This window comes from Ceratosolen solmsi, unplaced genomic scaffold, assembly GCF_000503995.2.
Source record: "Ceratosolen solmsi marchali unplaced genomic scaffold, CerSol_1.0 scaffold15, whole genome shotgun sequence".
NCBI classification, from domain to species: Eukaryota; Metazoa; Arthropoda; class Insecta; order Hymenoptera; family Agaonidae; genus Ceratosolen; species Ceratosolen solmsi.
The window spans coordinates 2,827,534-2,899,622 of record NW_011948434.1 but is presented as its reverse complement, the minus strand read 5'-3'; the positions used below and the strand labels follow the sequence as shown (position 1 = coordinate 2,899,622).

General features: G+C 21.5%; 4 protein-coding genes across 5 annotated transcripts; 1 reads left to right on the top strand and 3 right to left on the bottom strand.

Annotated features, from left to right (window-relative positions):
* Window positions 1–23,261: 23,261 nt before the first annotated feature.
* Window positions 23,262–24,166, bottom strand: LOC105364801 (succinate dehydrogenase assembly factor 4, mitochondrial-like). The gene is made up of 3 exons (XM_011502830.1): window positions 24,082–24,166; window positions 23,870–23,968; window positions 23,262–23,489 (listed from the first exon to the last, which is right to left on the bottom strand). Exons 1-3 carry the CDS (start codon window positions 24,125–24,127, stop codon window positions 23,320–23,322), a joined length of 315 nt encoding a protein of 104 aa, XP_011501132.1. The 5' UTR covers window positions 24,128–24,166; the 3' UTR covers window positions 23,262–23,319.
* A 1,508-nt stretch (window positions 24,167–25,674) lies between these two features.
* On the bottom strand, window positions 25,675–40,351 carry polybromo (protein). The gene is made up of 27 exons (XM_011502829.1): window positions 39,973–40,351; window positions 39,768–39,882; window positions 39,213–39,458; window positions 38,893–39,021; window positions 38,662–38,838; window positions 37,958–38,399; window positions 37,348–37,460; window positions 37,150–37,248; window positions 36,996–37,058; window positions 36,763–36,912; window positions 36,235–36,402; window positions 35,985–36,151; window positions 35,589–35,883; window positions 33,064–33,269; window positions 32,339–32,675; window positions 31,680–32,258; window positions 31,339–31,496; window positions 31,079–31,251; window positions 30,834–31,006; window positions 30,650–30,721; window positions 28,411–28,581; window positions 27,937–28,059; window positions 26,936–27,170; window positions 26,569–26,719; window positions 26,448–26,497; window positions 26,254–26,371; window positions 25,675–25,928 (listed from the first exon to the last, which is right to left on the bottom strand). The coding sequence occupies exons 2-27, from the start codon at window positions 39,870–39,872 to the stop codon at window positions 25,712–25,714; spliced, it is 4,917 nt and encodes a 1,638-aa protein (XP_011501131.1). The 5' UTR covers window positions 39,873–39,882; window positions 39,973–40,351; the 3' UTR covers window positions 25,675–25,711.
* A 2,829-nt stretch (window positions 40,352–43,180) lies between these two features.
* Ccdc58 (Coiled-coil domain-containing 58) lies at window positions 43,181–51,517 on the bottom strand. The gene is made up of 3 exons (XM_011502828.1): window positions 51,393–51,517; window positions 43,855–43,913; window positions 43,181–43,606 (listed from the first exon to the last, which is right to left on the bottom strand). The coding sequence occupies exons 2-3, from the start codon at window positions 43,900–43,902 to the stop codon at window positions 43,220–43,222; spliced, it is 435 nt and encodes a 144-aa protein (XP_011501130.1). The 5' UTR covers window positions 43,903–43,913; window positions 51,393–51,517; the 3' UTR covers window positions 43,181–43,219.
* A 252-nt stretch (window positions 51,518–51,769) lies between these two features.
* Window positions 51,770–71,452, top strand: LOC105364798 (ATP-binding cassette sub-family G member 4). 2 transcript variants are annotated; one of them, XM_011502826.1, is made up of 12 exons: window positions 51,770–52,017; window positions 53,482–53,812; window positions 60,897–61,014; window positions 65,188–65,377; window positions 66,323–66,468; window positions 68,281–68,519; window positions 68,842–69,123; window positions 69,380–69,540; window positions 69,620–69,788; window positions 69,880–69,980; window positions 70,087–70,428; window positions 70,737–71,452. In XM_011502826.1, the coding sequence occupies exons 2-12, from the start codon at window positions 53,620–53,622 to the stop codon at window positions 70,893–70,895; spliced, it is 2,100 nt and encodes a 699-aa protein (XP_011501128.1). In that variant the 5' UTR covers window positions 51,770–52,017; window positions 53,482–53,619; the 3' UTR covers window positions 70,896–71,452. The 2 variants fall into 2 exon arrangements, with proteins under 2 accessions (XP_011501128.1, XP_011501127.1); XM_011502825.1 differs by having other exon boundaries at window positions 51,770–52,035.
* Window positions 71,453–72,089: the final 637 nt, after the last annotated feature.

Sequence of the window (72,089 nt, the reverse complement as noted above, 5' to 3'; positions counted from 1 at the left end):
TAATGTATAACGGTTGATATTTTTTATGACAGTTTAAATTAAGGTACTATTGAAATATTTTATATTTAGTAATAAAATTTTCTGCAAAATATATGTATTATTAATTTATAGTATTCCACAACAAATAACTAGTAATGGTGTTTACGTGAAACGATTAAAATATTAACTGATGCTAACAACTATCAAGAAACGAACAGATACTTGAGTTGAGGTGATGAGTAGACTTGCTAGTGCAGTTCCTCTCTTCCATTGAGCAGATACTTAAAGATTCATATAATATTCCGTTTCCTTTATATATTGATGAATATAGTCAAGAAAAAAATAATCTTCTATGTTGAAAAAAATGTGGTATGAAATCTGCTTTAATTTTAAATCGGTCCAAACTTTATTAAAATATATGAATCCACAACTTCAATATGTATATTTTTACATTTGCTCAAGATCATCAATTTAATATCTATTGACTTGGATATGCTCTTTAATAATGAATTAATGTGTATTATAAATATTTTATTATAGATATAAAAATAATGCTTATTAATTCAGAATAAGTATAAATGAAAATCTTTATATATTTATAAGTAATTAATAATAACGTTAATCGATAAATATTTCAATAAAAGTTGCCCTTTATACTTCGTTAAAATAAATATTAGTTTTATAGTATTTTATTCTATATATTAAATTAATTCTATTTTAATGAATTAAAATAAGAACTACAAGATATTTTCAAATAAAAATTTATCAAAAATGTATTATTAATTAAGCATTATTTATAATTAAGAGAAGTTGTTTCCTTTTTGTATTTTTATGTTTACACTATCATACTAATAGCAACATATTTAACTTACTAAATTTATAATATGTTCTGTACATTTAAAACTATTTATTATAAACTATTTCTTTAAATTGCAATATACTTTCTTTAAATATTGAGTTATTTTTTAGATAATAATTTTAAAATATTGACTTTTCTTTACAATAAATAATTAGTTTTAAAATAAATATTAATAGAACAACTTTTACTAATAAAATGATTTCAACCTATTCGAAAATTTAAAATAAATTTTATTTTTATCATTATTCCACTACTTTTTATACTGAGTAGACAATTCTAATGAGAGAAAAATACACACTAGTGAACAATAAATGTGACGCTTTTCTCTCCCTTGAGCTCATTCTTCTTTTTTAGCTTATAGTTTTTCAGAAAGTAAAGTGAGTTGAAGTAGAGAAAGAGAGCAATGTATTTTTCTCCTTCAAGGAAGTGTTTCTCACTCATACTCCCATTTATTCTCATTATTTAGAATACAACATTCGCATAAGAATAAAACAAAATCTATATTATATGAATTCATTCTCTACTTAGTCTTTTCTACTGTAAATTATATCTATTCATTTAGTATTATAAAAAAAAATAAAAAAAATTAAGTATAAGTACCTTAATGTTTCAAATTTAATTTTATAACTCTTACATTCATTAAATATTTGAATTTTCTTTCCTGTATGTTTTCTTTATATCTTCATAAGAATTACATTATATTTTTCAGCGAATGATTATACTGTTTTAATTTATGTTTTCCTTATTTTTCGTATAATTCTTTAATCGATTTGTCGTAAAACTTTAATAGTGTTGCATATATGTTTAAAATAAAAAATTGATATTTCCAACTTTATTTTTAAAAGTTTTAATAATAATTTGAAACTTTAATTATATTAAAAAATAATAATATAAAAATAATAATAAGAATAAATTTTTAAACTAAAATAAAAATTTTAATTAATTTCAATATTACGAATTTTAAAATGAAAATGAAAACCATAAATAAAAAATTTATCTGTCTTTAAATAGTTTTCATGTAATAAATTTTATTTTCAATTTTTAAGGGATTATTTAGTATCAATTTCTTATAATATAGAATTATTTCAAAAGCTCAAGATACAAGATTAGAGAGATACAGATATAAGAAAAAATAAAACTCAACTTTTATTACAAGATGATTTCACTGAAAATATTCAGTCACATGGAAAAGATAAGATAAAGAAGGTACAGTAAAGAATTTCTTGAAAGGATGAAAATTAACAAAAACTTATTCAACAAACTAAATACAGATTAAATCCGAGTAATGCAGATTTTACAATATGGTGGATTTTCGAAACAAAGTATTACACGTATTAAACGGATTATCGGAGTAATAATTATTAAATAATAAGGAATGCTCCTATTTCTAGATTTATATTTAATATGCACTTCATAAGATAATATAAATATTACTAATAATAATATATCCTAACACGATTTCTTGTACTTTTACTTAATTTTGAATTAGAAGTTTAAAATTTAAAACAATTGCAAAGATTAAAATTTATATTCTATTAAAATAAAATTTACTTTCTCAGAAACTTTACTTTTATATTAAATATTATATTGAAAAGATTGCAAAAAATATTATTATATTATTTTAAAACATATTTTACAAATTTTAATGACTTATTCATATTATATATATACATATATATATATATATATATTTATATTTATATATATTATAGATATTATAATATCACTTTTATGGACTAGTTCATATTTTCAGGACTAAATAAATTTAAAAATTTAAATTAAAATAGCTATTAAACAAAATTAATGCTCCAATTGATATTTTTAGAATTATATATTTATATCATATATTTTGAAAACCAGAAGAACATTATATATTTTGATATATTAAATCAATAATACCCAATCAATTCATATGATGAATGGCGATTTAATTTTAAATTAGTAAATATAATATAATATAAATTTTATACTTGAGGAACAATATATATTAATGTAAACATATTTTCTTCTTTATTATTTTATTTTATAACATAAACTCGTAAGGTAAATATTTATGTCATGTTTTAAGTAACATTGAATTAATCAATCATAAATTTACTTTCTTTTATAATATTTAACCGATTAAGTTCGATAAACGTTATACTCTATAATATGTAAAATATTGAATTGGCTAAAAGTTATAGTTAATAATAATTTAATTAAAATTTATTAACGAATCGCAAATAATAATATTACAAAATATTTAACTTAAGATATATTTAACTTAAGATAAAACAGATATTGTGTCCATGAATTAATTAAAAAATGATGATATAAACACAATATTTTACAAGGCAGTTACATAAAATATATAAAATATATAAAATAAGAGACGGAATAATACCATTCACACGCTAGTGGTATATGTCGGAACAATATGGGGATAAGAAAATCATATTGCAATTCAAATTCATAAGGTAGATGGCCATGCATTAGTACAATTTAGAATTTAGTTCCTTTATATACATTTCATACATTTATATATCATTCATCCTTTATATACATTTATATACATTCCTTTACAACTTCTCAATTAGCCGTTATGTGAGAGACAATGAAGAACAAAATTTATCGAAAGGGCTTAATCTCAATTGCAGACGTCTCCACCCAAGACTTATCACATCATCTGACTGAGAAAGCAACATCACAGAATTTATACTAATGGTGAGCATCCTTATAAAAAAGTCTGTAGATCCAAGTCGCTAGATCTTCTGAAGAATAGAGATTCTCGATGAATAGAACCTGTAAATATATCACAGAAAGGTGAAACTTTGCTCTGAAAGTTATATAAAAGTTTATGCTATCGAATCACGAACATTGATTAATGAGAACAGAGAATATCATAGCCCGCCAAACGATAGAAAGAAACCAGAAATCTCACATACATATTTTTCGATACTCAACTGAACAAAATAACGACAAACAAAAAATGGCTATCAAATGGATTTCCGAAACTTCAAAATGTTATGATTAGTTATTTCAGCGATTAAAGCCAGAAAAACAATATTCCGTATAAAGTGCTATTCGTTTTAATACAAAATGTATCATTATTTGACAAGTAATGAATCGCGTGGTAGCTCCTGACATCAACATAAACTCCATTTCACCTTATTATATTTTAGCTATTTAGTTTGCATTTATCATTTATTACTCTCCCTCTCTTCCCCCCTCCACATCACATTTCTCTCTCTCTCTCTCTCTCTCTCTCTCTCTTTCACATAACATTTAAGATTTCGAATTTTAAAATGTTTACATTGTTATATGATTCAATCTAATATTTACAATTTTCAAATTAATATCATACATTGCATTCAGAGTATTCCTGTATAATAATAATTTTTTAACATTTGCATAATGCTTGTGATGAAACTGGAATATATTTAATAACATACGATTTTTCAATAAAAAAATTAGATATAAATTACATCTCAATAATCCAAGTAATATATGCATTATCCGCAAACATTTAATAAATCACGAAAAATATGATTGATTGTATATTAAAAATAAAATATGTACAAATTATAAACTAGTAAATATTTTACCGAATCATATAAAACATGTAATTATTTTGAAATTTTTAAAAATGTTAAAAATATTCAAAGTTAAGAGAATGAAAATAACTTATTTTATTTTAATAATACTGTAAAAAAATTTGCATCATTTTAATTTCGTAAATAAACAATAGAATAAAATATTAAAAATAATAAATATGAATAAAATATTATCTTTTATTACAGCTTTTTTAATGCAGTCGTAAAAGTTGGATTGTTGCCCGAATCTGTTAATAGTTGACTCTATCACGAATGATGTGGAGTACTTTGTTTTTGTGATTTATCATAAAACATGCTTTCAAATAAATGGTTTATTCCTATAGTTTTCAAAGAAAGGCTTCAGTTTCCTCCATTCTATATTTTATCTATGTGAAATAAAAAGTATCTACTAAATTTTAATTTAATTATCACGATTTACATCGAAATTAAACATAATAATAAAGATTCATAAAATTTATTCTTTTTATAAAAGTAAAAAAAGTAGCTTTTTGTGGTAATTATATTTACAACGGACATTTTTGAAACATATTAACGTATATTGAAATAAAAAATTCAAAACATATTTTTAATTCGTACATAAATTATAATGCGACTCTACGTTTCTAATATAGTTGTCATAAAATTTGAAATATTGATATTTCTATAATTTATTTATATAAGAAAAAATCTAAATGTTACGTTTTCTTAATATACAAAATACACGTTTATTGTATCCATTACAAAAAAGTTGCTATTTGCACATTGAACAATAATGCTAATCACGAAATTTACATTATTACCTTATACTCACGCCTCCATTTGTAAAAATATGAAATAATTTTTTCTCTTACGAAAATTTTGTATTCAATATTATTTATATTACATCTTTTCAAACGTTTTCATTGAGAAAAAGCTTTATTTATTATTCCATTATTAATTTTCGCTCTCTCTCTCTCTCTCTCTCTCTCTCTCTCTCTCTCTCTTTAAGAATACCTTAAAGATTTAAATTTATTAAATTTAAAATAATTAAATGAAAGTTAAATTATTTATTGCACTAAAGTTATGATATGTATGCGCATTTCATTGAAAATAAAAATGAACTTAAGTTAAGACTGTGAATTTTATAATTTAAACGAATACAGATTTAAAATTTATCAATATTAATTATTTTCTTATATATATATATATATATATATATATATATATATGAAGTAATATGATTGAAAATATTTAAGTTTCAAATTCTAATTAATTTACTAATGAATTTAAAGTAATCATATTCTCCATTTAAATTTTATTTCATAGCTAAATTTAAAAATAATTATTTTATTTATGTGCATGTGTTATATATAATTTACATTAAAATACCAAATATTCTAATTTCATAAAGGAGACTTTTTAGTTTACTTCTCCAATTAATTTATAAAATATTTTATTTTTATTTAACATAAGTAAACATATAATATGAACATTTTGAAACTGTTTGAAAATATTAATAATCATCTACAATATTTAATACAATATTTTAATATTAGTGTGAATATAAATTCATTGTAAGTATATAAATTCATATTATTTTAGATTGATTTTTATGAAATAATTCTATTTTCAATACAATTATTCAATACAATTCAAAACTATCTAGTCTTAGGTATATTTAAAATCCAATTACTTTTTTTGTAACTTAAGTAAATTATAAATATTTCAAAACTAAATTATTGAAACTAATTACAACAAGTAATTTTGAAATTTGATCGTATACAATACAATAATTATAAATAATTGACAATAAAACCTTTCATAGCAAGCAATAAAATTACAACTACAGTGGAATATGAAAATCTTTGAGCTCAGTTAAAATAACACCAACAAAATAAATTTTAATATATACAATAAATAATACTTTTACTTAAAACATGAGATCAAAAAGTAGATAATAAATTAATATATTTTTTGATATTTTTTCAATAATGTTTATACAATATAAGTATTTATACAGTCATTATTATATGTATGATAAGTAACATTTTATCACAATAGATAGCTCATCATTGTTTTAATGGAGATGAAAGTTTTTTTTTGATATTTTGTTATTTTTATTGTAGAGAAATGTATAAATTCTATTTCGAAAATTTAATTTGATTTATTTATATTATTAATAATTAATAGTTACAGTTATCTAAAATTATTGTTCAAACTATTAATATTTTTTGTTACGTTGTAGCAATCGAAGTTATAATACATCAAATAAACTTACAGGAAATTCATATTTTCCATTTTTTTAAATTAATAAGAATTCCAATATGTGTAAATTTTATTTGCTATTGTAATGATCAACAAAAATTATTTTTGTTTGTTTTTTTCAAGTGAATCTAATGTAATAATTTGATTTGTGAATTATAAGTATTCTCTCATAAAAACTTAACGTTATACATATTGAGAAAAAAATGCAGTTTGCCTCTAATATAGTGGTAATAAGTAAGAAAGAATTCATCGCAAATCTGAAGTAAGATAAATGAATTTATTTAACAGTTTTCACCTGCTTCGGAAATGCTAGAAACGAAATCGAATACCGTGCCCATGTAGAAACTAATTCCAATCTCTAATAGCTCTGCCAATAAGAACGAAATAGTAGCGATTTCAAAGATCTTAAATCCAGAAAAGTTTCCACGGCGTGAATTACATCTTGTACAGAAAAACAGAAACAAAGACAGGTCTTTCAGCATACAATTTTCCAGAGCAAATACTTGTATCTGTATATATATATATATATATATATATATATATATATATGTGTGTGGGTGCGTGTGTGTGTGTGTGTGTGTGTGTGTGTGTGTGTATCTATATATATGCATAAAAAAATTCAAGTATTATACCAAGTCAGTGTAAAAATAACGAGCTCTAAATGAATTGGCATTATCCCGTATATGTACACAAATATACTCATAAAATTCGCGAAAAAGGTATGCAGTTCCAAAGTTTTTAATAGGACTTCACTCATTCCAAAAGCAACTAAAAAAATAATGTTGGGCAGCAAATATCATACGAAAACGTAAAATTCTTTTCATATAAATCAACTCTGCAATTTCATTATAATTCTATTAATTAAATGTGCTTTCCTTGAATATATAATTTAAAATCGCAAATTAAAATATTAAGTTTACTTTTTATCTAAAATTTTCCTTTTCCAATCAGATCATTCTATAAATTTTACAATATAAAAATAACTATCAAATCTTTGTATTTATTCATTTTTTTTATTATTTCCCTTTTAATTCAATAAGCCAATATTATTACCTAAATACAGGATATTAATACATTTATATTACTGAAATATTTTTACTACGCGAGGATCATATAATACATAATATGCTAAAATAATTATGTAAACAATATTTTTAAACAAAAACACATATATCAATATACAAATTATTAATTTTTATACAGTTTTTTCAATAAAATATATTTGGAAAAATAAATATATGGTATTTATAAACATATATTTAAGTATCAATAAATATTAAAATTATTATTGAAATTTAACAATTTTTAAGATATATTAGTTCTATGTACTGAAAAGACGAATTTTTTATTTTCTATTACAATATTGAGCATTGTTATAGCTTTCATTCCTTTTCAAAACAAAAATTTTATAACAAAGCTATTAATAATCGATTTTTGGAACATTAACATTTTGAGCTTTAAGTAAAATATTATTTCCATAAAACAAGTAATTTTAATAAACAAAGTCAACTGTTATACATTAAATTAAAATTTTATAATATATATTTTTATAATTAAATATGGTATATAATGAACCATAGCTTTCTATTTTTCACAAAAACATAATATATAAAAACATTAATTTAAACAATGACATGTCTTAAATATGTGATTCTAAATGTATTATTTTCAAGAGAAAGAGTCAACAATTAATTAAATGCAACTAACATAATAAAATATAATATCGTTATACAATACTTAGCAGGGATCTATTAATAAAAGTATAAGTATAAGAATTATAGTAATTAGAGAATAGTTTGAATTTAATAATTAAACATAATTCTGGAACTTGAAAAATATTAGCACCAAATTAATGAATATCTGGATTGATTCATAATAAAAATTTAGTTTTAATCTGAGTGAAGACACATAATTGTACATAATACAAAATAATATTTTTTTGAAACATATTTCTGTCATTATATTTTTATTATAACTAGATATTTTGTACTTCTAATAATTTATTAAAAATACAATATTATCGCTCCTTCAGGTATATTTACATTATCTATGTTACAAAACCAACATTAAATACATTAATAATTATTTTATTACTTTTATACTGCTATTATTTTTAGTAATACTTTTTATAATATTATAATTGCATAACAAATGTACATTTATGTAACTTCAACTTTTACAAATTAAATATTATAATTATATTTTAATTTGTGCAAAGTAAAATAACTTTTTTTTAATTAATATTATTTTTTAATGGTTCAACGTTATTTATGTTTAAGGTTTAGGTTACACTTCTTTTATGTAAATAAATAAAGTTAGTTAAATTTAATTGTATTACTTATTTTATTTAGATTATTAATTTATATTTATCGCAATTAAAATATTTTTCTTTATATGTAATATTCATTTTGTAATTCACAAATAAGTTAAAAAGCGGTGTTTTGTAAAGGCCTTGATAAAATATACATGAAAAATTGTATACTTATCTATTATTTTGATGTATTATTAAATTTAAAAAAAATAAACTAATCCGATTTTAATTATTCGATTATAATATTTATTATTGATTATTAAATACTTGAAATATTTACAAGAAAGATATTTAACACAAATTTGAGAAAATGATACATTAAAATACAAGAAAATACAAGAAAACATTATAATTTATAAGACTTAATTTCATATTATATTTAAATCAATATTAGATTAGTGTAAAATGATTTATTGAATATCGTAGCAATATAATTTCTAGATTACGCATTTTACAAAATTGTAATTAGTATTAAAATGTCATATGCATATACAATATAAAAATGAAAATGTAAATTAAATACAACTAATAATAAATCCATGTACTTTCTGTGGAAGATTTTAAATCAAATTATTATAATAATTGTGTACAAAATAACTACCATAATTAATTTAACTTTAAATGTTTTTCTCTTGTGTAATATATGAATAAAAGTAATGCAAAATACAAATTAACTTATTGATCTTCAACAGTTATTATTAGAAATATTATTAAGGCTCATATAAAATTAATATTAATCGATAATTTTTAATAAATACTTTTTAAATTCAAATATAATAAATAGCAGATTGAATAAAGTGATAAATAATTAACTCATGATGAATGACACTATCAGATTCATGAACTCTTATTATTATTAAAGTGTTGCAAGAACCCTGAACACGTATGGATATTATTTTATACTTACAATATTATTTTATACTTACACATTGCGCATCGAAAAACTTACAAGCAAATACATCATTCGTTAGAATAAACTTTTGAAAATACTTTACATTTAAACAATATCTTTTTTATATTTATAAGTACTTTAAAATACTAAATAATGAACTCCAGATTTTATAAATTCGCCAATAATTAAATAATATAATTATTTAATATAATAATAAATTATGAATAATATTTTGCTTACGAAAATTCTACACGAAAATTATTAATTTTAAGTGGTCAAATTAATTGATCATATTTTTATTTAAATAAATATCAAATTTAAAAAATTATATTATGATATTATTTACAATAAAAGCAATATATTCTTATATTAATTAATTCATTATTGTGTAACTCCAATAATATTTCAAAAATTATTTGTATCATAAAATAATATAATATGAAATATACAATAATAATATATTGAAAAAAATAGAAGTGTTAATATATATATTTATTTATTTTTTATATATACTCTACGAAATTAAATAATATAAGCTTTCGAATAGAATAAGAATTTAGAGTTAAAATTATTCAATAATAATACTTAAAAAGTACTATAAATATTATTATAAATTTACATTGTGATTTTATGTATTTTGGCAAAATACCTGTATATATATATATATATATATATATATATATATATTTCCATAATTAAATATAATCGTGATACTAGTAAAATTATTTTTTAGATCTAATAAGCAAAATTATTTAATACATATAAAATACATCATTAATTCTAAGTATTACTTTATTTAATTGAACACAAAATTCAAATAAAACTAAATTTTTCAAATTATTTAAACACTTAATATTTACCTAGATATGATGAATATTTAAAATATTATATATTGATGAAAATAAATATTATATTATATCTGTAGAGGTGGAATTTTGTAATATAAATAATTTAATATTTGATATTTAATATTTAATATGAAATTATTTCAATTGTACAATAATGAAACTGAATCTTTATAATTTTTTCTACCAGTATTATTATTTAGTTGTATCTTGTTATTCAAATATTTATTAAACAAATGAATGATGAATACTATATAGATATTATGTATTTAACATATGAATGCTCCTTAATATATGACACTATAATGTGATTCTAAAATCTACTCTTCTAATAAAGCTGAAATAATTTTATTAATTTATAAATTATTATTTGCTATTTTCTTATAAATTCTATCAATTATCAGTTATTCTGATAATTGATAATGTTTTAGATTATTGTCTAAATGAGACCGAAAAAAATGATAGAAAAATATATTAAATAATATGTATTATCCATGCATTAACAGAAATATAAAATAATTCTATATGTACGTGTATTAAACTTTATTTTAAATTGATTCCTACGCCTACGTTAATTTTCCATTAATCTATAAAGATATATATACCCAGATACCGTAGTTTTCTTTTTCCTCTATTTAAATATAAGCCTAAATTGACAATATAAAGAAGGAAAATATTCGATTAGTAATCGGAATTATGTTTTCTGCGATTTCGTTATATTTCCGATTATATAAATCCGATTATATAATAATATAAATCAAATTAATATCACGACAAAGATCAGAGACAAGTCTACGAATAGCCCCTTGAATGAAAGAGGTGTGTCCAAAAGTAATTATAAGTATCTATCGTACACAAAAAGTGATAATAATATATAGAATCGTAACTATTCAAATAATATATTCAATATATTCGTAATATATTCAAAAGTATATAATAATTACCATCATTTAAAGTAACGTAATCGAATTACATTCTGTATCCAAATCCTCATATATATTCTAAAGTAAATCTCATATTTATTGTATTCTTTTATAAACCGGTTTCTATTAATACATAATAACATTGTAAGTTAATGAAATACATTTATCAACTATCATGTTGATACGTTTCATCGACAGATTCTAAATGTATTTAAAATACTAAATTTTATACAAAATTTTATAAAATTATAAATTTTAAGAATTCAAAATTACTCATTAATTAATCCTAAATGAATAATAGCCATTTTTTTAAAAACTTCGATAGAATCAATAATATCAGTGATTAAAATTATATTACTTAAATCTATTGTAGTTTTATACATTCTCATCTTTGAATGAAAAATCATGAAAAATGTTAAATATAAAATAAAATAATATGACATATATAAAGTAATAAATAAAATAATTCAAAATAAATAATATATTATAAAATAATATAAAAATAAATTATATAAAAAATTATATAAAATTGAATTATGTAATAAATAATAAGCAATTTATTATTTTACTCACTTGTCACTATAACTTTGAATAGATTATTGATGCCTGAATTCCTGTCTTTTACTAATATTACTTACTTAGATACTAAGGTTTATCCTATTTTTTCTAAAGAAATCAACTTTTATTTGAATAAATTTGCTATAATCTGTGCAACATTTTTTATAACTCGATTATCTTGATAAAATATAAATGTGATTTGATTGATTATTAACAATAATTCAAATTATGGATTTGAACCCTGTTATAGTAAAGTTGTAAAAAATTAATTGGTACTGTTGTGTTGGCCATGCTAATTATAACTAATGTTCATGAATATATCTACCGAAGAAAACGGGGAGTTTCGGAAAATACAAAACAGTAGGAAAATAAAAGATAGAAAGATAAACGAATCAATTTTTGATAGATTGCGAATGAAGACAGGAATTCTGTCACAAAACACTTGGAACACAGTGAATGAGAGTGAGAGAGAGAGAGAGAGAGAGAGGAGAGAAGGATAAACAAAAGCAAGCAACGAGAATAAGAAAAATTTATATAAAAATAGCAATCGAGCATATATATTTAAGTAAGTTTCTATTCTGTATTTCACTACGTATCTTTGATGATTTTATCTGTTTTTCGTACATTATTTTCGATTACGTATTAAAATATTAAATTCGCACAATTTTGATAAGAACACTGATATTTTGTTAAATTCTTTTAATTTACTTCGTTTTTTCGTTATTAAAAGGACAAATTATATTATTGTATTTCTTTTAATCTAGATTTATTATTTCTTTTTCAGTGATTTTCTCCATATATTGGATCATGAATGCATCAAGTCATTACTTTTTAATGTATTATTATGTGTAAATCGACTTATTCTTTTATTGTAAAATAAAATACGATTGAAATACTGTAAACTGAATCAGCTTATCTGTATAATCACCGTAATACGGTAGACTTAGAATTTCTGGTGAACAAGTTCTTCTACTACATGAAGTGATAACACTTTGGACCAGAAAAGAAACCTGAAAAGAAGGTGGATTTACCAAACAAACATTGATTATTCATTAATAGAAAAACTTTTAGATTCTATTGTGTTGTGAAAACTTGACACACCAGAATCAAAGCAAGTGATCACAAATTTAAGTTTTAATCAAAGTGAGAAATACTTAATAATATTTATTAAGTTGATTAAATTGAAGTAATTGCTGTTATGTTAATGAAAGGGATACTTTATAATAATTATGTGTATAACAATTATGACCTACCATGGAAACGTAAAATAATTCCCAAAATATTCTCTTTAATATAAGAATAAATACAAACTGCAGTACTGTATTATAAAAAACTGATATCCTTTTATTTAATGCTATTAATTTCTTCTTCATATACTTCTTTTTTTATATTTTTCTTTCCGTTAATACTATTTATTTTTAAAATATCTTATTATTTTTTATTTTTTACATTATTTATGTTTTATTTATATGTTTTATTATGATTTGGACATGATTTTGAAGATATTTTTTGAAGTTAAAAAATAATTTTACCTAAAAAGTATATAACTTCATTATTTTTAGCGAAAATAAATATTCAAACATTTATTTCATGTTTAAAATAAATCATGGTGATGTTGATAAAATTCTATGTATAGCTGTTCGAAGGAAATCCTATTGATTTAAGTAATTAATTAAATTAAAATTGATATCTTATAAATTAATATTTATCCTAATTAAACTAACCATATCGATAAATATAAACAAAAGATTTTGGTTACGATAAAAAAAAAACTTAAAAAATGATAATAATATTGATACACTTATATGTTAAAAGATTTTAAGGTCATACGTTACCATAAACCATAATTACTGACAATTACACCCAAATTTAATATAATTATCAAGCTATTAAAAGTAATTACCATTGTAATATAAATAATGAACAATTACGTAAAAAATATTACAAAGAACCAATAATACAGCAATAAACTAGCAATTTAATTTTAATCTGCTGTTTTACCGCAGAATAACATTTAACTCAATATTTTCGGCGAGTAAAAAATCTTTTTATATCTTTAACGTATCTCTAACATAATTGAGAACGTAATTGGAAAAGTAATGGATGTGTCGTTCAAAAGCAGCTTCTGCCAAGCTTGTAAGGAATAGAAAGGCATAGAAGATATTAATGAATATCAAGAATTGTATAAAATGCATTCCCTGGTTACTAGTCGAACATTAAAGACAACGTAAAAAAATTGAAATAAATAATCCTTTCAAAATAATTATATTTAAATATCATAAAACATTTGTTTTTTATAATATTCTAAAGAAATATTACATAAAAAGTTTAAAAATTAGTGTTTAAAAATTAGGTCTAAAAGATGAAATTTTTTAAGCATTGCATTATATTAAATTTATCGTGATACTATAATTTTATTTCTATAAAAAAGTATTTATAAACATATTTATTTATAAATTAATGTTTAAAAAAATTTCATTTATTTTCAAAATACATAAGCGTATATGTCGAGATAAAATTAATCAGTGTAAATTTTACAAAACACATTATAAGAAATAATAACCAATAAATACCAATTTTCTCTTACCTTTATCTTAAGAATTTTATTATACTTTTATTAACTCTTATTTTAATTTTTTAAGTAGAATTCTATGAACAAATTTTGTGAATAAAATAAAAGACAAAGGAGTTCACCCATAAATGGTTAATTAATTCTTTCGTTATAATTTCAGAAGGTACTTAAAAAATTAATAGTGCAAATTTAATAATATTAAAAAAATATTATATATTGGTTTATTAATATATAATATCGTATATATATATATATATATATATATATATATATATAAATTATTTGTATTTTAAACATGATATCCATTGAAGTAATAAATTAATTGAACTCAATTAACTTAATTTATTTAATTAGATTTATTATTTAGATTATGATATATATATATATATATATATATATATATATATATATATATATATATATATATATATATATATATATATAATTAAACAATGATTGACATTTGAAATTAAGAAACTTGCTGTTATATCATGTATTTTAAAATTCTATTTTGTACTTTAAAAATGCTATGATCATGTTAATTTATTCTAAATCAAAATATAAAAAATTACACCAATGTGCAGAAGCCACTGTCTAAAAATTTGAATATGAATTTAAACTGTTCTTATAACATATTTCATATGAATTGAAAAGCAATTTTAGTAAGTATAGTATAGCAAATATAAAATAGTTGAAAAAAGTTATAAAAAAAATAAAAACTAAAATTGAATTCATAAATATTCTGTATTATAAATTTGTTAAAAATTATAATCGAAATTAAAAATATTACTGAAATGTTTTAAATATACTGTAAATAGTTATTATAAAAATTTATTTTTATACTATACAAAATGATTGAAAATATATATCTAGTAAAAATTAAATTTAATAATCAACATTTTTAGCTATGAATAATTATAATCCAATATTTAAATAATTTGTAGAAAATTAACTGAATATAAGGATTTGATACCCCTTTATCATTGTTTTATTCAGAGTTAATGCTATCAAACTGCACAAAGCTAACGTACAGTAAATTATATTGTATATATTATTGTAAATTATAGTTATTTTTGGTGAATATTGCTAATTTCTTACGAATATGAATAAAAATGTATGCAAATACGCAAATACAATTATTAAACTATTCTTTGAACAAAATCTAATTAAAATTGTTATTCCTAATAATAATAATATTAATAATAATATTAATAATAATATTATTATTATATAAATCAACAAATAATCCGAAAATGTTAAAAGAGCTATACTTTTTATTTTGAAACGTTTATAATAAACAGAAAAATCTTACTCATAAACTTTCACTTTTATTTAAAATAATTAATATTTTGTATTGATACACATTAGTAGAATATGTTTTCCGTTATTTACGACTAAATACAATAAAATATGTCAAATATATTACAGTATATATATATATATATTATTCAAAAGATCAATACACAAACACTAAATTTGAAAAGTGTAACTGAATTTATATTCAATCTATAGTTTTTACATTTTTAAGTTTAAAGTATTTTGTTCCAAACCTTTCCTGAAATTTTTAAATAATAATGAATTTAGAGTACAATAAGTTTTAATCACATAGCCAATATATATTTTATTTCAAATTTAATACACCACAATAATAAATTAAATAATTCTATATTTTTAATTTTTAATGATTTATTTAATATTTTATTAAATAATATACAAAATTTTATAATATGCTTTAACTTTATACAAAACCTATATACAAAATTAAAAGTTAGAATGAAATTAAATATTATTTAATATAGAATGTATAAATATATATTTTTAATACTATAAATAAAAACAGAAAATTATTGATTTGTTAAACTCATTTTAATAAGCATAGTGTTAACAACCATAATGATAATATAAAGTATTAATTAAAAATTGAACAAATTTAAATAGACAAAATTTATATAAAATTTTAATGAAAAATTATCCATTTAAATTTAACATTAAAATTTGTATCATGAAATTGTTATAAAAAAAATGAGATGAATATATTTATAAACTCTATGTTTGAATAAAAATAAAACAATAATTTATTATTTATACACTAATTTAAATTGAATGAAATTGAAAATTTTAAATTGAATAAAGAATTGGACCTTCTTTACCTAATACATTAACTAAGAAATTATTGATTATTAATGTAACGAATAAATTCTTTATGGAAAATATATATATATATATCTTTATGCGTATTAGAAACATTAATCATAACTTTATGCAATATATTGATCGTCAGACAAATTAGATTATATAATTGAATATAATCGATTAAATAAATTTAAAAGTTCATTGCTAAAAACACTATCATTTAATATTCTATGTGAGAAATTATTTGTAAAATAATATATTTTAATTTTTAATAAAGGCAGGAATACGTATTTATATTTAAATAGAATATTCTTGTTTTTATGATTAATGATACTGTATTCACTATATACAAATGAATAAATATGTAAATTGAAACGTTAAAAAAAATTTATAAAATATCCGATTTGATTATCGAATTATCAAATAAAAATTATTGAATAAATTGTCAAACTGATGTTTTAGAATGAGAAATAAAGAAAAAAATAAAAAGTTTATTTTATAAAAATCTTATTTTCGAGAAAACTTGTTTATATTAAAAGTCTTTAATATTAAATTTTACTCATTAGGTGTACTTACTGATTAGGTAATAAATGTTTCTATTAATTGTAAATATTTTTAATTAAATGGTTGTAGAGATTATATGTAGAGAGAATATATGTTGGATATTCAGTGCATGAAAATACTCTAGTACTAATATAATATGTTCTAAAATTCTACTAAAGTCTTAATAAATTATTCAATAAAAATAATAAAAAACAAAAATATTATAAGCATAAAAAAATTTTATAAAAGGATTAGTTTAAGAAATTTGTCTGCTTTTAAATGAAAGACTTTAATTTTTACCGATACTATGAATTTTTACACAAAGTAAATTTTATTTTTAATATATGATTTAGATTTTGTAGAAGTGTATAAGTGTATCAATATTAAATAAATGTATTTATAAATACACATTGGGATGAAGAAAGAGTTTAATATAAATGCAAACAAATTCTTTTTAAAACTATATTTCATTGTACTCATACTCATACTCATACTCATTTAACATTAAGAGGATTAAAGACGAAAAATATGTAGAAATAACTTCGAAGATATCCATCAATGACTAAAGACATTACTGCATTAAATCTGAATTTTCCTCTATTTCATTAACTTATACAATAATTTTATCTCATTTAATATAAAAAATTCTATAATAAACTGTACCTACATATTATACAATTGTATCTTGTGTTTTTAACATAACTACAAGTTTTTACTTATATTAATTACAGTACAATAATATATATATATATATATATATATATATATATATAACAATATATTGTTTTTCATTACAAATACTCTTATTTACAATTATATTCATCCACAATAAATCATAGATATTTAATTAGTTGAATGAATAAAAGAAGCATATCATGCATGTATGATGTATATTATGATGCGTTAAAAATACTTAACTACTCTAAATATTATTTAGATTCAAATTTTATTTTATCTTTTAGTTTAATTCAATATTTTAATATCAAAATTATATCAAGGACACTAATATCTCAACTATCATATAATCTCATAAAATTAAAATAAAATCATTTTCTTTACATTTCAATATGTAATATATATATATATATATATATATATACAATTTGATAAATTAAAATAAAAATTAAATATTAAAATGAAATTACTTGACTAACATGAACTGAATTAGTATTGGTAATTTTTTGAAAATATTTAGATTCTTAACTTGAAGAACAGTAACGATTCACATAATATATATTAAAAGCATAATAAATTGGAATAAATAAACTAATATTTAAAAAATTTATTTAAATTATTATAAAAGTATATAAAGTTAAACAAATATTTTAAACAAACGCGCAATTAACCCAAAATTATCTTTATTTTAATTAAAATTTGTTTGGACTGTAATAAAATGTATATAATTTATTTACAATTACATGTAGTATTCAATTAAATTTTAATGTATAAAAAAGTCTTTTAATATTCTTTAGAAAATCTTAAGTTATTTAAGTTATTTAGTTTATTTCAGATCTCAATAGAATATAAAGATATTTACTTAATGTGTTATCATTATAGTTGTACTAAATTGTTATATTAGATATTTCACTTCTGCTTGGACCAAATTCCCTCGACCATTTTCCATATACAACTCAAATTTAAATTAATTTGGAACAAGTGAACGCACACATTCATACGAACTTTTTAACCTTATCTCAATGTTAAAACCTGTAACAGACTTTTTCCATTACTTGTAAGTATCTTTATCAGTATGTCATATGCATATAAAAATAACTAATTTTTCCCACGCATCAGAAAATTTATCAAACTTTTTTGGCTATCTCATTGTTTTAAAAATTGTTTTCAACGATGTTTAACGTTTTTAATTTATTAGTAGATTTATTTCAAACTTTTAAACAGAAAATTATTAAATTATTATTCTATTGGCTTATAAAGTGACTATTAATATCTTATTTTATACATAATTTAAAACTGTACAATTTTTAATGAAAAGTGAGAATGCGATTTGTATCGACATCCCATCAGATTTCAATAATCCCTCCTCTCTCAACCTTCGGACAAACAACTCTTTCAATTTAATATGATTAAATACAAATTTATCTAATAAAATAAAGAATATATTAAAGAATAATGAAGTTTATTCAATTATAAATTTTTATAAATATACTCTGGCAATATCATGTTATATAAAATTTTAAAATAAGTAATTTAATAATTCGATATAAGGTAGCTTCTTTAATCTTAATTTAATAATTATAACCAGTACATATATTTTATATTTGGTTCAAAATATTATAATGATTACAAATTAAATATTATTTGCAGAAAATAAATTAAATTTAATAAATTAATAGAAAATAGAAAATAAATTAAATTCAATTTAATAAATTATAATTAAAATAAAATCGACTTTAACTTCATCATCATTCATCAATAAGTTCAGAGATCAACAATTTTAGTTTGGAAAAAAATTTAGTGATGATGTACACTATTAAACTATGTACAAAATCCGATCGAGAAAACTTGTAATTTCTAAGTATTTTTGTTTAAACTAATTAAATAAATTTTGATGTAATTCAGTAATAAAATGAAAGATCTGAATAACTTGTACAAGTAGTTCATGAATATATAAAACCACACATCTACAACCGAGTGCAGTCAAATAAGATGTAGGATTATAAGATCTACAAACAACATTAAAAAAACTAAAATCTTGTCGAATATAGTATTATCAACAAAACCACGTAGCATGCAATTTATGGAATTAAACAAAGACAAATAACATTAAAAGAAAGAAGCGAAATTAGACAAATAATTTATGACCAATGTAATAAAACCCGAGAGGTTGCAATCAAGCAAAAAATAAAAAAATCGAAAACACTGTTGAAGAAAAATCTTACGATGTAGATGCATTCCAAGAATAAGTTAAAAACAAAAATACAATTGTATGATAATAATACATATAATATAATAATAACGGTATAATAATATTTCCATCAAACATAAGATAACCATTCCATATTAAATACTAAAAGATAGCTTATTGATAATAATCGAATTTAGTTGCGTAAATGTTATAATTGCGTATTTTAGAAAAATAATTAAAATATTAATGAACTAATTCTCACTTAACGAAGAATAAAGTATTAATGCTTAAAGTATCAAATTAACACTATATTCATGACCTTATATGATTTTATTAATATGTTAAAAACTATATTCATATTCCATCAATATATAGTTATTTATTCATGATAAATAGAAAATACAAAATCAAATATAATTACAAAAAATTTAGAATCTTTTCCAAACTTCATAAATAATTTATCGCAGCTGTACCAAAATTTAATTTGTATCTAGAAAATCATCATTGCATAGTCTAAATCGTACTTACGTTAAATTATTTAACATTTTTCAAACAGATTAAATATTCTATTAATAGCATAAACTACATAATTGAATGTTGTGTGTGTACGTATGTATATAGCATATTCATAAAACTAATGTAACATGTGGAAATAGTCGATCTATACTCGTTCACCTACGCTAGTTACATTTAAATGTCACTAGCTCAAAAGCGTGTCGATGAAATTATTTTCAAGATTAATGAAAGGCGAATATGCACGAAGGTGTATTAACTCAACATCGCACACATCAAAGCACATGAATCTATCAAAATCAGACCTGCTGAATCCCTGTATCTCTCTTGTCTCTCTTATGTACATGACCTCGAGTATATTCCTGTAAATGTAAGAAAACAGAATGAAAAAAATATAGCATCTTAAAGCAGATAGTAATGTATATCTCTAGTTTACTCTGAAAAAACTGATGATTCTAGCGTATTGAGTCGACGTTGCTGTTTCTTTGTGCACATTAATTTTGTTATAGACCTACTTATTAAACTCTTTCATGACAGAATATGCGTAATTACGCAATCATAAATCTATACTGTATAAACATATGTGGAAAGAAACATGACCCCAAAATAAAAACAAATAATTTTTAACTTAAAGGTGCTATACGAAAATGATTGATATTAAATAGTTTACCACGTAAACCTAGTGGTAATTTATTTATCATATTATTTCTTTTTAAAACATTTGTAATTCAGATTTATAATTTTACTTATTGAACCATCGTTGTATCATTAATTTATACATTTTAGATAATTTTTGTTGACATACAACATATTTAAATTATTAATACATAATGTTAAGGTTGAATTGTTAATGACTCATTTAATTAATATATGATTACCAATTTATTAATTTAATCTTATTAAGTATAGCAATTTATGTCAAATATATTCTGAAAATTACTTTCAAGTTACTTTTAACCATTTTATAATGCACAAAACAAATTTATTTATGGTTATTGCAAATGAGCCCTATTTTCAAATGAAGTTCCACAGTCTATCTCAAAAAGTACTGTAATAGTATTACATTACTGCTTACAAATTAATTTACTATCTTGATTAAAAATTATGAACTAAAACTGATAATTTAAAAAAAAATTTTTATTCGAACTATGATGGATAAAAAGATATATAGTTTGCTTTCATATTACATACATCATTGACCCCCAATAAGACCTTAGCGCATGCGACAAATGGATCCATCGCCGCATGTACTAGTCTACCTATAATCAATCCTTACGTATGAACTTTTATGTAAATAAATAATACTTAAGGCTAAATGGTTTCCAAAATAATAAAATTTATTTAATTTATATACAATATAAAAAGTATTATATATTTTATATTACATTTGATCCTAATTATAATACATTCTTTTGATTGTTAGAAATTTTAACTATGTAATTTATGAAAAATCAAAAATAAAAACGATATATTTTATTATTTATAATTTAGATTTAGTTGGATTATTTTACAAAATCCACTAATATATATTTAGACAATTATAAATTGGTATTATATTAACGATATTATTTTATATTAACATATAAAACAAATTATTAATTCTAATCATAAGATACATTATAAATATTATAACTTTCAGCACAATAAAAAAATTTAAACTAAATTAAATTGAAATTTATATCTCATTAATTACAAAAATAAAAATTTAGTATTACTATTAATTTTATAAATTAATTTATTAATATATAACTGAATTATTAAGCATTACTTTAGGAATATTAAACTATTATTTATTCATGATTATTTTATAATAAAAAAAAATCATTATTCATATTAAATTAGAGAAAATAAAAAATAATTTAGGCAATATGTAAGTCTGAAATAAATGATTTTAAACATTATCTTCTATTTTATTATAGTAGAATTTACAGATAATTATAATAAGAAAATTTTTTCGAGAAATATATATTAAAACAAACTGTTCTTGAAAAACTCCCAATTAATTATGAATAATATCATAATTTACAAACATATCTTAAATTAAACTAAAATTTAAAATTGTTTAATGGCAAACACATTTTTTGAGAAAATATTGAATAAATGGAATAACTTTATACTAATCATTTTATATAGACAGAAATATTTTTTAGTTATATAAATAAAAAAAAGTAATTTCTTTCTATCGAATTATTTATAATAATAACATAGTTTATTATAGTTGTAATATAATTATTATATAATAATTCAATCATAATTCTTCATATCTTATTAATATTACATTTGCAAAATTATATATGTATACACAAATATGGCAAAACATTCTTGAACTTTTATACTTTTAACTAATTTCTATCTAAATAAAATTAATACATGTATGATATATATATATGAAATATAATGTTATTCGTTATTAAATAAAGAATTTTAATATACCAATCACAAATTTTATACAATATAAAATTTGATAATATTTTTAGTAATTTCAGATATATATTTATTATTAAATAATTCAAAAGTCTGTTACACGACCCTTTCTCTCCCAATCTCCATATCGAGTTGGTTCAGGCCCTATAGGCCCATCAATTTCTCCTGTTACTGGATTAATATTATTTGGAAATGATTGTAAGGGTTCTCTTTCTTGATCCGGATGTTTCCCTTGATCATATACTTCTAATTTTTCTGCAATAATTATAAATAACGATTATTTTGCATTTTTAATATATTTTGTATAATAATTTAATAATATGCGGTTAATAAACATATAATTTAATAAATTATATAATATTTATACACAATTTCACACTACTGCTTTTACTTTTTATGAAAAACAGTTTTGTATAAAATTAACATAATTATAGACTAAAAATAAAATTTTGAAAAATATAATTATTATACAAACCAAATGGAACTTTTGCTCTAAATTTTTTCATTTGAGAAACGTTTGATTTTAAATCTTCTTGTATTATTTCGTCTGTGAATATAAATATATATTTTTACAATTATTAACATTCAAGTGTTATAGAATTAGATATTCGGTAAACAAAATTCAATATACAAACCAAATGGTAACTCTTCTTTGAGTTTTTTTCTAAATTCTTGTAATCGAGCACTTGCTTTGTCTTCATTTTTTTCTATTGATGAATAAAATCGAATGCTTCCTATATTATTAGAACATTTATAATTATAATTGTGGTTTTACAATGAAATATTATAATCATATTAAGTTTCTATTCATACACACTTATATATAGATATATATATATATATATACCATTATATGATTTACCAAAACTGCTGATACGTATTATTCTTAACATTTTTAATTATTTTTAAATTTATGAATTGGACTAACCTATTAAATGTAAAATTGAGGTTAAGTGCAAAAATATATCTAGGCGCTATATCTATTTGAATATTGTATATATTGTAATTATTACTATTAATAATTATAACATTTATATTTAGATAAAATTTTATAAAAAAAATTACGTGATTAAAAAAAAATTTTTCAATTTAATTCTATAGAAAAATGAAACAATTCCAATCAAATTAAGTATGATTTACTTTTCGAAATTCAATTTTAATTCTTTATAAATTATAAAAAATCCAAAAACTTAAAACGGTCATACATTTACGATGTAAGTAGTAATAATAAATATTACTGGTAAGTAGTAGTAATAAAGTAACAAGTAGCAATAATAAATAGTAATAATAAATAATAAATACAAAATACTGAAATATAATTTTTTATTGAAATGCTTAAAATTGATGTTTTAATTAAAACTTATCCATTTATACATTTATAATTAGTTACTTTGAGAAAATCTCAAAACTGTATTATTATATTACTATAAGTAATGATATAACCACATATTTAAAATAAATTAAATTGATCAATATTAAAGATCAAACAAAAATGTTTACAACTGATTAGGTAAAAATAATTTTGTTTAATTTTAGACGTTATTTATAAATATTCTCGTAATAATGATTAATTATTTACTTGATTATACAAAATTCTTTGAATAATAAAGGTGAAAAAAAATTAAAGTATATTTTATAATATTAATTACTAAAGTTTTTTATATTCCTAAATTTCATATTTCAAATATGAGTATGACCTGAAATACAATTTATTAATTAGTAAAAATAATAAAAAAGATAGTGAATTTTATTTCACTGAGCAACAAAAATCATAGACAAATAATTAATTTCAATTTGGTAAATAGAAATAAACAAGACATTTTATATAGATAATAAAAATGTATTTGCAAAGTATTAAAGAAAATTATCTAAATTAATAATAATGCAGACACTATTATCATTTGTATTATGTGTATGACTAATAGTAGCACTTCAATTCCATTTCTTGATTTTTGACATTGAAAACTGAATTAAATCCAGTTGTTAAAATATGGATAAACCCTGAGATGTGTATGCGATACTACTTAATTGTAAACTATAGACAGATCCATTAAAACCATAACACAATACAATAACTTAAAATCTTACATAAGAATATATAGTCATGTATATCTATATAAATTTTCATTTGTTTCATACTTCAAATCACACTTTATCTTTTCAATGCATATTCACACGATGGGAAAGATGAACGCAATTTACATGTATACAATAAATGAATATACATTTTTCTTAATTATTTAACACATATTGTAGTTATTTGCCATAATTAAAAGTTAAATTATGAATGAAAAATGAGACTGCTGATAAAAAATTTATAAACTAATTTTTGTTTCAAGCTGAGAAATCAAAAAAACCTAAAGTTTAATTACGTCAGTCTTTCTTTGCCATCTAAACTTAAGAGCCTACAATGGATTTAAATACATTGAGTGGCATTTAAAAAAAAATTGAAACATAAAATACTAATAAATTACAACCTATAGAGTCTTATTAATGGCTAAAACATCACGCATCATCATATTTCTCAATGTCCATAAGGCATTCACTACATTTCCATGATTACCTACACCATTACCTAACCACTCAGCAGGTAACTTTGTAACTTCAGGAATTGGTGTATTTTCAGAAGTGGCATTCATTTGCTTATCCCAATTAGATATGTACCGATTTTCGGTAGTTAATCCTTCAATATACCTATACATAAAATTTAATAAAATAATTTTAGTTGCTTTGTTTAAATATATTTTATCTATATTGTACATAAATTAACATAAAAAATTCAATAAGTTAAATTCAATATCTTAAAGATTAATTTATTATTCTGTTAAAAAAATATAATTAATAAAATTAAATTATGATTTCATAAGTTAAATAAAACTATTATTATAAAAACTATAAAAACTATTATTATATAAAATAATATTTTTAACATTTTAGTTTTAATGTACTGAAATTAATAGCAATATATAATTACACATAATAAATTTTATAATATATATATTTTATAATTTATTTTTACCTTAAATAGGCATCAGAATGTAATACACGACTTGGACGGGGAGGAACTGCAACAAATAGTGGTTCTGGTTGTTTAGTTGTAGGTACATTGTTTGTTTGTGTTGCTGCTGCTGACGTTTCTAATATAGTTCAAAGATTTATTTTTAATTACACATTAAATTAAAAATAAATAAAGACTAATAAAAAGTAATTAACCTGTTTCCATTGATGTTAATGTTGTTGATCCTTTTGCAGGTAAAAAATTCCTATAAAAATATTTATAATTAGGTCAAAGCTTTAAACATAATCTTTTATAATGTATGTTTAAGTTATGTACTTATTTCTGTCAGTTGGTGGAACTATTCGCCCATTTGATTTAAGTATATGAACTTCTTTGACATGTCTAGCAAGTCTTTGTACACTTGGAAATGGAGGCACAGATTTTTTCATTCTACCACAACCTCGCCATTGACATTGATACTCAATATCTATACATAATATTTTATACATTATGTTTTTTAACTATATATGTTTATAATTAATAATAATTATAAATTATTATTTTAAAATTTAACAATTATCTTTAAATTATAAACTAATATGATTGATTAACTTATATAAAATTATACTTTTATTACATTAATAACTATATAAAACTATAAAATAATTTTAACTTAATCAAAAGATAAGTTTAAAAATATTACCACTATTGGCATTAGCAAAAAAATTTTGAACATGGCCATTTTGTTCAGCTACACTATGTTCAATACAATCAGCCATGTCTTCAAATTGCCAATCACAATTTTCCCAACAACATTCATATACTAAATCCTGCATTGAACCAGTTGAAAGAGATCCTTTTATTTGTCCACCTTCCTCATTTAATTTATTCGCCCTTTCTTCCCAGACTGATTTTTCAATAGGTGGTAACTTTCGCCACTGAAATACAAACAAACATTTAAATAACATTTCTAAATTTTTTATGATAATGTAAAAATAAAACCATTAATATATATATTTTCTTATGTAAATATACTTGTACATCATTTTGTCTTAGAACATAAATATTTTTTAAGGTTTAAATATTTATGCTCAATAATAACGTTAAGGTACATAGTTAATTATTATTTATTAATTTTTATCAATAAATATAATATAATCAATAAAATTATGAAAAATACTTTTGTTTTATTAATTATGAATTATTCAATGCTCAAATGCTATTACTTAATGTATAAAATTAAAATTAAATTTTTTGATTTCATAAGTAATATTCTTTAATATCTTTTTAAAGGACTGTAAATACTAAAAATTCTTATAATACTTACAAATACTGCATAATTTGGAAATTTTTTTATTATATAATATTTGAAATATTATATAGTATCTCATTTTTAATTCAATAAAAGTTCGTAATACAAATATTAATGTAACTAAATCAAAATAAATATTTGTCACTAAATCAAGCTTCTATTAAAATTCGTCATAAATTTGATATACTTACATAAAAATATTGTAATAATTAACAAAACAACGCATAACAAATATATATATATATATATATATATATATATGTGTGTGTGTATATATCAATTAATTAAAATTAATTAAAAACTATAAAAAATAGATAAAAGGAAAATGAAAAATAAGAAGAAATAAAATGTATGATAAAAATAACTAAATATAACTAAATAAAAATAAATACCTCATTGCCAACCATTCTGCTAATTTCTCCAAAGGTCGAATCCGGATTGTTTTGCGTAACCGTCGTTCGCATTTTACTCGAATACAAAATATAGCCCGTAACTAATTTCTTACCCGGCGTTTTCTAAAAAAAAAACAGAAAAACATAAAATTACAATGTCTCTACCAAAGACAAAAAATGTGAGTGAGAAATAAGAAGAGAGAGAGAGAGAGAGAGAGAGAGCCGACGGCACACACCCTTAGAAAACTTTAAAAAAAAAACTAAACTTTATTTTTAATAGTGCAAAACGATAAAAAATAGTATGCTGGCATATTTCTGTAAAAAAATGCTGAAATAATGAAAGATAAACAAAATACATAAATAAAAATCAAAAGATTACAAGGTGAATGGTCGGTGGAGTGTGAATTTCAACGAGTCGAAAAAAAAAAGTATAAAAAAATAAGCGTAATGAAAAATGGTCACGATAAGGCCTACCTTTTTGGATGACACGGGTGTTTGGGTGTTGGAGAGCACCGGTTGAGCTTCCATGGAACCGACCGATGGTGGAGCATCCAAGCTGTCTTCACCCACTCCTACTCCCACTCCTAATCCCACTCCCATGCCTAGCACATCAGACTCCAGCTTCGGTAAGTATGGTGATGTATCCTAATACCATTTATGCTTTGTTACGTTATCTTATGTGCTACCGAGATTTTCGACAATTTTACTCTTCTTTTTCTTTATGGACTCTATATTTCTATTTTATTTTACTTAAATTTTCAAGACGATGCAAAGACCAAACATTATCAACTAAATTGTATACAAGAAGTATTTGTTTTGATTTATACAAGCCTTCATAAATTTAAAAAGAGAAAATATACAAAATATAATTATTTAAATAAATAATTTGCTAGCGAACTCGAAATTCAATTATCTCTGCAATACATTAAAATTTTTATAAATATTAATTTCAAATTATTAAAAATTCTTTTTACTGTTTATTCATTAAAAACTTTCTAAAAATAAATTATTAAACCATTAAGTCTTTGTAATAAATTATATAACAACCTAAATTATAAAAATAATTTTATAATTCATAATTATTAAAATAATTTCGGAATCATTTATTAAAAGCATTTTAAATATATAATTACTTTTGAACAACTACTGTTTAGAATTGGTTTCTATATTGTAATAAAGCTACAGTTAAAATTTGAAATACAATACAATTTTTTTTTGCAATTGAAGTATATCTGTTAGATTTTTTAAAAAAATTTGTTTATAATATTTGTAATTTACACAAAAATTCAAATGAATATTTAGCAATTAATGTTTAAGTATTATAGAATAAAATTAATCCAATAATTTAGATATATCATAGAAAGTATATGGTTCTATATTTATTTAACAAAGTAACAAATCAACTGTTAAAAAATAGAAGTTATGATTAAAATATGATTGATTTTGCTACGAATTATATACATATATATATATATATATATATATATATATATTCATTGCCATTTATTTTGTTAATTAAATAATTGAAATTATACTGAAATATAATATTATATTATAGTTTAATGTAATAATTGTCAATTACTTTGTTATTGAAAAATACTACTTCTAATGTCTGCTTACTTAGTCTGTAATTTAAAGGTAATTGTATCCCCTTGAAAATCAGTTTTATCTGCTTAAACCATTTCAAAACTAGCAAGTGCAATAGAAAACCGTCAGCTAGACGCAAAGCGACAGAAGTAAATTTTCGAATGTTATTAAGCCGAATTCACGTTTGTTCTAAAGCGATTCATTAATATATACAGAATATGAGATACAAGACATACATATATTTTAAAAGGTTGATCAAGTATATAAATTTGCAAATATATTTAAAGATTCAATGTAATAATATTATAAATGTCATACATAAAAAATATATAATATAAAAGGATAAATATATTAAAAATAAAATAGATTGATAGGAGAGAATTTTTTATTGTACTAATAATTAATTACTGCTTTAATGTATTAAATATTAAAATATTATTTTTGAAATAGTGTATAAAAAATAAAGAATTTTTTTAATGTAACAAATATTTGCATACAAATTTAATTTGAACTTAAATTGGAGCTTCACAATAGAAATATACAGTAATATTAAACCTATTTTTAATAAAATGTATAATATATTTCATGTATCTCAATTTTCTTTTACAATTTTAGAAAAAATAATAAAATGTGTCGATTAAAAAATTAGACTTAAATATATAACGAAATTTCTTATTGTTTACTGCGACATAGGAGCGAGTTTTCTAGGAGTTACTTTTTCATCACGTTCATACTCTTTTACACATTCTTCAAACTTGCAACAAACCCAACAGGTGCTCTGAATGTTTTAACCCTTTTTTGTACTTACTATCTAGTTTGTGATAACTTAGTATTGAAAGTAAAGATTAAATTTTTGTAATTAAAAAAAAAGAAGAAAAACGAAATAAACAAAACGTGAATATGCCGGCATAAGGTACGATACATGCATTATTCAAACTAATCCAGCTAGTTATATTTTTCATAAATTTTAGGCAGTTTTTGCAAAGGTACAATTAATAACTTGATTCAGTGATTCTATCCCAATATTCTGCTGCATTAGTGTGAATATTTATAATAAAAAACATGCAATAGCAACGTGTTAGTCACATATGATGAAAAAAAAAAAACAATATAAATTCTTAATTACCATTTCAAATTGACTTGCAGATGATGCAATAGATTTGCTTTGATTTTGTATTTGAGCCACATCACTAGGCACCTATAACAAGCATTTCATGCATCAAAATTAATCATATTGATTGAGTCTGTGCTTTAAAATTAAATGAACAAAAAATCCTTATTTTTTCATATATTATTATTTTTTTATATACCTTGGTAGGATTAATTGGCTTGCGAAAAAAGTAAATTTCATCTTCAGTCACTTGGTTAGAATGATTAAATTTTTTAAGTCCTTCAGCACTGAGTTTTCTTATTACATTTTTATTTTCATCAAACATAGATTCACAAATAAAAATATCATCTTCAGGTATTTCCGTTGGTCGACCTATTTAATTTAATTATGTTGCATACATAAATAATAAACAATCAATAAAAATTATTTAAGATCTAAACTTACTACAAATATATTCTCCATAATCAAGAACAGCACATTTTCCAACTATAGCAACAATAGGATGCATAGCATCAACAGTAGATAAAAACATTTCTTGCTTATAAAATAATTTTGTAGGTCCATGTGTGATATCAGTTGGAGCTAACAACCATGGTCCTCTAAAATAACACTTTCCACTGTACAAAAAAATAATTAGCAGTTATATAACCATTTGATTTTATAATTATACATACATTAATAATTCAAAAATGTATAAAACTTACTCTTTAGTTGACCATATCGAATCGATTTGAGCAATCTGTTGTCTACCGCCATCAGTTGCTACATAAACAAAGTCTCCCAATTTTACTGGTCCAATACATGTATTATATTGCTCATAATACATATTTTCTGTATCATCAGCATTAAAAAGTATTACATTCTAAAAATAATGTAATTATTATTTGCAACTTATATAATTATGAATAGGTGAAATGTACTAAAATAATTTAATCCAATTAAACAATAATAAAATAAAAATTAGATGTTTATGTTTCATTATAATAAATATTTTGGTTTCATTATTTTAACTTTATCTCTTATTATCCTTCTATTCTTAACTTACTGGTTTCTCTCTTTCTGTTGGTTTTTCTCCTTCTTCAAGCTCAGCAATTTCTTCTTTGTGTTTTTCTAATCTTTCTTTATACACAGAAATAACTCGTTTGGGTTCTAAAGGTTTTTCTCTTGGTATTAACTTCAAATGATCAGGATCAAAATTCCAAACTTTTATCTTTTTAAATGCCCGTGCCTTTGTTGAATATCTTGACTCACAAACATATACATCTTTTTCAGGAAAGCCATCTGGAATCATTCTAAAATAATCTTTAACGCTTAAAACACAACATCTCCCTGCTACTTTTGATAATGGAACAGCTACATGAGCATCACTTTTAAACAATTCCTTGTCCAAAAATTTTCTAGAAGCAACATGATAAGTTTCACTTGGACGATAAAAAAGATTGCCATAGAGCATCTGCTGACTTTCAGCATTTGTCCAAAGTCTTTCAATGAGTACAACACTTGTATCCATGCCACGTTCTGTTGGTTCAATATATGCAAAATCACCAGCTCTATATGTTTCTTGATTGAAGCTCATTGTACCACCACTGTCACTGTGTGTTACAATATTGCTTGAATCGCCCTCCTATAAATAAATTTTTATTCTCAATTAATATTTAAAAAAAATTATTAAACAAAAAAATTTAACTATATTGAAATACTTACTTTATCATTACCATCAGAACTTTCATCTTCATTTGATGAAGAAAGCTCTTGTTGAATTTTTATTCTTTTTAATTCTGCTACTTGATTAGCTAATTCAAGAAGAGTATAATTAAGCGCAGATGAATGTAACAAATCACCATTTTTAGTGACTTCATCTCTAGTTCGAAGAAAGAAAGCTTGAAGTTCAACACTATCCTCAAATGGCTGAGAATCAGTACGTGATAATTTTCTAGCTCTTTCTAAACAACCAAAAACATCTTCTTGAAAGCGATCCAGCCTTTTATATACTCCTTTGTCTAAACGTCGTTTTATCAAATCAAGTGACAATCCCCGAATCCTATTCAATAATTTAATTAATCTTATAATTTCATATCAATATTATCTAAAATTTTTTAAATATAAATTAAATATATTAATTTTGCTGTAATATTTATTTAATACTAAACATTATTTAAAAAATTTAATGACTTGCTTTACATAAAACATTTAACTATTATTCAGGAACTACATTAACTATATTCAGTATTAATTTTGCATTTAACATTAAATTAATTTTTTTAAGTTTTAAATTAATTTAATAAAGATATTTAAAACATAATTATTTTACAATAAATATAAAAAGTAAAACAACTAATTATTTTCTAATTGATATTATTCTGTATCGTTCAGATTTGGAAATACTATTCATTCAGTTATCAATTGAATATTTATAATTTATTATATACTTTTTTCCATCAATAATATCATGTTCAGGTAATTCAGCCATTGAATCCGAATAACAGCGCCCTTCTTCATCTTGATGATTATATAGGGCTGTGAATATTGTTGCTAATATTTCTTGAACAGCTGCTGTAACATCCGGAACACTTTCTTCATCTTCGCTAAGTTGTAATTTTGATTGTAATACTAATCTTTGTAATATCAACGCATCCTGAAATAAAATTTGAAGTATTTAGATAGACTCCTTATAAAATTCCTATCATTCAAGATTAATCGGTTAACATTAAAAATGGCTGCAATGAAGTTTTATTTTTAGAACATATGACTAATGAAGTCACAATATTAATACTCATAAATGCTTAAATGCCTGCCTCATTTTTCTTGCACTTCTTTCTCAAACGTTGATCAATATCTCTATCTCGTAATAACCGAATGGAGCATGGTTTAATAGGTTCCTTTTTATCGGGAGCTCCGACATTATCAACACAAACCATTTCCGAATCAGAACTTAACATCTTTAGCTAATGTAAGCTTTAGTATATTATGGTAGACAATGTAAAAGAGTACCAATTATTTAATTAATTGTTCATCATGGATGTAATAACAAAAATGAACTATTTATAATCTAATTGATTATGCGGAACGCTACTATTACATTAAAACATTTTAAATATAAAACACGAGACTTATAACACACGGGCACGTCGTAAAAACTATTCTCAAACAAGCATCTTATGAACTATCCAGACGTAACCTCAAAATGAAGGATCATAACAGTACAGTAGCCATTTCGTTTTTACACCGCGAAATTTAAATTTAAATTATTTTAGTTTTTATTATAGCTCCATATTTTCATAATTAATTACATTTCTTATATTTTTCGAAAAAATAATTAATACATATTTTATAGCTATCTAACTCAAAAACTTATTAGATTACATTAAAAAAATAAATATATATGCCATTATTCCAATTACTGTAGATGTTAAATATTGGTTTGCTATAATGCGAAACAAATTATTTAAATATCAATATAAAATTATGTTGATATTATATAAAAAATATTTCTTGTTTGAATTATGATTTAAAATTGTTACTATAAATATAATTCTACAAAATGTATAATTTATTAGTAATAACATCATAGATAAATTTTTTAATTTAATAAATTTTCAAAATATGGAGCTATGTTTATATAAAAGCTTTCGTTGATATGATTAATGTAAATATACATAAAGGATTCTTTAAATATATTTTTTTGTTAAAGCTATTTTAATTATGTATTTCATAAATTATTAAATTTTCGAATTCTTTTAAAAAATTTTTCAATTTATTAAAAACATTTTTATATATCGTTAATAAATCCTAGTTAAACTTAATATTCCAATTCTATCAAAACAATATTTTATGACTGAATGTGTATACATGTCAAATGGAGATATATTTATACTAAATCACTTTAAAATACTGTAATAGATTATTTATATTCAATATACACATAAATATATTGTTTTTTGTATTAATATAAATGTTTATCATAATTAAAATTCTTATTATTTTTAAATATATAATTATTTATAAATAAAAATAAAATAATTATTATAATGGGACATCAGACAGAATAAAAATAAACTGTAAATAATTATATCATTAACAAAATTTTTAAGTAAAACACTAAGAAAAATAGTACTTCATGTAAAAAGTATTTAAAAATTTATTATTTTTTTTTATATGTATATATAATATTAATATAAAATATATATGTATACAAATATTTATATATGCGTTATATATGAATTTATTGCAAATTTAATTTTTGTTCCTTTTATTTCTTTCTTTATTTCCTATATTATTTTTTTATTTACTATTTCTAATTTTCAAAAAAAATGTATTTTTAACTATGTAAGAAAAATTAAATTTTCATAAACATCTACAAATTAATAATTTTCTTGAGAATATTAATATGTAATTATCCATTTCATAATTATTATAGAATTATTTTAACTAAAATTTGTTTACTAGAGAGAGCTCGATTAATAATTCATATAAAAGCAAATTATTTAAAAGTAATATATACTTGTCCAATTTTTTTTCCACTCAATTTTATGAAACGTCTTTTTTCTATCTATCTATACTATCTTATTCACTTCCTTAATAATTGATTAATATGTGTATATTCATGTTATAAATAAGTATAGATCTGTTGTATAAAAAAGTGTATATAAAAATTTAATTAATAAATGTTAAAACATTTTCCCATTTAAAAATTAATAAATTTAATTGTTCTAACTCAAAAGCTTCAAATATTGTTTTTATAAAAATTATGTAATCTAAATTAATGATAATTAGTTATAATTTATTTTAATTGATTAATATTAATTGTATTATAATATAGAAAGCAAATATGTAGATTACTTACCTGTAATATACACGTATAAAGTAAATAAATTGAATATTTTAATTATCAGAATTACAATATTTCAGTCATAAAATTTTTTAATTAAATAAGAAGGTAATGCATTATACAAACCTTATAAATTTGTGAATCTGGTTCATTGTACTTGCAGGCATTGTCGAACATTAGTAATAAATCGGATACTAATTCATCAAGATTTTCATAGCCATTATTTTTTAAAATCGACGCAATTCTTTCCATATGTATAGGATGCTTAATAACTTCATAATAATCAGGATACTCTTTAATATTTGGTAATTTCATAAATATTAAAGATAATTGTCGATTTTTGGCGTCATGATAATCCTTGATTGTATCGTACATGGTACGCATTTTTTGTAAATGTAAAGGCACCACTTTTCTTGGTCTTCTATAATAATACAAACTAATAATATTTTTTTTAAATAATCGATAGCAAATTAAAAAAAATAAGCAACAAAGCTTTAATTATAGGTACTTGAAACTACGTACCCAACGTTTCTCGTAGGTGTACAACCCGTTAATTTATTTGATTTAACTGAATCTTGAAGAGGACCTAACTCTTTTATCTTATCCATTAATACTTTCTCTAAAGTCTTTGCATCATCATAAATTAATGATCCAACTTCATTATATTGACGACAATTTCTAAACATTAACTACAAAAAAATATTTTAATAATCATATATTCAAAATAATACTGCATAAAGCAAATTAACATTAAAATTGTAAATTTTTTTACTTTGAAATCCTGAATTAGTTCATTTTCATTATGATACTTCTCAGCTTTGATATTTGCCTCAATAGTTAACATATCTATTGGTTCTGAAATTACTTGATAGTAATCAGGATATAATTTTTTAGAAGGCTTTTCCATAAACATTAATATAGGCTGTCGTCCATCTTCTGTCTAAAATGTTTGTAAACTTAGGGTCATAATTATAATTTACAAAATATTTTAAATATAATCAATTATTTTAAAAATTAAATAATAAACGTACAATGTATTTTTCATAAAATTATATAATAGAATATTGATTAGCTATTTTTGCAAATATTTTTAAGTAATTAATGCAATTCAAGTAATCAAGTAATAATGCAAGTATTTCAAGTAATTAAAGGCAATAAACATAAATTCACAAAAATATACATAAAAATCTTTTCACAAAGTTAAAAATTTAAACATTAAAAATTATTTTATATTATTAATTTTATCAATAAAAATGTTTAAATAATAATTGGTTGTTATATAATATTTAATAATACTTACAATACATTCTATCACACATTTAACAAGCTTATGTAATCTCTTTTTTAACGGTATATTATCTTTATACTTCCCACGTGTTAAAAGATTTGAAGCTCTTTTTATAAGTTTAGGATGTGCATTATTATCAATTTCTTCTTCAGACTCTGACTCCTAGAGGTATATTAATTATAACATTAATTTAGTATTCAGCTCTGTTACACAATTTTTATAATTTATTATAAAATATCACATACCTGGTCATATTCTAATAATTCTTGAACTTTTTCTTGCATAACTTTTTGCAATTTAACTGCAAACTAAAATTTAAAAATTGTTTATATAATAAACAATAAAAAGTTTATGCAATAATTTTCATAAATTTGTTATTAACAAAGTGTTTTTAATTACCTTATATAATCTTGACGTATGAACATTATATTTTTTGGCATTTTCAAATACAAGATTCATATCAGTAGCCACTTCACTGACTGTACCATATTCACCTCTCTAAAATATAAGTAAAAATATATATTGATATTTTAATAATTGAATGCTTTAATTATTAAAAAGATTTTAAAGAATCAAATAATATTAAATAATACATACTTTAATTTTTTTGCGAATTTGTAGTAATGATATTGGATGTTTAATGGTCTTATAATAATCGGCATATAATTGTCTTGAAGGCAAAGTCCAAAAAAATTCACTCATTCTCAAACCTACGAAGTAAAAAAGGTATAAAAATAAAACCCAAATACAATAGTAGTCCAAAATAAAAGTATTACAAATGTATTAAATAAAACGTATGTAATAATATAATTAAAAAATTAAAAATTATACTTAAATTTTGATTCTTTATTACAGATAAATGCGAAATATTAATAAAAATGTTTTCAATATCAAAATTGCTTAACCAGTGAAAAATATTTAAATGTATTAAATATTAATATGAAATTATTTTCCAATGGAAGATTGAAAATAAAAATTTTAATTATTTTATCAAATTATATAAAAGTTTTAAAAATTCTCATAAAAGATAATTTATATTTTATTATTTATATTTTAGTCTGAAATTCATACACTGGAATATTATATTATTTTATAATAGTTAAATGTATCAATGCCTTCCTTGTCTTTGTTTTGTATTTTCAATAATTCATAATTCAGATCATTGTATATGCAACTTTACAAAACAAACTGTAAAATTAAAAAATACCTTGACTATTAGGTGCTGTCCTTATGGTTTGAAAAAGTTGCCATTGAGGATTATCACTTTCTTCGGTATCTAATGGATCTTCTTCTTCATCATCACTTTCTTCATCCTCATCTCGTAATGCAGCAGACTGTGCTATTAAAGCATGAGTCGATCTATTCCCACGTTTGCTTCTTGTAGATAATGCAGCAGACATTGATTTTAAAACTGGTCCAGCAACATCAATATTCTGTCTTTTAGCTGCTGCAGTAATTATTTTTTTTAATAACTTTGCATCCTTATAAATCCAAGATCCTGGTTCATTAAAATGACATGCATTACGGCACATGAGTAATAAATCCCTTTCCATTTCTGAAAGATTATTATATGCATTTTCTTGAATTTTGATAGCTATTGTTTTAAGATCAATAGGCTGTTCTATAACGTCATAATATTCTGGGTAAAGCTATAAATAAAAAAGTAGATATATACACATTTTTATGAAGATAAGATAATAAAATATTTAAAAAATAAATGTAAATTTTTATTCATATATAAATATGAATTCAACTGAATAAAACTAAAATTAAAAAAACAATTGTGTTGAGATGTGCATTTAAAAAATGTATCATTTAAATACAGAAATAAAAAAACTTATGAACATGAAATCATAGGAAAATTTATTTCTTAAAATACTAAATAAAATATATTGGCATTATATCATTTACCTTTTTTGAAGGTTTAAGAAGGAATGGAACATGGAGTGGTCTATTACTATCTGCAGGATCAGTTGCTAACATAACTGCGGCAAATAAATCTTCATAAATTTGTGTATCTTCATCAGGATTGGTAGAACTTTCAGATGTATCTTCTGTATCATCTTGACGAGTTGTAATTTTTTTAGCCTAATAAAGTAATTAGTTTTTATTTGTTCTAATAAGAATTTTTAGTATACTTACCAGTCGGCCAACCTTCAGAATCAATTTTCCTTTATTTGGCTCATCTTCATACTCCTCCATTATTCGATTTTTTGTGTTAACACAAAATTCCCAAAGTTCGGTTGCATCTTTATATTCTGGAGAAGTACGCTATAATATTTATAAATCACATAATTAGCAAATTAACTGTATTTTAATATAATAAATATTTTAATTTATATTTCAATTAATATTAAAAATAAATAAAAAATAATAACAGATACATAAATATAGTTACATATTAATTAAAACTATGGAAATAAGTTTATTATTTTTAAGATAACATATAAAATATAACTTACCATATAAAATGCTTTTGCATTATTAACCATTAACTGTATATCAGCAGCTAATTCATCCATGTCACGATATTCATCTGTTTTAAGTTTTTGTTGAACTTTTAAAAGGTCAATAGGATTTGTAACCACTTCATAATATCCTGGTTCTTGTCGTCTCTTTGGAACCCTTATAAAAGCATCACATAACAACGTACCATCTTCTTTTTTATGATTTCTCAATAAATCATATAACTGATGACACAAGTCACTCTAAATGCAAAAGAAACAAATTGATTAGAAAAATTTAAACAAATAATATATAAACAATTTTTAATATATAATAAAGCAGAACAACACTATGAACTATACAATTGTTATTCAAATTACATGGTTACTTTCATTTTATGATAATATTATAAATGTTTTATAATAAATTTTCATGAAAATATATTCTTTTAAATACTCAAATTTAAAAAATTAAAAATCGAAGTAGTTTTACTTATACTATTCAATTACAGTGTACATTTCAAGAGAGTTGATATAATGTAAAAATTTAAACATTTGATAAAAAAAACTCACTGGATCAAATTTTTTCCTTCTTTTTGTTGGTTCTGGTATTATATCATCGGGGTCGTCCTCAGTACCCCGACTGGCCACAGACGAGGTTCTCCTTCGCTTATTCATCTTCCTCAATCTACAACCACAAATGCACAACAGTCAGACGACATAACCATGCAATCTAAATGCCAACGAAAAAAAAGATTGAACAATAAACAACAAATACACTTATAGATGCACCAATCCGAGTAAAGAATGATTTAAAGGGGACAGTGGGAGTAAAACCGAAACTCGCGAGCCGGTCTACAGTGTTGTTATCTCTCGGCTTAAAAATTATCCTCCACAGCTATTGCGTTTTCTCAGCGATGGCACACTCGAATCTCCTTACGGATCACGGCGATACTTCCAAGAAGACCGAGCCAGCAAAATAACATCGCAGCCGCCGCCATCATAAAATGCTATACGCATACAGATGCATGCACATTCGTGGGGTGTAGCTGCGTGTGTGTGCGCACCAACCAGCCGCCACAGTCGCCAGATGCCTTCTTTTCTCATACATATATGCACAAGCACTTGAATCGACACTTTTAAACGCAACTGCAATATTTTATAAAGCTAAATAATTAAAATTACAATAACTTTGAGAAACTTTAATCATAAATCTGTTAAACAAACAATTGTTGATTAGCAAATTTGTAAATTTCAAAACAACCTTACACGGATCGTGGATAGAATGGTGAATATAAAGTACTTAGTTGCGAGAATAGATTATTGGGCGTAACCTCACAGTCTTAAATTTTACACGTACTGGATTCTTCAAAATAAAAAAAAATAAAAAAAAACTACCAGGAAAATGTCAAAATATCATTAATTTAACGAAGAAAATGTTTACCATAATACAACGCAAAACATATACGTAGACTCTTTATATTCAATTTTTCTATATCTCGCACACTCATGTTCTTTTACTTTTTACTTTCTTTTTATTTATTACTGTTTATCTTTTTATTCATTAATTTATTTTAATAATATATATATACATATATATATATATATATATATATATGTACACATAAATGTATATATATATATATATTGATTTAGAGCCTACTGCTGTACGCATATAATGCTATAGTACGTGTAAATAAAATACACATTGCAATATAATTCTATCTCGCTCTTAGGTGTGTAAACTCGGTCACGTGCAAAATCGCGGCTACTTCCATAGTTTCAGTCTGGCTCACCTTTTCAAATTCAAATTGCCTAACTTATTATCAATATGTATTAAATGTTCGTCAGCTTGTAATTATTATAAATTAAATCTCTCCACGCGGAGGACCGTATATTTATCTTTTCTCTTCATGTAACATTGACGATGACACACATTACGACCGCCATGCTCCGGTTAGCCGCCATGATGGATATCTCGAATCTATATATACAAGCAGACAATATACATGAATTAGAAACTCGATTCAACATGTCAATCTCGTCATGTGTTAAATAAGTGACCAAAGGCAGAAGATGCCTTCCTTTTTTAAATTAGAACTTCTAAATTATTTCATGGATTAAAAAGAATATTTTTTCTAATATTTCGAAGTGATTATAACATTTCGTACCTCATACTTAAAAAAAAAATGTATATTCGATAAAACTACAATTTGAACAAATCTTCATACAAGCACTAAAACTTTAATTTAAAAGGATTTTATTCGATCGCAGTAACGAAATCCATCAATATTACACTTATTTGTTTCAGTAATGTATTAATTATATGTGTTTAATTAAATAAATTTAGATTTTATTGATATATAAATAACTGTACAATCAAAAAATATATTCTCAAATTCAGTCAATTATCGAATTTTACGGTTATTGTAATTTGTTATTTAACAGAGTTTAATAGAATTTTTGAAAAGTTTAAAAATATATCAATGAATATTAATTTTACAAATATATATATATATATATCGGAGCTCAATTATCCTCTAATGTTAAACTTAGGATCGACATGCATTCTTTAATTTACGCGTGTTTTGCGATAAACCTTTACGCATCCTGTTTTCAATATTTGATGAAATGATAATAGCTGATATCTCACAATGTCTACAATTAAGTGTAATATTTGAAATTATTTTTCTATACAGCTTTATACACGAATTATAATATATTATAAATTTTGAAGACTATGTTCTTAATATTTATTTATTTTATCTTAAATGTTCAGGCATTTGAATGTAATTTAAAAATCGGTTGCACAAAAAACTTTTTTCTAGAAACTGATGACAATATATATATTTGTAATATATGGAGTACAAATTTCCAGCAAAAAATCATTAACCAAACTCATAGTGGATTAAAGACACAAATAGGTATACTAGTAATTTTTATAACAATGTTTCAAACTTATTATTATATGACTTGATAGGTATAAATATCATTTATTTTTATTAATATGTTAAAATATATTGCAGAAAATTTTTTATAAAAAAAAAATAAGATACCAAATGAAAATAAGGTAAATTATTTTGTTAAATATGTGTTTATTTTTTATTATATATGTTTGTAAAGAACTTTAAAGAATTTTATTATAATATAAATTATTGTCTAGAATAATTTTTGCAAAAAATACTTTGTCAGGGTCTATAAACAATTTGCAAATGAATTACAATATTTTAAAATATTTATTAAATATATTTTATAAGTTTTATAAAATATTTTCATAATTTAATGATTGTGTTACACTAATTTTTTATTTATAAATAATATATATTTTCATATCAATTTTTTTATATGTATTTATGTATATAAATTTATATATAATATCAAATGCAAAACTAGTATTGAAGTAGAAAATTATATCAAAAGTATGATATTCATAGAATATTTAATAACAGCTTACGCTGGAAAGCAAAGGTTAAGAAAGTTCAGAAAATTCAGAACAAAATAATGGATGACATAAAGACATAAAGGATAAAATTTAAACCAGAATTGACTCATGATCATAACACTCTTTATTAAAAAAAATTTATATATTTTAGTAGTATATATAACAAAGTTTAACAATATTCTGTTAAAATATATTGAAATATTTATATTCAATATATTAATATATAAAAATATATATTTTTTTTTTTTACTAATTGTAGCATTTGACAGTTTATTATATATTTAATATTGATTTACATTAACCAAATAATATATTTATTATTAAAAAATTTGTTTTTAATATTAATTATACAAATTCTAAAATATAGGCTAAAGGTTTATAATAAATTAATAAACTAAAATTATACTGATAAGCTTTTAACTTCCAATATTTATTACTATTTTCTGATGTAAAATATTACTTCAGCATTATACAATATTTTAAAACTATAAAAGTATGTGTTGCTTAAAAAATGAAACAAGATATTTAAATTTGAGTATAAATTTTCAATATTATAATTACACATTGATTTTATAAAAGTCATTCAGTTCAGAAGTTTTTCAGGTTTATAAAATCTTCGACACTTTTCATAATAAACTTTAGATGTTTGTTTTTTAATAACTTCCTCGATACTTAACTCTGATTGTAAAATTCCAGATTCCACTTGTGCCTTTCTGAGACTTTTTAAAATTGTAGAATCTATATTTCCATCGTCTCTTTGTTTTTTTAACTCTTCAATTCTGCCTTTAATTGTATATAAACACTTTTTAATGGCAATATCTCGCTGTGAGTGGACTGACTGTATTTGTTGAAATAAATCCTTACATGAATGGCTTGCGTTAACTTGAGTCTTAAATGACTCTGTTGGAATAGTAGTGTTAAGAACGTAAATAATCTTGTCATCTATTTGCCTCATTTGTTTTAATGTATTCTATAAAATTATAAATCTTAAATTATTTTGTACAAAAAAAGTTATATTTCAAACGGTTAAATTATTTAAATCACTTGATTAGATAATTTATACCTACATATAATAAAAACCGGTAAAAGGTAAATAAGGTTATGTTACTATTTTGATAATGATTAAAATAAAATTTGCAAAAACATTCAAGTTATTACATATATATTTCTTTCAAAAATCATCAAAAGAATTTATAAGTTAAATACTTATTTTCATACCTGAAATTCTAAAATGTCGCCACATTCCATACTTGATGTAAGTGCCATTTTCTGGAAAACTAAAACAAGAACTAAGGAAAATATTAGACTTGACAAACAAAGAACTTTTCGTTTTCATATCTTACCATTTATTTTTAATTTGAATACATGATTAAGAACTAAATATGAAATGTATAAGGCGATAAATGAACAATTACTATGTTATTTAATTAAAGTACAAAATTTATTCATATCTTTTATAGAAAAAATAGATGATGTTGAATTGAATTTTAGACCAATTATCTTTTAGTTTTTTATTATTTCTAATGTTTTTTCGTTATTCAAAATTGTTCTTGATAAAATTAATTTTTTAAATATAAACATTATATATATATATATATATATATATATATATATATGTCATTGTACAATATTATATAATATTTAAAAATTATTTAAAATAAAAAATGTACATTAACTATGAAAATCTTTTAATTAAAGAAGTATATTTTTCTTTCGTTTTGGAACCTCCTATTCATTATTCAATCAAACTGAAATATTGATATTGACAATTGGAAAAGAAATAACATGTTCAATATTTTTTAATAACTCAACGAATTTAGTTATATAAAATGAAATGAAAAGAAATTTATTTAACAGAAATATGTCAAATACCTTAATATAAACGAAATTTCGTTCATAATGCTTTTAAATCATTTAATACTTATGATCAATAAAGAAAGAAAATAATTGTAATAATTATTACATCCATATCCAACATTTGCTTTCTAATTTACTCTAACTGTATTAAGATCCTTGTTTTATTATACTATTGTTAAAATTTTGCAGGATTCATAATATTCACGAATTGTATCTTAAAATATTGAAAATTAATATAATTGATTCTTAAAATTTATAAATTCATACACAGAATTTGAAATAAATAGATATTCTTCTTTTATGTCATTAAACAATCTAAATCAAACAATTTATAATTTTATTATAAATATACATGTTTAATATAATTGATTTAATACTTTATGCATATATTTCTATCTATATCCATATTTATTGTACAATAATACTTATAAATATTTAAATTATTTAACATATTAGAATTAATTAATTCAGTATAAATAAATACTTTCCGTTGATTAGTATTATATTTATAATAGATTAATTCTTTTAATTAATATTATTACTAATCTTATTTAAGAAACGAGTAAAAAGAATTCGTTTTATTTAAAAAATTGCATATAGAAAGAAATGCCAATAATAATTAAAAAAATTTTATAACAGGATAAAAATAATTTAAGTTTCAGTACTTTTAAATTTATATACCCAGGCGATGAAATGAAAGTTTTGTTAGTTTGCTCATGCGCAATATTTATATATGCAATTAGAGGTTAAAACAATTTTTTATTAAAACAAATGTTTAGCTATTTATAATAATTAATGATAAAGAAAATTGAATTTGATATTTTTTTAGCTTCGAAAATAAAAAATATTTATACTTAAAAATTACATATTTTATATATTTTTGAAAAAACTAAATAAAATCGTTGGCTTTTAGTATCTAAATAATAAGAATAGATCAATATTGTTATTTTCATTTTGTTTCAGTTAATTTAAAATTAATTTGTCTAATCTACAAATACTTAAAGTACTCTATATCTAACGATATAATATTCGAAATGGCAGTTACATTCAGTGACATAAGCGCTACTATGTGGTATTATAGGACAATTAAGTGTAGGTTATTCTATATCGATTATATATTGTTTTCTATTTAATTTTTATCTAGGTTTACATAACAGTAGAGTATAGATTAGTCCTTGTATTATTTTTATAATAATTAACTAAAAATGTTTTTTCATATAACTGCAAAATGAAATTTGCGTGTGTACTTGATAAAAGGTGAAGGTTCGATTAGAATTAACATATGTTCTTGTGCAAACATTTGTTCAAACATAAAGAAAGAGAGGAGGTTAAAAGAAACTTTTCATAGTTTTTTTTTTATCAAAAGTCAACAACCAATCGAATTGCAGAATTTTGAGAATTGTTGCAGTTGTGCCGTGAAAAGATAAAACATTGTACTCAAGGAAACAACTTATTTTATTTCCTCTGTATTTGCAACGCCAGCTGTCCATTATGATTCTGAATTTATAAATTTTTTATTATTCTATTATTCATGAGTAAGTTTAAACAAATATAGTATCCATAACTATAGTGTATAAGTCTTAGATATTATAAATCTTTAGACAACATATTTTTGTATTAATTGTCATCAGCTATATTTAAAATTTTCATAATTTATGATCACTATTAGAAATATATTTTCTAAATTATAATATTGTAATTTTTTTATAAATTAAATTTTATAATAGAACGATAAAAAGTATGTGTTAATTTTTAGGTCTTATGTAAATAGTTGATTTTTGTATTTTCATACTTTAATATTTTTATTTTGCAATTTTATGTTACATATTTATATATCAGAAATTTAATAAATTTAAAAACAAATTTTTATTAATTAATTAGCTAAAATATGATATAATTCCAATTTTTATTGATATAATTTTGATAAATATTTACCATTACAAATAAAGTAATCTTTATTAAAATTAAAAAAATTAATTTTTTTAATAAATTAATAAATAAAAGGTATAAATTTAATATTATATTCATACTATTTATTTTTTGTAAATATTCATCAATTATTCTGATTATGGAGAATTTATGAAAAATGTATAGAATATTTTTTTTTAATTCCACAATTTTGATTTATTAATTTTTTATTATTTTAAAGATTAATGATTCTAATTTAATTTATTTTACGTTACTATACAATTATATTTTAAAGATTTAAATACATATTTTAATTTTTTAAATATTAATTTTTTAATTAAAGAATTCCTGAAATTAATTAATATTAAATGAATTTATGGAAAGAAAATTTAAAAGAAAAATTACGTTATTTCTAAGAAATATTGATTCTTTCTTCATTCTTTAATAAATCATAAAGTGAATAATTTATATTAAAATCTTAATAAAGAAAATCGCCTATTATTGTATTAATGTTATACTGACATAGAAAAGTTACATAATTTATAAAAACTGCAATAGAATTAACAATCTGTATCAATCTTCACAACTTAAAGCCTTTGTGTTTTACTGGTATGTGTTTATTAATATTACTATTTATGTTTATGCATAGTTACATGCAATATACAATTGCATACAATATTTTATGAAATAAATTTTCATTCAAATACACAAGTAATTTTCAAACATACGATAAATTGCGATTTTAAAAATTTCTTAACACTTCGAATTATGATATGTAAGGATAATTTTATAGTAATATTTAATATAATTTTTTGTTTTATCCCTCTTTAATTTATTACAGACAAATATATGTCTCATAATTTGTAATTATTTATCAATTTAAATTTTAGTTTCTTAGTATTACTTTCATTTGAATGTTCTTAAATGTCCTAAAATTATTTCCCAATAAACATTATTTATTATCAAATTATGTTTATTATAAAACTTTTTATGCTAAAACATTTTTAATCACTATATTTCTTAAAAGAATAGTATATTATAATTTCTTAACTATATTATAATTAGATACAATAAAAAGACTTAGCTTCTTAAAATATTAGAAATATTTTGAAATTAAAATATTATATGAATAATATATTATTGCCAAATAAATTTCTTTTGTTCAGCTTTGACAAGCATTTTCGTTTATTTAATATTTAACGAAAGGAAATATAACTGTTTTAATTCTTAACTTTAAGAAAATAATTATAGTAAAATAAATAATTTAAAAATAATTACCTTATTACAAGGTAACATTTTCTATTTCATTGTCTTCAATAATTAATAAAAACAATATAATAAAGATACTTCTTTATATACATTTTTAGTGTAGGGTGAAAAGAATAAAGAGATTTGTTCTTATGAAAAATCTTCGATTCATATTTCAATCTAGAAAACATTAAATATTTTAAATCTCTTTCATCCATGTTTTAGATCTTTAATTGCATCATACATAAAATTATGATTTTTACTTAATTATTAATTATTAGTTTTTTTTTATTAATACTTTTATTAATATTTTATTAATTATTTCATTACTTATTACTTTCATTTTTCAACATATATAATAAATTATAAATATCAGTTAAACATTTTATAGCTGTGAAATTGAAATTTTTTGAAATCGTATGCATTTTCTTAGGATATATTAGCTTTAATCAATATAATATGTTAAATGTATGCTAATTTATAATTAAATTTTATTGTGATTGAATAGAATAGTTGACTATATTTATAATTTAACAATTTATTTTGAATGCAATATAATTTTTCCAATAGTATTTATATTGTGTATTACATAATGTTATTAGTCAGTTGTTTTCAAAGCAATATATCATATTTTTTTATCCAACTATTATAGTTACTTTGATATTTTAACAAAAATTAATCAAAAACCATTATTGTTTTATACATTATCCATAAATGTTAAATATGAATAATTACTTCTTAATTTTTAAATATTTTACAAATTCTAACCTTTATCAAATACAAAAAATAAATATAATCGAAATGTAATTCTGCTTTTTTAAGCGAAGAGATTGTAAAATCATGACCATTATTCAGAAGGCCGATTTATACAGTGAACCAATAATCCTGATTGAGAACGGGTAAGATTTATTGTTTAAGCTTCTATTTCTTATTTGTTTTATTTCTATAAATAATATTTTCTTTAATTGTTATTATAAAAAGTTTCAACCTGATAATAATTAAAATTATTATGCATAAATATAGAAGAGATTTAAATATTAATTTCATAAACCAGTTGAATTATTAGCATAATAAAAATATATATGAAAATATTAATAATTTTTAAAAATAAATGTAATATTTAAAATCATATTTTTATTTCAACGACTTTTTTTCAAAAACTTCTTCACTCTAATAAAAACATGTATTTAATAAACAAGATTTTAATTTTTAATGATATAAATAATTTTGTTTTATATTAATATTGACATTCACATTTAATTAATTTAATGCTTTCAACGAAATTAATATAAAAAGAAATTTTAGATATTATAATAACTTCGTTGAGTTTCAAATTTTTAATCGAACTTCAAAATAAATTGATATAGTGTCGAAGGTTCCTTCTTTGCAAAAGTACATAAATACATGTAAGATAATTACTTTTATATGGTGTTTCGATGGTTTAATTCATTTTTCTTTGATAAAATATTTTAATAAAATTATGTGACATTATATTTAACAGACTATATTCCTTTAGCACTTTCGAATGTATTTCAAATTTTTAATAAATTTAGTATATTTGATATTTTATCTTAATTAAATTTATAGAAGTAATTCATTATATTTTTTAACATACTATTAAATATTCTTTAATCTAAAGCACATAAGTAATTTAATTATTGAAATTTAAATATACTTTCATTCAAATGTGAAACAAACTTGGAATATATTGACAAAATAATTTTATTAACTAAAAATTATTCTATTTAATACTAATTATTCCATGAATGTTAGAAGAGTGCAGTGTAGCTTAATTGCTTTAAAAATAGTGTATAAAACTTTAAATTGATATATCATAGATAATAAACTATTATCTGTAAAATAGAAATATTACGTATAGGATTCTTATTTTCTGTAAGTGATTTTTCAAATATCTTGAATTTAAAATCATAAGACTTAAAATGTTTAATACTTCATATAAAAGTAGTTATAATTATATTAATTATTATTATTGTCGTCGTCGTCGTAGTTGTTGTTGTTATACAATTAAATTATAAACGAAATCAGTTATTATATTAAAATCATTTGTATTTTGGAATAAAAATATATAAAAATTTATTTCAATTTATGTAATGGAATAAAGTATTAATAAATATTAAATCAAATAACTAACTTTTTCAATTGTTCTTAAACATTTATGAACACGTTAAGTTCATTTATGTACGAGTTCTCGTAATGATTTTAAATTTTATTTTCAAATCTGTTGTTATTTTTAAATATTATTTCATTAGGGATTTGTAAAACAATTCTTTTAAAATCAATACTGACGAAAAATAATTTTATTAATATAAATATGTTAAATAATTCCATTAAATAATAACAGGTCTATCCATATATTTTGTGTATAAAATAAGTTTTATAAATTATAATGAAAATTATAATTTTATGAAACAATTTTGATAAAAATCTGCTTAAAATCGTGATTTTATAGCATTTATGCATATAAATTTTTGTTTATACCAGAACATCGGTAAGTTAAATGTTTTATTTCATCACTGATTACAAAAACTGTTTTTGTATTAGTTTTTCTTTCAATCGATTTGGTTTTTAACTTATCAGCGACAGATCAGAAAACAACTCAATCTGTATTCAAATTTTTTATTTTAATTATAGTTTTGCAATAGGTAATTAATAGAGTCACTCAATAAATACATGATCATGAAGTATGTACTATTAAACCTTCTAATACCTATTTGTTGTTTTAGATTCATATATTTTTTAAAAAGGTTTTGTAATTTTTAAACTTCACACATAATCAAATTTTCACGTATCGCATTTCTAGGTCTAATACCAAAAAAATATAATTATTTCCAATAGGAAACTATTTCAGTAAATATTGTAATACAATGAGCTGATTATAACATTATTCTTTCGGTAGTTATAATACGAATAATTTTCATATTGGTTTATTATTATATAAATATTTAATCACTTTAAGTATTTTATCATTTTTATTCACTTTCATGTATATTATTCCAGATATATTAAAATTAATTTATATAATTATAATAAATATCATAATTATATATCATATAATTATAAAAATAATCATTTATAGATAATTGAACGATAATATATAATATATATATACTTATTTATTATCAATATAAACTTCAATGTTTAAAAAAAGAGAGAATGAGATATATCCTAAGTAAATTATATTAAAATAAAATAATGCTTAAGGTGAATAGATAACTATTGTAACGTGTAAAAATTTATGGAAGTTACAACAATTTATTGAAGTAGCATAAAATAATATATTGAAAAATTAAAATATTATTTTATTAATACATACTAAGATGCTATACAAAATTTATAAGAAACCACTGTTAAACCTATCGATATTGAAAAATAACTAGTTTAAATGTTTTGGATATAAATGGAAAACAGTACTGATTAAAGAAAAAATTAAAAAATTAATTGTAATGAATAATTCTTCATTGACTAATGTAAAAAGTATTACTACTTGGCTTCAGTCGAACTGATAATGAAATCATTAATTATAACATGAAATCATTAAAAATCACTCGTAAACATTATAAGCCAATTTTCATAAAATACGCATAAAACTAAATAAAATCTTAAAAATCTTTATATTACACAATTATAAGCAAATTATATTTAAAGTGTAAAATAAAATAGAAGTAGCCAGACTGACTATCGTATATTGTACATAAGTAATTAATGATGAGAAAAAATCTTGCGTAATTATTCGATTGCAACTTTGGAGAATAATAATATCCCTTCGTTTTGTCATCAAAGTCAGAATGCTTAGATAACAGGAAAGACATTCAAATAAAGGAAACTAAAATCATCAGTAGTATGGATGGCGCGTGCAATTACCAAACAAAATACTACATAAAAAAAATAGTAAAAAAACAACAAAGATGCAACAATGAAACTCGTTCACGCATCTCCCCACCATTAACGCATGCGCGCATATGCGCTGGATGATGCACCAAAGAAAAAGCGAATGGTACGAAAGAGAAGCCGCCTCCGCTGACGGTCAACGGTGACGACCGATGATGTCTTTGTCACAACATTCGTTAATCGTAGTCGTAGGTTGTATCTGCAGTTGCTGGCCTTTTCCAAGCAAAGCACTCAGTCCGTCTTGAATCGCGGAATCGTGAGTATCGCTGCTATAGCTGTTCTCAAACCATACGGTTTGGAGGACGAATTGAATAGTCGACAACACAGTTGTCGGTCATTGTTCGGGAATTCGATCACACGCGATACGTCGATGATTCAAATACGATCAATGCGACGCGTGCGATAAGTATGGTGCTCAAGTAATTTATGATAAACTATAGGTTTGAACATTAAAAAGAGGTGAGAAGTTATTTATTGGTAAGCTACTGAAGAAAGTTAAGTTGTTTCAAGTACTGATTATGTAAAGCTAGATTAGCTAAAATGATGAATAATATTAGAATGACATTGCAATAATGCTATCGATGATTTTTTCGCGATGAGAATATATACGACATTAAAGTGTAAGTTAAAGTTCAACGAGTGCGCGTCATATTATTAAATGGTTTGATTGAATTTCTGAGATTATTTAAATAAATATAAATTGCTTTAACAAATACAAAATAAAAAAGTTAATATATAAATTTAAAATTTTGTTTTCGAGGAAGACAAAAGACAAAATTTTGATTATAATTTTAATTTCAGAATTATATTCAATTCATCAAGAATATATAATAATTATCCTCACAATACCATCATTTGTGCTAATTATGCATTAATAAATTGGTAAAAAATATGCTAATTTTAATTTAATTGTCGTTATCGATGGAGATTATATTGTTTTGTTATATTATTAAAATAACGAAAATGATTGAATTCCTGAAAAACGAAAATCAACGGTAAAAAAATGATGCAACAAATTTAATGAATTTTAAATAAATTAATCCAATAGATATTATATACACTTAGCATCTTTAACTTATCATTTAATTTATTATATTTATAACGTAATTGCTTTAAGTATATACGTTTAATTATCAATTAATAAATACTTGTATACTTATTTTATTTCTTAAAAGCTATTATCTAATAACAATTTTTTTTTTTAAATAATTAAAATTAATTATATATATTTAATTAAGTTATTGAATATGTTTCATTCAATAATTTTTTTAAAAAGTATGAAAATTCTTATACAATTTTTTCATATTACGAAATCAAAGTTTTGATTACTAATTAAATAATGCAAGGGAAAGAAAATTTAAAACATTGTTTTGGGATAATCCTTTCAATTCGTTATTGATTTGTAATTTTATTTTATTTACACAATTTGGCGTTATTTTGTGAATGTAATCTACATATATAGATAGAAAGATTATCGCACAATTAATTTATTTGCAAAGAATAAGTCTCACGTTCTTTCAATCTTATCATACGTTAAATAGTATTTATCTGTTATTCTTATATCAACAAAGCAACCAGAATAAAATTCTTTTTCAAATGTTATAAATGTAATTTTTAAAAAAATATAATTTCCTGATACCAAGTAATTATTTGATATTCTCAATAAATAGTGTTTTTAATTAATATTATAGAAACACCAAAACTAGTTCTGTATATGCATTTTTAATCATTCATATTAATGCAATATATTATTGTAATATTTATATACTGTAGTGTCTCGATATAATAAAAATAGATATTCCTAACTTCTTTTTTTTTTGTATAAAATAAAATTGTATGTTATTTAATTTATGATAAATTTTAAGATAAATAAATTAATTGGCTATTCTATGATTAAAAATATTCAAAATATCAATTTTACAGGCAAATGCTGTAATTTTTCAGAAGATAAAATACATATAAAATTAAAGTAAGAAGAGAATCTTCAATATACTACAATCGTACATCACAGAAAAGCAACGAAATTTGATATTGAAAAACTTACGGTGCTAATTATTTACAATGAAGCTAGAAGGAAACAGTTCCCACGAGGATGATAGCAATGGAATTTTATTACAATCTAGAAAAAATTCGGCCGTTCGTCTGCAAATTGTTCCTGCTAAGCCAAAAACTATCACGCATTTGCCGAAGAGACCACCAGTTGATCTAGCATTTTCTGATTTGACTTATAAAGTACGAGAGGGCCGAAAAAGTAGTGAGTACATACATATTAACATTATATGAAATTTGTCACTTACAGCATAAAAATAATAAATAAAGAATATTATCCTGTAATAACACTAATCTTACAAATATAAATTAAAAAGGCGAATGTTATAATATTCAAATTGGAAGTTTTTAAAACACAATTCTTCAAATAAAATAATGTAATATATATTAGGTGTTACAAAAAGAAACAAAAATAATAAACAAAACGAAATGTATAATTAAACAAAATTTCTGAAAAAATATTTTTATAAATTTTAAGATTAATTAAATTTGCTTCACATAGAAATATGGATTGTACACAAGATATCGTATTATATATTTAATAAAAAAAAATAGCATACTATTTATTAATCTAATGATTTTAACACACTTTCTATAAAAGTATAGGTGAATATCCTACACATTGAAAGTACTACATTTAAAATAATCGAGATATCTTATTGAATAGAATAAATTAATTTGAATTAATTGCTATGTTGATTTGCTCTAATATTTGATATTTAATTCAAACGTTCTAATTATTTTTGACTAGAATATTTTTATAATTAGTAAATATTATTATTTAATAATTATGAAAATTGAAAATAATAATTTCTTTATTATCTTTTATAAATTACGGAATTTCTGATTCATTGGCGATAGACTGAAAATGTAATTTAATAAAGCTACATATTATATATAATTATATAATATAATTCTTTTGTCACAACCAACAATTTAGGTCTAATCAATTTTAATTGTTTTTAAAATACATTAAGGTATCTCATGTGTTTGAGACTTTTAATATTGGGAGAATTTAAATATGCTTTAACTAAATAAATATTTTTGATTAATAATGTAAAAATATTGAATAAAATAAAGAAGATAATTTGATACTTAATACCAAAGCACTCCTATAATTACTATCAAAGATACATAGTATGTCTATTTGTGATAAAAACAAAACTATTGATTAAAGCATATAATTTAAGCAATTAATAAATTTACGATTTACACGATTGAACTATTGTTTTATTAAGAGATTGATGAATTTTCAAAGACATTTAATGTTAAATATCTTATATAATGAAAAGATCGAATAACAGCATGAATAATAATAATAATTATAATAATGAATAATAATTATAATAATGAATAATAATTATAATAATGAATAATAATTCACTAACATTTAAATGGTATAGGATACATAAAATCGTTAAATTTGTTAGAATAACTAGAATCATTATCATACAGAAATTAAAATATTATAACGTTGAATAATTATCAAATATTTTATTAATTTTACATGAAAATTAATTATTTTATGATTGAGCACAAAAAAAAATAAAAAATGAACCAAATATTTCTTTAAAACTATAAATATTATTTTATTATGGATGAAAATTATCAGTAGTTATACATAAGACAATAAGAAAATATCTTTTTTAATAAAGCATGTTTATTATATTCCTAATATTTTAAAATATAAATTATAAATGCAATTATTATGCAATAGTTATGCACTATTATTAGTTTAATTTTCTCTAGATCCTATAAATCCATGCGTTATAAATTATTTTTAAATTTTCATTTTAAATTAAAAATTATATACGCTTATATTCATTAAATAAAAATCGTTGTTTCAAGAATTATTTATTTTATTTTATTGAAAATCTGTAACTTTATAAGAACACACGTTTCAAAATAATCACATAAGCAGATAGTATACTATTTAAGTTACGAAATACTAAAGAATAAATAGCAGTTGCATTTTCAATTTTTAATCTTTATGAACATTTATTATTTGCATAACATCCTATCATACGTAATTTTAAATAGGCGCAAGCAGTAGTAAATTTGATGGTTGTTTCGTTTTTTGTGAATAATGAATTAACAGATTTTCATTGTACAAATGTATAGATAATAAAATTGTATGACAAAATTGTAAGTTTGTTCATTATAACTATATAAATCACATATTCTATGGCAGAATTTGAATAAAAATTTTCTTACGTGTATGCTTAATGATAGACTATTTGTTGTATAACCAGAACATACTTTAGAAATCAATAATATTAAATATTGTAACATATAAGTTTAAATGCGGTCATATTTATTTTATATATGATTTATCAATGAAATATAAATACGTTTAGATTATGTTTTCTTGTTTTGTTACCTTTTAAAATATTTAACTGTTTTTTGAATTCGTAACAACTTATGTGTTTTTTTATAATTTGTTTTGTTAACTTATAATAAAGTTGATATCAATAAATACATATACATAATGTTTTAAAATATATTCAATTACATGCGGTCGATATATATGTATGTATGTAATTAAATATATGTTTACTACTAATCGCATGTAACAATAATATTTTAAAATACGAATAGAATTGTTTCTTATAATCAACAAAAATAATAAATTCAGTGTATTAAAAATATTGAATTTAATATTCAAAAAATATTAAAAATATATATTTGAAAATATAAATGTAATATATGTATGCATTTCTATGTAATTATCAATTTATAATGGAAAATAACAAGATAAATAATTTAGAAGGAAAAATATCTTATTAATATGATAAGATTATTTGATCAAATTGATTTAAAAAATATTTTAACTACCAAAAAAATAAAATAACTTTAATATCATTTTAAATTATTGAAAAATTCATACAATTTGATATTATATTATATTTGATTAATATTTAAAATTTTAATATTTCTATACATACATTTGATTAGAGTTTATAATAATAATCCAAAGTTTTTCTTTCATTTTTAAACACATTTACTGCCAAGCAATGTAATTCAATTTGTATTTTCGTTATAAATAATAAAGAATAGCAAATATTTTTAAATATTACACAAAAAATTACTATAAAATTCAATATAAATTATAATTATGTAATGATATATAATTTTGATTTTTTGTAAGCTTTTTATTTAGATTACGGTGACTTAATTTCAAATAAATCTTATAATTTTTTTAATTTGTCATTTTTAAATTACCATTTTTATACATGCATTATTTAAATTAATTCAACATTTTTTATTTCTAGAAAATTATTAAAACCAGAATATACTAAAAAATATAATAATGAAATCTATAAATATGTATTATCAATGTGTTCTTGTATATAAAAGTATCAAAAAATAACATAACATAGAAAGTGTTTGAATGTAAATATATTATGTACTAAAAATAAAAGAACAGAAAAGCAATTCAAGTATTTTATATCAATGTACACAATTTGGTATTCTAATCTTAATTAACTTCAGAGTTCGAATTTTAAATAAAGTACTGCTATTTGTTACTATTATAAGAAAATGTTCTTTATACAGATATAATATAATGAAAGGTGTAATTTAATTTTTTTTTTAAGAAATTCAATATATTTTAATATATTTCAGAAGCTTCAGTTAAATTACAAATTCTCGCAATTATTTATACATAAACATAATAGTAATCATGAATTTACTAAATTAGTAATTCAACGAATTACCATAAAAATAGAATTATTTCTTGGAAATCGACGTTTCTTCTAAGTTACTGTTTTTTTTTAAATTAAGTATCATATTTAGTAACAATTTAAAAATGGTTGATTCATATTGTTTTCATATATTGTTTAATGTATGACTTATGATTTATAAAATTTATACGATAAGTTTAATCAACTTTCAAATTTATTTCAATACATAAATAACAAAATTAATATGTGAAATAATTTAGCTGTTTAGAAACCTTTAAATTTCATCAGTGTACAAAAAGTAACTAATTTACTATGTAGTATTTAAGTTGAGTTTCGTCGTGCACGTGCATTTTATCACGTTTTTTAATCTTTTAATATCATGAAGAATAACAAATAATGTAAGGACGGAGCATGAATACATTTTTTAAATAGTGGCAATCACTTTGCCTGATATATTACATTAAAACTCCGATAAGACAATGAAAGAAAAAACGAATTTTAAAGTGTCAACGATTATTGAAAATTGTACTCTCGCATAATATGTAAAATGTATTTTAAAATAAATAATTATATTATCGAAATCTTATTGTTATCACTAGCTACAAAAAGCAATGCATTTTTTAAATATCATTTTTCGGTACTTAATAATAATAGTTTATTATTTTTAAAACTTAATGAAAATTATTAATAAAAATTTCGTATATTTTTATCGGCATATTTAAAATAGTACTATATTTAATTTTATATAATAATTTGAAAATAAGTGATTTATACAATCTTTAGAATGATACGTATTAAAAAATTGTACTTTTCAAATTTTAAATTATAAAATTTTATTTTTGGATTAGCTTATTTGCTTATAAATTATTTTAATTAAATTTCTAATAAAATGTTTCTTCATTTTTGTCTATTAATTAATATGTCTTGAAAATTATTTTGAACTTTTTTGAATTACCTTTAATTATCTTGCTTAAAGAATAATTAAATTATACACATCTCTAGACATACACATTCGTATCTGCCACAAGAAAAATATGCAGATATATAGAGAGAGAGAGAGGGTCGTCAGAGAGCGAGAGAGAAAATGAAACAGAAAGAGCATAATTTAATGTATAGATAAATGAGTGCAGTGTCTTTGTTTGTAAAATACTAAGCAAAACTTCTAAAACATCAATGTTCAACAATATGTTATCATTCTTTTTATAAATCTATTGTATAAATAATAACTTATAATATTATGATTAATAATTATTATACATCAATAATATATAATTGCACCATTCGTTACCTCATTTGTGAAATATTTATATTATTAATGTAATATAAAACAATTTTGTATGTATTCTAGGAAGTCTAATTTTCTATCTTAAGTTTCTGAGAATAATCATGTTTCGTACAAAGTTCCCAGATCATTATGAATACTTATCCATATATAAATGCATGAATCATATGCTTTTTAATCAACCTCTTAATTATATATATTATATTATTTTATATCAGTATCTCTCTTTCATTCTTTCTTTTCTCTGTATACTTACCCTATTTATTAAAATCTTTTTCTCCCGTTTTATATTTTTATTATTACTTTATATTAAAATTATTATTTGTGCTTTACTAAGTAAATGATAATTATCGTTAATAGTACGTCAAAGCTTTTTTCTATTAGATTACTAAATTAATATAAATTCTAAATTAATACTCAATTAATATTACTAAATTAATATATCTACTAAATAAATAACTTCTAAATAAATCATGAATATATCTATTAATGTTTTTACAATTTAGACTTTGAACTATGATCTTTATACTTTTTAAATTGGATGTACATAAAATGAAACTTTGTTTTAATAAATGCTACTCAAGCGTGAAATTATTATCGATATAAAAGTATCAAGTTTAAATTATATTTAACTTTACGAAACAGAATAAATAAATATACAATATATATTTATGTATTATACTATAATTTAAAAATTTAGAAAAGGAATTTTTTTAATATAACGCTTTAGTATTTAAAATTATTTAAACATATTATAAATAGTTTAACAAATTTTTATTCAAATAATATCTATTAACATCTTTTAAACTCAAATTAATTAAGCTACTATTTTAATGACTTTCTTCTATAGGACAAGCTCCTATGAAGTCTAAGCTATTCTATTTTACCGACGGATCTAATTATCTACGTAGATATGTCAGATTAGATGAGGTCTGTCGCACGTGACTAATGACTAATGTACAACTGTTTTGAGTTATATAGGCATTATTTGGTCAACAAATGTAATAGGAATACCAATTGATCATCTACTAAAACTTTTGTTATTCTATATATTATTTAATTTATTCGATAATCATTAATTCTATTTATTAAAACTTATTGAAAAAATAAATCGTAATCATGTTTACAATAAAAAGAATACAAGCTCGCTTTTCTTTATTATTTCTAATAAGTAATTGTAAAGAAACTTACAATATAGAATTTAGTACGAAAAATTTGACCTTTTGAATAATTTTGATAAAAAAATGTTTTTGAAAATGCACGTATAGAAAATACACATTGTAAAAATTAATGTTTTATTATGTTATTTGACACATATTGTTTGGTACGTAATACATATGTAGTAAAAGCATAGCGATCTAATAAAAAATTATTAAAATATAATATTAATGATTAAATAATAAAAAATAATTATTATACTTTAAACTTAAACTTTGCATAGACTCATAACTCTCTAAAATAAATAACTTAACGATATAATTGATATTAAGAGATAATATATACCAATTAAAATTAAAAAAAAAATTTTTAATATTTTATATTTATACGATTTTTAAAAATAAGATTCTTAAATTATTATCTAAATAAAAAATAAATATTTAGATAAATCGTAAAAACCTATCTCTATTCTAATAGTAAGTTGAATTTGAAAATTCATATTTAAATTTTTAATTAGTTAATGCACACTTATTGGATGTTTTATTGCGGATGCTTAAGAAATAGCAGTTTCGAAAAGACGAAATTAATAATTAAAAATACTTTGAACATGTGATAATGTACTTGTGTACAATAAAAGCCTTGTAATAAATACAAAGATTCCTCTTGTTGATTGATTTTAAATGATATTCTACAGAATTCTAAAATTTTTGTTTTTAATTATAAATTATTCAATTTATTGGAGTGATATCATATTTTATAATATTTAATATTGTAATATAACGCTTATTTTATCAAAATAAGATCTATAATTAGTTAATAAGTGATTGAGCATACACCTATATATTATATAACCATGTCTTGAATGAATTAAAAATGTAACAACATGGGAGTATCCGCTGTAATTATTATTGAATGATATTATTAAAATGTATTCTATTATTAGTTCTTATAATTATATAAATATTTTCTAAACTTTTAAGTAATTTGTTCGAAAGTTTATTATTTACTCTTAGAATTTAAAAATTAATAGAATCATAATTTATAAATTAAACTTCAAATAACAGATGTAATCGTTTAATTAATAATTAAATATAAACATATAGTTAAATATTTAAATAATAGTAGCTGTATTTGCTAAAAAAAAGAAATTAAAATTCTTATTACAGATGTTAAAACAATCCTTAAATCTGTAAGTGGGCGATTGAGATCTGGCGAGTTGACCGCTATTATGGGACCGTCAGGTGCTGGAAAATCAACTTTGCTCAACATCCTCACAGGATATAAGTAAGTAAACAATTTATTTTTTGATACTTAAGAAATATCTATATTGATTGCAACTTTCTTGAATAGCAAAACATTGAAAATTCTAATTTTATTCTCTTTTCTTTGATAACTTTTACGGTGAATGAGTGATATTTGTGTCAGTAGAACGGGTCCGCCTTATCTAACAGTGCCGTGGTGATAAATTTATAGAATTCATATTAATTTGCGATGTATAGCAGATATGAAACTTGGTTTTAAAAAGTTATTTTATTTGATGTATACATATATTTTTAAATTATGTAATATTTGAATTTTTTTCATTAAATAAATTAAATAATAAATTAATCATTTAAATAGAAAGGTTTGAATAATCAATATGATATATTTGAAAATATGAAAAATGACTAAATTGATTATATTCTTGAATGATAGAAAAAATTAAGAATAATATACTTCTTAAACTATAATAATTAAACTTAGGTAAATAGTGGATAAATAAAATGGATTTATATAAAATACGAAAAATTATACTACTTTCATAATATTAGTTTTTTTTTTATCTCATAAGTAAATCTTACTAATGTTTTAATTTAATTATAAAAAAAATCATGCAATTACAGAAAAATTTAAATGTTTTATCTTTCTTTTCAAACTATGAAATAAAACTATACAAACGAAGTATAATGAAAATTGCAATTACAATTTTTCATGTAATTTATAATCATACACTTTATAATTCATTTTATATTATATTTTGAACTTTATTTAATGTTTGAATACATTAATTGTAATATTTTATTAAGGGATAATATATTATTATTTAACAATAATCTATTGATACATTAAAAAATGGATAAATTGAATATATTTAAAATGTATATACATTTTCATTCTATAATAGATAACTGTAATAATTCAATATTATCTGAAAAGATTCATGAAAATATTTAATGTCAGTAACTTTTAGTTTATGAATTTATATAACACAGTACTTTGTTACATTTATGAACTCATTTAAAAATTATTTCATATTAAATTGATTAATGAGTATAGTTTTATTTATAATTTTTCAAAATATTTGTTTAACAGATTATTCTGAATAAATTTTACAATGTAACTCCTAGGAAATACTAGTAAAATTTTTTTATATTTGCAAACAAATTTTTAGAAAGTTAAAAGTAATTTCACTTTTTTGTGAACGATGAGGCCTGCCTTTCTCTTTAACTGATTTCAATAATTATTTTTTCGAAAACAAAATTGAATATCACATTTAATTACAGATGATTCCATTGGTAAACATTATTGCAGCTTTTCATAGTAAAAACCTGACATACTTTGTCCTATATACTTGTAACATAAGTATATTATAATGTATGTTATAATATTATTTTTTTAATATTAAATTATTCAATGATATCTCTTTAAAAACTTTACTTGTCTTCAATTTATTTTCATAATTTCGCAAAATTAGGTAATTGTTTATATCCTATCTATGTTATATTATTCAGTTTTTTTATTACGCAATTTGAATAGTAAATATCAAGTTGCATATAAATTAAAGTTCGAGATTTTCCATTGTTAAAACAATAAAAATATAAATTTGTAGTAGATATTTATTATTTATATTATTAATATATACAAAAAAATTTTCACAATTTTTATTTTAAATAGCATTTGCAGGTTATAAAAAAAATTGAATTTGCTTTTGATTGAATTTTTTATGCAGACTATATCATAATATTTTTTTGAGCTACATGTAATAAAAATAGAAATGTTTTTATTTAATTTCGAGGGAAAAAATTATATAAATAGTACAGTTTCATATAAAAAGTTAAAAAAAGTGGGAAATATTTCATGACATTTTGTATAAAGAGGAAAATATTCATAAAATGTCGTTATAGTATTCAAGAAATTATTATTTTAATGTAGTCATAATTTTGTTAGAAATAAGAACGACTTATTTTTCTATTTTCCTACTTTTGCAAGACTTATTTTATATATGTGCAATTTTACATCTCATAATATTGTTTAATATTTTAAATGAATTGGTTCATAAATTTTTTCATAATTTATTCACTGTAAGAGTGAGTAATTATAAAAAATACTCAAATTTTTTAATTTCCTTTATGTTTCAAATTCATTTCAACTGTTTTTGTTACAATTATTTAATATATCTTAGCAAAAATCTTAATAATTAGATTAATGTCTTGTATAACTAAATTTCAATTATTGGTTATTATATTTTTATTTTCTATTTTCTTTTATTTACTTTTGTCTTGTCTTCTTTTTTTTTATAAATCTTTATGTTACCAACTAATATCTAAATTTGCAACTCAGAAAATCTATTTTTTATAAAATGATTAATATTTCATTAATATTAATATTAATAAATTGCATATAAGTTGGAATTGAAAGTTAACACTAATGTATCATAAATATTAGATGGTAAACATTTTTCAAAGTTTTAACAACAATTAAAAAAGTAAGAGTTAACATTTATTTCAGAAACTTTTTATATGTATATACATATACTAATTAATTTTTGTCAATTTCAATTTTGAAAAAACACTTGATTTTAGTTAAACTTTTTATTTAAATTGAATACTCCAGATTTTATGACAACATTAACATTAATAATTACGTTTCATTATGCCAGGGTCAATTTGATGTCAAGGCACTTAATGTATCAGTCTTTCTTTATTCGTACCACCCTCCCTCTTTCTTCTCACTCCCTCATTATCTCTCGTTCATTCTTGTCTCTTTCTCGGTGTGCATCTCATTATATCTTTTAAAATAAAGTAATTTTGAAAATGGATACGTTCTTCAAATTGTCTATTTATATTTACTTTTTAGTTATAGTTTTTATAATTTTATTTATTGCCAAGAACCAATGTACACATTTATACCTAATGTATATATAAAAAACAATTAACTGTATCACACCGGTGTTTTCTTTTGTTATTGCGAAATTTATACTATAATACAATATTTTCAATTCGTTATTAAATTTTATTAACGTTACAATTCTTAATTAAAAAAATCTAATTATAAATTAGCTCTCTATTTGTATCTATTTTCAGCAATATTTTAGAATAAATTAAAAATCAGATAATTTTCTTACTATTTTATACTATAGCGAAACATTATCTTTGCTGTTAAAAACATTCATTTTATTCAAAAAACTGAAAAATTTACTACAAAAAGTATTTAATATCAATATATGAAGTAATTTTTTTCTTTTTTCACCTTTTTCAGGTTAAAGTTATCTATTATGAAATAAGTTTTTATATGTCATTTTAGCTAAATATATATTTTTAAAGTAAATTGCGGCTTTAATTTGAATTGAAATTTAATAATATATTATTAGAGCACCAGAATTGAATTTCAATAAATAAGAATGCTTTTATGATCAAATTAATGCGAACAACTAGTTAAGTTTGGGCATTGTTCATATTATAGCAAAAACTTATTAGAGTTGCTAATTTAATAATAAATTAACAAAACGATACGTATATAATATATATATATATATATATATATATATATATATATTTAAAATATTTTAACGAATTTAAAAAGAAAAAGTAAATTTATTATTAAAATGTTTTATTTTTAATCAACTGTGATTATAGGTACAAAATTGTTGTAACATTGACAATATATAACGTTAGGTGTGTTAAACATAACAATCAGTTAATAGAAAATGATGAATAGTATAAATATTTAATGTTCAACTTATTTTTTTAAATTTTATCAGAACAATTTTCAATTTCTGTTAATGAAATTCAAAGACATAATTTCATATAATATTTTATAAGAATGTTCATATTAAAATTTTGGCTACGCTATAATTTAATTGAAAAATTTAACATCGATTTGTATATACCTTGTATTTAATAAATTTTATTATAATTAATCAACATAAATTTATTAACATAAATAAAATAGATATCATTTTTAATGTTTTGAATATTCTGTAATCTAAAAGAATATACATCCAAAAAGTTTTTTTGGTTGCAGCTTTTAATTAAAATTTTATAAGACGAAGAATGGATTAAAAAAAAGTTAATTATCATTGTTATTATTTTTTATTATATTTACATGTTATTCATAAGTTTCAATACCTTATATTAAATAAATAAACTAAATAAAAATATGAAAATCGATGAGTTTAATAACATTAACCATTTATAGAACTACTGGAATGGAAGGAAGCATCACAATGAATGGACACGAAAGGAATTTAAGTGCCTTTAGAAAACTCTCTTGCTATATCATGCAAGATAATCAACTCCACGGTAATTTGACTGTTCAAGAAGCGATGAAAGTCGCTGCAAATCTCAAACTTGGAAGACATGTAAATAAAGCTGAGAAAGAAGAAGTGGTATGACATACCTCCAAATTTCATTCAGTATTTATTTATTTTTAAGCTAATGTATATGTAAATCCGAATTACAATATATATTTATTATGTTATTCAATATTTTATTATAGTTTATTGGTTTTATTTGTATAAAACAGTAATACGTTATTGGATAGTAAAATTAATAAATAACTATTTAAAAAATGATATTTACTTAAATTTCAACACTATTCCTTAGTAAAAATTTTCATTTTATTATCTGTTTAATTTTTTAATTATTGTTCATTCATGAGTTATATAATTTGTTTTGTTTTTTCTGAATTTATCGACATTTTTATTTCAATGCTAAATTAGTTCATAATTAAAATAATATTTTTTTTAAAATATCTTTTAATATTGATCTTTTTTATTCTAATCCATATATTTAAAATAATTGTCGAAAAATTACTTATTACTTATAATAAATATAATTAAATTAATAAAGAAATTATTTTTTTAATTATAGTAGATATTTCATCCTATAATTTACTTTTTATTATATATATAATATTACTTTGAACTTCTCTTATTCATGTCCCAAAGAAAAAATGTTAATTTTAACATATTAAAATTACAGTAATAGCAAATTAATTACAATAATAGTGAAGGATATACATTGATATTATTTACCAAGTTTTTTTATTACTTAATTTATAAACTACCTTTTTCCTTAATATTTCATATACGTAATACGTAACGATTGATCGCAGTTTCATTAAGAATAGCATAATAAATTTTTAATTATCTATATACAATCAATGAATAATATTTTAGTACTCTACATGGTTAATAAATACTAACAAGTAGCTGATTATTGTTGCAAATATTGCTTACTCTACTTCGATTTTATGATATCATTTAAAAGTAAATTCATTAATTAAAATACTACTTTATTGTTAAGAAGAATTATTTATTTTGCATGTATAGATTCAAGAAATTCTTGAGACACTTGGCCTTGCGGAACATCGAAAAACCATGACCTCAAATCTCAGCGGTGGTCAAAAAAAACGATTATCCATTGCTCTTGAGCTTGTCAATAATCCACCTATCATGTTCTTCGATGAGCCTACAAGGTAATTCATTTATTTTAGTAATGTAATACAAGTTGATTTAATTTTATCATTAAACCACATAAAAATTTTAAATATTTAATTATTTAATTACAAGAATATTGATTCATATATGTTTAACAACCTAATATTTCCTCTGCATCGGTAATTTAACATTTTATTATCAACTTTGTAAAGTATATACAATTCATAAATATAGTCAATGCTAAATATTAATTTTTTGTTGCGTCCTGGACATCATTACGATGTGTACGTGGTTGGGACCGCGAATACTATCGATAAAGATCATATTCAAGAAATCTTACGTAAATACATAAAAAGATTTAAGTAATGTTAGCACGCACATGTATGCGCGTGCATAAATATGACGGCATATGTTGTATACTTTCGTATAAATATGAATAGATATGGAGTTGCATCTGATGAAGGCTATTTTTAATTATTCAACAAGTTTTATGCCATCTACTTAAAGAACATCTTAATAAATTGAATTTTTTTAATTGTAATTGTGTAATAAATAGATGCAAAAGTTAATTTGATATTGAATTTTATCATTTAAAATCATCGATAACATATTTATAGCGATCAAAGCGAACTTCATATATTAAAATTTTTTTTATTATTTTAAGTGAATTTATTTCCTTGAATAATATTATTTCATACAATTATAATAAAGAGTTAATCCAAAAAATAAAATACTCCTTTTCAGTGAATTCTATTTCCTTGTTTTTTAATAATATAACTTAATAGTTACAAACATAAATTATATTATATTATATTTTCGCTCTTACTTGAAATTCATTGTACGCTTATATAATAAAAGACATTTTATACATACGTATAAAGTAAAAAATTATAAAAAATATGTTCATATTTATAAAAATTATAATTTGTCAATAGTTTTCATCAAATATTATAGTGTTCTAAAAATTATTAAGTCATTTTTTATAATAAGTCGCGGGTTCACACTTATTAATATAGCATTTGCATAGTTGTGTATATTAATATATAGTTTTAAGATTTATGTTAATGTACGTTACAATATGAGAGAAATAATAATATAAATTGTAATAGTTAACAATACAAGGAGTTATTGCTAATATATACTAAGTATTTTATTTTTCATGATTTTTGAAAATCAAAGTTAGAAATGTATATAACTTTATGAGAATTTTAAGTTATTCGAACCGGTTTCTCCGCGTCGTCGATGATTTCTTTATTTCCTTTTTCTGATCACTACTTGATATTTTAATTTAATTTTTTCTTATAATTTAATGACATTTTTAATACGGCATTCAATTAATGTATACTTTACCAAAAGTATAAAAGAAAATACTAGAAATATATCATTCTGTATTTATTACGCGAGAATGTGAACTGAAATGTCCTTAACTTTAAAAATAATAAAAGATATGTACAACTGAAAAATTGAAATATTTTTTATAAGATTAAAATTTTAATAATAAACACTTTAATTAAATATTTTTACAATACATATATATATATAGTAAATATTATATTCTTTTATATGTAAACATGAAATTAATTTATATTTAATTTTAAATAAAAAAAGAGGATAGACAAATACATGTAATAACATGCATAAAGATAATTCTACTTCGATTAAGGTAAACTTGGAATATTGGATGCAAAATCTATGATCACTGTATTAAACTTGTGCTATTTTAACGATAAATATTTTAGTTTTATATTTGAAGAAAAATCGATTATGAAATTGAGTAGATAAAAAATTATATATTTATATGAATTTATGGAATATAAATAATTAACAAAATAATTCAAAATTGTTTTCAGTGGCTTGGACTCGTCGTCTTGCTTCCAGTGTATTTCATTACTAAAAACACTTGCACGTGGTGGTCGTACAATTATCTGCACAATTCATCAACCTAGTGCTCGACTTTTCGAGATGTTCGATGCTCTCTATACTCTAGCCGAAGGTCAATGCGTATACCAGGGATCAACATCACAGCTTGTCCCCTTCCTTTGTTCACTAGGACTTAACTGCCCTAGCTATCACAATCCTGCCTCTTTTAGTAAGTTTTAAAGTAATGTTATTTTAAAAGAAATGTCTGATAAGATTTTTTACAAATAAATAATAATTAGTTAATTAAATTAATGTATTTAACAATAATAGAGTTTTTACAAAAATATTTAATATTATGTTGTTCGTATAAAATTATTTTTCATTAAGTTAAATTTTACAAGGATAACATAATATTAAGTTATTGTAATTTATTATTGTAACTCATTTATTAATACAATGAATGTTATAAGTTAAATTTATAAATTTAATCTAAGAAAGTTTGAATAAAAGTAAAAGATGATTTAAATAAATTGTACAATATGCTCTTTCAGTAATTGAAATATCTTGTGGTGAATACGGAGACAACATAAAGAATTTGGTAAACGCAATCAGCAATGGAAAGCATGATGTGCGTGAGGGTTACCCTTTCCCGGAAAAAGAGACGCTAAATAATTCGAATTTAAAGGACGGAGAAATACCGTCCGATAGTAATAATGCTAAGGATAGAAATGACGCAAACAGCATCGAGAACAAATTCTCCGACAATAAGATTCATGAAAAGAGCAATGGTGGCATCATACCAAGTTATGCTAAAAATGACATTATCAAACAAAGTAATTGTATTAAAACATTATTTTGAAAACAATAATAATACATATAAATATAAGATTTAATTTAAATATTCAAATAAATCTTCGTTCCTGAATAATTATAGAGTTTATAAAGAACTAATTGTGATTTAATGTATTCATACGAAAAATGAAAATTTAATAATTACATTTTTTCATGTCAAAGCATTGTAAATATGCTAATCACTACTACCTTTCTCGTATAATAGACATTAGGATAAATAAAGTTTATTATTGATAGATGAAGTCGCAATCCTGATGGACAATGACAAGAAAGACAATGTAACTACTTCTCTACTCGACGAAACCTTAGAAGCAACACCAGAAAGATATCCTACATCAGAATTCACTCAATTTTGGATTGTTTTAAAAAGAACACTACTTTTTAGTAGAAGGGATTGGGTAAATAGAAAAGACAATATAGATAATATACCTTAAGACATAATTTCAATAGATTAATAGGTTTTCAATTTTATTTTAGACTCTGATGTATCTTCGATTATTTGCTCATATTCTTGTAGGTTTTTTGATAGGTGCATTGTACTATGACATCGGAGATGATGCTACTAAAGTTTTAAGCAATCTTGGATTTTTGTTCTTCAATATGCTGTTCCTTATGTACACTTCTATGACAATTACAATTCTATCCTGTAAGTTAATATTAATGGCCTGCCATTATGTTGAATAATAATGTATTTTATGAATTTCTATTAATTTAATTACTTTTATATTTATTTTTAGTTCCGTTGGAAATGCCAGTTTTATTAAAGGAAAGCTTTAACAGATGGTATTCATTGAAATCATATTATTTAGCTATAACGGTTTCTGACATTCCATTTCAGGTAAAATTTATTTCTTTTAAATATTTTATATAATAAGTGATTAATTAATATGTATGAGAAGAAAATTAAAAATTTTTTTTAATTAAGATTAAATAATATTTTGTAGGCAATTTTCTGTATTTTATACGTAACGATTGTGTATTTTTTGACGAGTCAACCGCCAGAAATCTTTCGATTCAGTATGTTTTTGGGAACGTGCCTTCTAATATCTTTTGTAGCACAGTCTGTTGGCTTGGTAGTTGGTGCAGCTATGAATGTACAAAATGGAGTGTTTTTAGCCCCCGTCATGTCTGTTCCATTTTTGTTGTTTTCGGGATTCTTCGTCAGCTTCGATGCCATACCTGTTTATTTAAGATGGATCACTTATCTTAGTTATATTCGTTATGGATTTGAGGGTACTGCCTTGGCCACTTATTCCTTCGCACGTAATAAACTAAAATGTTTACAGGTGATTAATTTTGTTAACAAGAAATTATTCATAATCGGTTGTATATCATTTTTCTATTATTCGTTTTACGAATTTAATTAAAAAATTTAACTAACCAATTTTTAATTCCTTAATTTATAATTTACATTTATTTCATAAATTATATATTTAACATATTCAACTATTTAATTGAATATTATAAACATTATGATGCTTATAAATTATGATCTAAAATCTTATCAATTATGATTTAAAAGATTGCATTTTAGAAGTAATGAAGCTATATCTTTAATTTCTTATATATATTAACTCCTTTTACTCGATTACAGGAATATTGTCATTTTAAAAAACCGACTGAAACTCTAGAGGAACTCGACATGGAAAATGCTGATTTTACACTTGACATTCTAGCTCTTTTATTAATCTTTCTTGTACTTCGGATCGCAGCTTATATGTTCCTTCGTTGGAAATTGAAATCATCACGATAAGTTATAGATTAATTAGACTTTTTTGGGCAAACACTGAAAATATAAAAATAGTAGCATTGTCGTGCTACTCATATAAAAACAAATACCAATAATTAATAACCTTTAAATAACAAAAAATCTTTTACTGCTCCGAGAATTAGTAAATGCTCTCTTTTTTCTTACCTTAAAATATAGATATACGCAGATACATGTACATGATGAGAGTGCAAATGAAAACTACTTGTAAAAACAACAGAATATGTTGATATTTGACTGTATTGAGTAGTAATTTAGAATACAACTTTACTCTTTTAATGTAAAGTTCTAATTTACTTCCAATAGAAACGATTTCTTTTATAAAAAAAAATTCAAGCTAATTCAACTATTATAATTTATTGATATATTTTTCATAAGATATATATTGTAACGTGTGATCATTATTCAGGGTACTTTTGTTTCTTTTTGTTTTTAAATACTGCTTGGAATATTTTATACGATTGATAATCATGCTTTTTGAGCAAAGTTATTAAAAGATATGTAATATCCGAATATAATACGAATAAACAATATAGAAGACGAACTTTGCTATTACTATTTCACTTCTTTCTGTAATGAAAAATACTATGACAATTATTATTTTACAAATCATTTTATACATATAGCGCATATTAAATGAGAAAATAAAATGTTAGAGTTTTTTGTCCTTAAGTGGCTGTGAGCATACGTGTTAATGAAAACGAATAAAAAAATAATCGAAACTACCTATTTTATGGTATGACAATAAAAAATATAGCCACAGCATGAGACTTCTTGCCAGGACTATTTATAGACATTGGAAAACCAAATATTTACTAACATTATTTGTAATAAAAATGCAGGCAGGTGACACTAATGTGCAAAAAAAACTCGTCCTTGAATGTCGGTAAATTAAAACAAAATAATGCATTGAGTAATGAGAAAATAATTGAGTATACATATGTGCGAAAAAAAGACTTTGTAAAACTTGCATGTAAGTATACCAACTAAACTATGTAAAGTAAATCCGAATGGTGACATGGAGGCCTTCAATGCTTTATCTAATCTATTTTATACAAATGTATTTTTTGCGTTATTGTAATATTCTAGCATATATTTGTAATAGATTTCTAATATATATATATATATATATATATATATATATATGTTATAGAATTAAATTTGTTATATAAATAAAAA

Bases quoted from the DNA above. Each gene is read 5' to 3' on its own strand.
- LOC105364801 (XM_011502830.1), bottom strand. From the start codon at position 24,127: ATGTTAAGAATAATACGTATCAGCAGTTTTGGTAAATCATATAATG. The intron at 23,969-24,081 runs GTATATATATAT...CTAATAATATAG, and splicing joins TTTTGGTAAATCATATAATG to GAAGCATTCGATTTTATTCA. The intron at 23,490-23,869 runs GTTTGTATATTG...TAATTATTGCAG, and splicing joins CAAAGAAGAGTTACCATTTG to AAAAATTAGAAGTATATGAT.
- Ccdc58 (XM_011502828.1), bottom strand. From the start codon at position 43,902: ATGGCACTTACATCAAGTATGGAATGTGGCGACATTTTAGAATTTCAG. The intron at 43,607-43,854 runs GTATGAAAATAA...ATAATTTTATAG, and splicing joins GCGACATTTTAGAATTTCAG to AATACATTAAAACAAATGAG.
- polybromo (XM_011502829.1), bottom strand. From the start codon at position 39,872: ATGAATAAGCGAAGGAGAACCTCGTCTGTGGCCAGTCGGGGTACTGAG. The intron at 31,497-31,679 runs GTAAGTTAAGAA...CATTATTTTTAG, and splicing joins CAACAGAAAGAGAGAAACCA to AATGTAATACTTTTTAATGC. The intron at 25,929-26,253 runs GTAAAAATAAAT...TTTTATGTATAG, and splicing joins CATTCTGATGCCTATTTAAG to GTATATTGAAGGATTAACTA.
- LOC105364798 (XM_011502826.1), top strand. From the start codon at position 53,620: ATGAAGCTAGAAGGAAACAGTTCCCACGAGGATGATAGCAATGGAATT. The intron at 65,378-66,322 runs GTATGACATACC...TTGCATGTATAG, and splicing joins AAGCTGAGAAAGAAGAAGTG to ATTCAAGAAATTCTTGAGAC. The intron at 68,520-68,841 runs GTAAGTTTTAAA...ATGCTCTTTCAG, and splicing joins TCACAATCCTGCCTCTTTTA to TAATTGAAATATCTTGTGGT.